General features: G+C 32.1%; 2 protein-coding genes across 2 annotated transcripts in view; one reads left to right on the top strand and one right to left on the bottom strand.

The window, feature by feature from the left end:
- FCA (flowering time control protein FCA) overlaps positions 1-6,975 on the top strand; it is an 11,063-nt gene extending 4,088 nt beyond the window's left edge. Inside the window, exons 6-19 of the mRNA XM_068607446.1 lie at positions 261-328; positions 526-592; positions 879-958; positions 1,039-1,103; positions 1,710-1,766; positions 1,871-2,033; positions 4,430-4,507; positions 4,601-5,140; positions 5,505-5,708; positions 5,793-5,990; positions 6,067-6,105; positions 6,255-6,320; positions 6,393-6,438; positions 6,610-6,975. Coding sequence (XP_068463547.1) covers positions 261-328; positions 526-592; positions 879-958; positions 1,039-1,103; positions 1,710-1,766; positions 1,871-2,033; positions 4,430-4,507; positions 4,601-5,140; positions 5,505-5,708; positions 5,793-5,990; positions 6,067-6,105; positions 6,255-6,320; positions 6,393-6,438; positions 6,610-6,617 — 1,679 coding nt within the window. The 3' untranslated portion in view covers positions 6,618-6,975. The remainder of the gene's footprint in view (positions 1-260; positions 329-525; positions 593-878; positions 959-1,038; positions 1,104-1,709; positions 1,767-1,870; positions 2,034-4,429; positions 4,508-4,600; positions 5,141-5,504; positions 5,709-5,792; positions 5,991-6,066; positions 6,106-6,254; positions 6,321-6,392; positions 6,439-6,609) is intronic.
- A 36,211-nt stretch (positions 6,976-43,186) lies between these two features.
- Positions 43,187-45,404, bottom strand: LOC137807029 (uncharacterized). Its single transcript, XM_068607445.1, has 3 exons — positions 44,737-45,404; positions 44,217-44,360; positions 43,187-44,027 (listed from the first exon to the last, which is right to left on the bottom strand). The coding sequence occupies exons 1-3, from the start codon at positions 45,279-45,281 to the stop codon at positions 43,520-43,522; spliced, it is 1,197 nt and encodes a 398-aa protein (XP_068463546.1). The 5' UTR covers positions 45,282-45,404; the 3' UTR covers positions 43,187-43,519.
- Between the last annotated feature and the right edge of the window lie 26,685 nt (positions 45,405-72,089).

Raw genomic sequence — 72,089 nt, 5'->3', positions numbered from 1 at the left:
AGGGACATAATACTTGTCCCTTTTATTAATTTTATTCATATGCACAAGACATCCTGTGTATTATTCCACATTTTGTTTCCCCAAAATACATTTATAACTGCTAATTAGTTGATAAAGTAAAAAAAACTAGCAATATTTGTTCTAGGGGAAGAATTTATGCATGGATGTGTTTTTGTGTCTCTGACTGCATCATTGTTATTAGTCATCTAATAATAATGTACTGACTGTTTCATGGTCATGCCACTTAATTTATATGATAGGTGCAGTTGAGTACAAGTTATTTGTGGGCTCTCTGAACAAACAGGCTCCCGTAAAGGAAGTTGAGGAAGTATGTTTCTTGCTGTAATCAAACTTTACGTTATAGGCTGTTATACTGTTTTAAATGAACATTTTTGTGTGTTGTATTTCAAAAGGGTAACTTTGGCATGATGGAATTTATCTGTGCTTAATAATTGCTATTATTATTATCCGTGGTTAATATTTAACATGAAACTAATTCATGATGCCTACTTTCTCTTGCATCAGATTTTCTCAAAATATGGCAGAGTTGAAGATGTTTATCTTATGCGTGATGAGAAGAAACAAAGTCGTGGTATGTTTCCTACCTACATGACTATGTGATATTAGCCGGAAACCAGCTAGGGGATGGGTGTGGATCCATAGGGGCAAGGGGTTTGTTTCTGTGCTTCTCAGTTTCATAATTCTTCTTAAGGGAGTTATGAATTGGTTGGAACAATGAGTAGTTTTTACTGTTCCCATCTATCTCTGAAAGCATTTTATTTTATTTTTCTGGGACTACTTTTTGTGTCTCTGTATGTTTGTGTTTGATTTTTGATGCAATACTGAACAGATAATATTTTCCCTTATTTTGGTTGAAGGATGTGGTTTTGTCAAATACTCACACAGAGATATGGCTCTGGCAGCTATTAATGCACTTGATGGTGTCTACACAATGAGAGTATGGAAAAAAATATTTTTCTCATTTCAATAGTTCTTCTTATGAATGCATTATGGTTAATCTTGTATTTTTCTGCATAGGGTTGTGAGCAACCACTAATTGTCCGGTTTGCTGATCCTAAAAGGCCTCGCCAAGGAGATTCCAGGTCTGTCCTTGCTATTTTGATAATCCTTGAGCATAAAAGTCCATTCCAAGGCTAATTATAATTAATTAAACCAAGCATTGAACCATGGACTTTTTAAATTTGACCAAGATTTTGACCTGTGCTATGTGATGTGAATATGAAATAAAGCCTAGGCCAGAAGTATTCTTTTTAGTTAACAATTTCAATTTGAACGCTCTGGTATGTTTGCTTTCCGCAGTCTGGTTAGCTCACATTTTAAGGAGGCCCTGTTCAAACGGAATAGGTCTCAAACAAGGCTGGTTTGTTGTATAAGTTGACAAAAGGGATTTTTCCTTGTTCCTTGTGTCTTGCACACCTAGAAGTTCATTCTTCCTTGGCACTTATTTACTTTTTGTCACTCAGGGTGTTGGGAAGGAATTTTTCTTTGATTTTGTGTTTGAGTTATATAAGGAGCTTAGACCTAATAATATTCTTGACACATGTGCATAGAATATGAATCAGCTGCTGTTTATTGGCAGAACATATAAGTTTGTTCTGACTTTGTGGCTTTTAGATTTTCTATGATTCAAATGCATAGTATGCACATATGAACATGAGATTTTTAAAATTGTGCTTGGCTTGCTTCAGGGGTCAGGCCTTTGGAGGCCCAGGATTTGGTCCTAGATTTGATGCACCAGGCTCAAGGTATTCTCCCACCTTTACTCTTTCCTTTTACCTCTTGCTTCCTCTATTGAATTCTTGTCAGTTAAGACTTGTTACAATGATTTCTTCTGTAATTCCTTCTGCAGACTTCCATCCAATATTACTGATCCTATGGGTGATCGAATGCCTCCCCCTAATGCTTGGCGACCAATGCATCCGCCAAATATGGGGCCATCCACTAATGCTGCTCTTCATGGCATGGGGCCACCAATGCTTCCAAGATCTGGTGAAATGGTGCCTACAAATGCAGTAAGTACAATTTTTTGGTCACCCTAAATGTCCAATGCAAAAGGCCTCCACATTTTCTTTTTTGAGATTTTCTTCTAAGTTCTTATTGTTGTTTTAGTTTTTCATGTTCTGTGGATGGTATGTGTTCTTGCTACTAAACTGTTAGCTCTTTGCAACCTACTGTGTTTGGACATGTAGATCTGGGACTTAGTTATTTATTATTGTCAACTAATGTGAATAAGGATAAAACTAAATGTTTGACTTTTATGTGACCGCATATATATATATATATATATATATATATATAATGACATTCAAATACATTTATGGTTGACTTCCGCAAAACTCCACTATCTCAAGAATGAAACTGCAGTTTCACTACCTTAAGTAATTGAATTAACTTAGTAAAGAGGGAGAGCCTTGAAACAATAGTAAGGTGCCGGCTGGTTCCAATCTTGAAAGATACCTATCCCTTTGATAATCCCCACATGTCAAACTTCTGAGTTTGTGTAAAATCTGTGGAGCTTGAATATACTTGACTCGATATATGCATATCATAATACTCTTGAAACAACAATAGTTCTAGATTTGAACTTCATAATGAAGCAAAGTAGCAGGCTACAATAATAAAGTGCGATAGTACTTGTAGCAAATAAGATCAAGCAACTTAAGTGATCAGATCATATATAATTTCTTAAAACCGTAAGTTACTAAGGTGAAAACATTTCGTTAGATGATTAGACAACCATGCAAAACACTGTCTTTAAATCATTTGAGCCTGTTAAAACAGTTTTTAAGTCATTTGAACCTGTTAAAACACTGTCATTATGGTGTCAAAATTTACATTTTATTTGAAACTAATTCACTTATTGACTCTAGAGTTTACACCAGTTTACTTGAGTGTCAGGAAAAGAATTTGGTAGCAATTTTTATCTTGTTTTGTCTACCAAGTATCATAAAATTATTAAGAGTCTAAAGTTAATTTAAGAGTATGACAATCATGTGCCCTAGTCATAGTCAATAGCATACGATTGCAATGCCACTGCGGGGTAGCAGAGTGGAGGAGGCCCATACCACTCCTAGGGCACTTGTTGCAGAGCACCTGGCCACTTGGCTAACAAACCACCATTAATGGTGTAAAACGCAGAAAAACAAGGAGTTTTGCTTGCTTTGCCACTGATGCTCCAGGGCCTTGTTAGACTGCAACCTGTTGCCAGACAAAACTCTGCGACTTTGTTCTTGCTATATTCCCGGATGAGTCTCTGCATCCTGTCCTGTCCTGTCCTGTCCTTCCACCTCCCACCCTTTCATGTGCGTGGTGTTCCATATGGGTGGCCCTAGCTTGCAGATGATAGGTTGGGTCTTAGGGTCTTTTTCTGTTTTAATTTATTGTGATTCAAATTGGGCCTATTTTTTTTTTCCTTGTAGAATATAACATTTTTTACAAGTAAACATAGCATGTGATTTATCATGTAATATAACTAAATAAATAATAATGATAATAATAATAATAATAAATATAAGTATTATTAAACAAAATCATATATTGTTAAGTAATACTACAAACTGTATAATAAATATGTAAAAATGTAAAAATATTTTTAATTAAATTATCAATAGTAGTTAGTATCTTTCGATTCACGATACGTATTGTACGAAACGATATGGTTTCACCCTCCCACGATACAAATCGTTTGAAGAATCTTTTTTGTCCTTGAATCTTAGCTGTATCGTGCGATTCGCACGAAGAATTGCAAAACGACACGATTCCGTATTGTGTGAATCAGTGTGGATTTTAAAAAATGAGTAAATAAAAAAAGATAGATAGAATTTGTTTAGTAACATGTATGCACCACATTATTTTTTTAGAGGTTGTTTTGGTGAAATTTTGTGGTATATATATGTATATACACACACACACACTCATATATAATTTTTTGTATCTTGCATGTATACATATCTTATATATTTAAGTATATATTAAATTTTTTAATGTTTATGAATCTTACGATTCACGATACGAAACAATTTACGATTTATAATATCAGCTCTCCAATACACTACTTGTATCTCGTTTCTACTACCAATACAAGTACAACAAACAGAATAGTGGTCATCCCACTACCCTTATCCTGCTATAGTATTCTTTTGTATGACTGCTTTTTGCTATTTACTACTAAATAGGAAATAGCCCCTGCTAAAGAGGGGGTGAAACCAACATCATTTAGTGGGACTGATTGTATTTCATCTAACCGTTGGGTGTTGTAAAGAGTGTGTTGCTAGAATTTTTCCTATAATATATTTAACTTTGGTGTTTCTCCTTTATTTTTATTTATTTATTTTTCTAGTACCTGTATGTTGCTCTTCACAACATTCACAGCATCTGTTGCTTATATACCTAACCTTAACAAATATAGGGTGGTCCTATGACTGGCTTTGGAGGCCCCATGGATGGTCGTTTTCAAGTTCAGTCTATGCCATCAATGTCACAACAGGTATATTTGTGTATTAAGATTGAGATAATTAATAATTATGTTTTAGTTCCTTTTTGGCATCTTGAAACATTAGTAATTTTGTTTTGCTTTCAGAATTTCAATCAGCCTATGCCACAAATTCCACCACTCAATCAACAAATATCACCCTTACAGAAGAATATCCAATCATCCCAGGAACTGCCACCATCCAATCAGTTGTACCCTCAAGCACCAGTTCCCTACCCACAAGCATCTCTTAGACAGCATGGCCAGCCACTTCTTCCTCCTTCTGCTGGCCCTCTTCAATCTCAGCAGATACATGGAGTAAGTGGACAGTTTCCAACTTCTCAACCGCAAACTCAACAGAGTGCTTTGTCTGCTGCATTTCCTCAGACTCCTCTTGATGCCAGCATGCATTCTAATACTGCATTAGCTACAAATCAACAGCAAGTTCCTCCCTCCATGACACAGCAGCCTCTTCAGCAATCCCCTTCTCCGTTAGCTCAGATGTTATCGCAACAAACACAGACTTTGCAAGCAAGCTTTCATTCATCTCAGCAGGCCTTCTCCCAGCTTCAACAACAATTACAGATGATGCAGCCTTCTAGTCAAGCATTAACATTGCAGCAAAATGCAGAAGCTACTAAAAAGCAGGTATTTTTGGTTAAAGTCTATGCTTCAAAGAAGTTTTTAATTTGAATTCTATTAGATGTTTCACATTATGCCTAGTACCGGGTTTCATTGATTGATCTATATTGTTGCTTTGATCAGACTGATGTATGAAGTTTGGTTCTAAATAGCTGTACTGAAAGTTTTATTGATATTTGCATTTTTTTCACCTATAGTATTCCTTAAATTGATTTGATTAATTTTTTGGTGTCAAACCGGACTGGTTGTAGATATAAAATATTTTTTTTTTTTGTGTTGTCATGATGCTAGGATTTATCATTATTTTTCTAGTGTGTTAGAGGAGGCTGTCACAGTAATACGATTATGTGCCAATTTTGTATTGATGTAGTCTCAATGGGCTGGGACTGTGGCACAAACAGTGGCCAGCACTCATGCAACTGCCCCTGCTGCAGACGCCCCTTCATCCAAACTTGCTACTTCAGCCTTACAAGCAATAAACCATAACTCGGCTCATGCCAAATGTAATTGGACAGAACATATATCTCCTGAGGGCTTCAAGTACTACTATAATAGCGTTACTGGTGAAAGTCGGGTAGGAATTTATTTTTGAGTTGCCATTATATTAGTTACTATACTTAATTATAGCTGTGGAACTGACCTTTACTGGGAACTACAGTGGGAGAAACCTGAGGAGTTGACGTTATATGAACAGCAACAGCAAAGGGTATCTGTTCAGCAGCCTCAAACCCAGTCACAGCCTTCAGTGCTACCTGCCCAGCAAATTCCCCAATTCCAACAGGTTCAGCCTCAAAGTCATCTCCAAGGTCAAGTTCTTCACCAGCAACAAGTGCAACAGCCTCCCTTGTCCTCTTCAGTAAGCATCTCTGACATTAACATACATTGAAAGGTGATTTTGTGTTACTGACTCCTTTTGCCATATTCTATTCTAGTTCCAGGCATATGGCGTTACAGGCCCTCAAAATGTTCAGGTAACACTGTTTTTGTTAAAATTTTGTTTAATGACAATAAAAGCTTTGAATGATGTGCCTCTTCGTCTATACTTGTAGCCCGCTCATTATATTATTGTTCAAGTGTCTCATTTTTGCTGTGTATGATTGAAAATTGTTTGGCTTTTCAGGAAGTTGGTTATAAACAGTTGCAGCCAACTGTTATTTCAGCTGGTGATCCAGGACGTTACTCACAGGTATATTATAGGTTTCACTTAACATAGTTTTCATCTTATGCACTGTAATCATAATTCCTGATTCCATTTCAGGGTGTTCATTCTACACACGAATTGATGTGGAAAAATAAGCCTTCAGGTACATGAAAAACAATGCATATGGACAATAATTTGCTTTTTTTGAATTTAGATACTGTTACATTTTGTAGTTACTGTAATATGAATTGCATTTGCTGTGAATGTTGAAGACATAGATTGTTAGTATTTTTATAATAATTTCAATTTATATGGTATGCTTTTTCACCTCCAGGAGTTTGAAGTTTGATGGGTTGAGCTTGAGGCGGCATATTTAAGATGTTGCAGTTTTTAAAACGGCTATGGAACAGAATGTGTTATCTAATCTTAAAGGCAGGGGGCCACCGCCTTCATTTTGATCCCATATGTGACATGTAACAATTTATTTTGGCACCTCAGTGTGAGGTTTCACTATCACTTACTCGCGATGTGGGATTCTAAATACATGACAGGGAAATGCCCTATCCTCATCTTCCTGTACCATAATATTTGCTAAAATATAGATTTTAACTCCCAACCATTATTTTTTAGAGAGAAATCTTACAATGATGCTTCCAGTGTTAGTTTCCTAATAAAATCATTAGAAGCTTCTTGGAAAAAAGCATTGTTATTTCTGCTCTTTAGTTTTCTTTACAATGCCACTGGAGCTTCAGTCTGGATACAAACGATATTAGTGCAAATACATCATGAGAATGATAAGGTTGTATAAATTTCAAATATTTTTGGTTATATCTTTCTGTTCAACCCGGGAAATGATACAATACATATTTTGGCTTATTTAAAAAAAATCATCACAAACATATGCATAGTAAATTCAAACATAAATAACAATTAATTGAATAACATTATTCCTTTAATACAATAAATAGTCAAGATAAAATCCCGAATGACAAGAAATCAAAATATATAAAATTCATCAATTAAAATCCCGAATGACAAGAAAAAGGAAATAAAATATATAAAATCACAATTTAACACATGAAATCAAATTGCAAAAATAAATGTTTGAAAGTATTCACAACGTGTTCAATAGCAATTAAAATGAAACATGCACAATTTATCACAAAAGCCGAGCAAAATATTGTCACTCCCTTTTACCTCGCAGTAATGATGATGCTATGACAAAGATATATATGTTGTTCCTTCACGATTTTCCTCTAGCCCTCTGTTTACTATTCCAGCGAAATGGTTTTTAAGGAAACAAAAAGATATTTGGCGATGAAAGAGTAGGTTTTAAGAAAATTATACCTAATAACTAGTAGTTTTTATTATTTATTTTATTTTAGAATGAAAGAGTTTTCTAACATCCAAGATCCGAGACCCATAGACTTTGAAAAGAGAACATTGGAAAATTGAATATACTCACAAAAGAGTGAAAAAAGAACAAAGTTCTTATGTATTCGTCAAATAAAAAACCTCTGATGTTACGAGAAATACTTTGTATTCAATGTTATTTTTCATATACAACTTATAGTTTTTGAAAGTCATGGATGATTTAATAACAAAGAATAATTGAATGTGTTAGTTTTAAATTGTAGAACTCTTCATGGTTAGATGTATGTCACGTTGAGTGAATAACTATAAACTTAAGTGTTATATTTTACTTTTTATTTCATTTACACTTCCTATTTGTTATCTTTTGTATACAAGACACAAATCTTTTGTTTAAAAAAAAAAATCCTCTTTGAAAAATCTTTATTTCATCTTTTTACATCCATTTAAGAAACCCATTAAGTATTATTGGACTCTCCTCTTATATATATTTTTTTTTAAATGTGAAAGTTATCTAAAAAAATGTTCCAAGTTCTATACATACTATTCAATCCCCTTTCTTAGTGCATATTCTTTGCATTTAAGAAGCAATATGGAAATAAAAAAGGTATCTTTAGGGTTAGAAGAAGGTGTTGGTAGTTGTAGTACTACTACATATACCTAAGCTTAGAGTACTCGTCTTTTATTATTGTTTTATAAACAAAAAAGTATAATATAAAGAAAGGTATAAGGGGTATCCACCAAAATACAAGAAAATGAAAATACCAAACAAAGATACAACAAGTTTAAGTACACCACCGTCTAACCGTAGTTTTCTTCTTTTAACCACTTTTATTATCCTTACACAATATTGTGAAAAGTGTTATGTAGGACTTTGTTACAATGTTTTTTTTATAGTGTGTGTTTATTTTTGGGGATGATGGAAGTTGAGGGTGAAAATGAATGAGTGTCACCCTTATTTGCTTTTATGAGAGGGGAAGGTTGAGGGTGAGAGTGAATGGAAAGTTTAGGATATTTTGGATCCTCTCATAATTGAAGAGAAAGGAGGGTGGAATGAGATGAAAAGATCATGGTACCCTTACTTTCTCATACAATAATATTAATAATGAAAATTATTATTAATAATAATTATATATATATATATATAATAACATAACATAATTTAAATAACCATAAATAATATTAAAATTATTTAAATAAATTAACTTAAGCAACAAAATTAATTTAAATTAATAAAATGAAAAATAATAAAATAATATTTACATTTAAAATTATATTTAATTATTTCTTTGAATTTTACATTTTTTTATTTATAAATGAAGCTTTAAATTATTTTAATTAACTAAAATATGCACAAAATTAATAATTATTTATTCTTTTTTATATATAAGGATAAATTTGTAATATTACAATTTACACTATTCAAAATAATTTAAAATACTCTTATAACCATCATATCACTCATGTATCTCAATAAACTTTCTTTACACATCTACTTTAAGATATCCTAATCCAAACATACTCACTTTTTTCACACTTTCTTCTCACACTCTCATTCTCACTCTCCCACACTTTACATTAATAAAGTCAAGTCAATATAACATAAGAGAGTTCACATAAAAAATAGGAGATATGTCATATTTTTCTCTTCCAACTAGAAAAATAGTCAAAGATGATTCTCCTAGAATTAAAATTTGAGTTCAAGAGAGGATGATGAATTGATGTTTGAAAGAATTTTGAAAAGTGAATGCAATATTTTCTTTTAATAAAGATAACTTTCATGAAAAACCAAATTTAAGTTTAAAATAATGTTTTTTAACCTCCCATGAGCAAACAATAATTTAAGTCCAAATTTAATAGACAAGATTAAGGAAAAAAAAAACATGAACTATATAACGGTTCACTTCATAATAGAACTACATCTAGTTTTTTAACCACTTTGATTAAACTAATTCATTATACTTTTAAGTTTTGTATGAACCCTTTAAGAAAACGAGAAAAAAAAAACACAAAAACACTTAGGTCTTAAATCCTATATCTTACACCCAATTGTGAAATCCTATCACAACAAACACTTTGACCACGCTAGTAAAAAATAAGCACATCTAAAAACTTGGAAAAGGGAATGCAAGATGAGAAAAAAGATACAAAACTAATCTCTAAATCACTTAATAAATAATCTTAAAATAATTAATTTTATAGAATAACTTAATGAAATGTTTCTCTCAATTATATAGTTTTTTCTCTTGAGTTAAAATGATTCTCTGTTTTTTTTTTCAAATTCAACCATTTGAAGATAAGTTGAGTTAGTTTTTTTTATTTATTTATTTATTTTATTTTATTTATAAAACTGATAGATAATCTATTAAAACAAATTCTGAAACAAAATGAGCAATTTTAATAGATTAATTTGTGTTTTTAATCTATTAATCTAAGAATAAATTTCATATTTAAAAGGTTTAAGTGAATTTATTGATTAAAATATAATTTTAATATATTAAAATATTATTCCTTACAAACCCAACAACTCGAAGACCATTTTAAAAAATTAAAATTATTTTTATTCCAATAAAACAACACTATCTATTTCAAATTTGATAAAAACTTAAAAATGAATTCTCAAACATAATTTATTCAAGACGAAAGATAAAGAGATCACATACAACCTATTAACCACAAAAATTACAATTTAAAACCCAATATCAAACACACAAATAGGATCATCATTATCATCCATAATCTTACACATATGAGTCAATAGCACAAATATTCAAGCTTTAAATTTTTGTATTAAGAAATTATTGTTAATGAGTATAATATTTCAGTTCCTTAAAGTTCCTTCTTGTTAGAATCCTATCCAATATTAATCTATAAACAAAAGCTACAACCTCCATTATATCTCCCAACTTCTTCAACATTTCAGCCTTTGGAGTAATGAATTTGAATATATAGTCCAATTATTTTATTTTAAACTATCCATGTCGTTTTTGTGTAAGAGTAATTTTAGATCACCAAACGTTATATCTAAAACTTTCCTTCTTCTTCTTTAAAAAAAAATAAAAAAATAAAAAAATAAAAAATAAAAAATAAAATATATATATATATATATATATATATATATATATATATATATATATATATATATGATTCAAAGACTTTTCATCTAACAAAAACAATCAAACGAGTGTGATTCAAGAACGTAGTCAATTTTTTTTATAACATTACAAGGTGCATTCAAGAAGCTAACCAAAGGTGTGTAAGAATGTGTGCATGTAACCTAGTTGGCCAAAAATTACACCGATGCATTTAGTTAGGGGTTGCAACTTCTTTTCGTACATGTAATGTAATTATGAGGTAATGAATGAACTATTAGGAATTACTTAATGTTACGACACTTAACCACTTTATTCAAGTCTTTAAGATCATAGAAAAATTTTGAACAAAAGATTTTTGCACGTCTTAAGTGTTTATGCACTTTTGGAAACAATTCAAATTTGATTGAAATATATAATCAGAATAGATAACCGAATAGAATCGAAGATATTAATTTAAACTTAGCAATTCAAAAAGCTTATGAATCAGTAACCTTTTATTAACATTTATTTTCAAACGTTGAAGTATATTAATGATTGATTAATATAGAATCACGAATAACTTCCCTTTCGAAAGTCTCTGTAAATTATTAAGATTTCAAAAAACTTCCATCTTTGTATAAATTTTAAACGTTGAAGCATATCTATGTTTTAAGTGAGATATATTTCACTAACTACAAAATTAAGATAAATAAGATATTAAGCTTCGAAAGCCTCATTCAATTGGCACGTTGAAAGAAAACTTTAATTCAAATGCATTAATATTAAAATGAGTTTTGAAATCATTCAAGGACCATAAGAAATAATTTAAGAACACAAAGATTGAGTTTAAAGTATTCTTGATGTGTTAGACTATCTATGGTAAAAACAAAGATTAGATTGTCTAACGTGTAAGTGAAGACTAGATTGTCTAACACGTTTTGTTCTTTGTGATCGTCTATCAAGTTGCACTTCAATGAGACTGTCTACCAAGTCTGACATAAATAGACTGTCTAACACGTTTAACACATTGAGACTATTTAATTGAAGACTCTTTTAAAGTGTATCGAGTCAGAAGTAATAATTTGTCCCTAAGGACGGATATTGAACCCACAAATAGTTATTTAAAATCCTAACAATAGCATTCACTAAGTATAAGATTATGTACAATAATTTGATTCGAAAGATATTGACATACGTTTGCATGAAAATTAAATAAAAGCAAAGTAAATGATTTGGATGATTCAATTGGAAAAATTGGGAATGAGGTTAATCCTTCTTACTCGTCTATAGTTTCAATGAACAAAAACATATAACATTCCATATTCATTGACATTGATGCACATATAAAAATTAGTCATATTGATTCCCCACCTACAAAATTATTAAGAGAGTCTACGACATATTGATTTCTCTTATATTTATAAAAATTCCTTATCATTATGAACAAATGTTATAAAATAATTAACATTTCAAATCTATTTATAGTATTCAAATATGTTAATCATTATCATTTAGGTCAAATACTCATAAGTACTTTTCAGTTAAATCTAACGATCAAAATCATGAATAGTTTCAAGTTTTGAGAATAAAATGATAATACCAATCATCAATCAAGAAATGAATATTATAAATAAATATAATAACTATTTGAACAAATTACTCTCAATCCCAAAAGAAAAATTTAGCCACTCATATTTGCAATTACAAGCATGGAAAGCAAGAAAAAAAGATTTAAGGTGTTTTTCTTTGAAGGCTGTCTCCTCCAGGATTTTCTATCTCTCCATGTCCTCCCAATGATATCTAGGGTTATGCCTCACACCTTCTATTTAATCTAATTAAGCTTGGGCTAAGTGACATCTCGATGTTACTTACTTAATTAAGTAAGTTTTACGAGAAAAAACCCAACTTCACTAGAGTGAACTTGCTTAAGCGAGTTTCTCTTGAGTGATCTTGCTTGGGAGTTTGAGTGAGATTCCACTACTCTAACTTTGTCTTTTCATCTTGTCTTTCACTTGTCCATTCTCCTTTAGCCCTTTTATCTCTATTTTCCCCTAGATTCCTGAAATTAACACAAATTTGGGAATAAATTGTTCATATTCATCTTATAATCCAAAAATATGTAAAAAGGTTCAAATTCCTAATTAGAGGTTGATTTATAATTATTTTATCAATTAAAGTCAATAAGTGCCTATCTTTTTGTATGAATATTACTGAATTATGACACTTATCATTAACACATTTTGCACAATGAGACCGTCTAATAGGTTAATCAATGTGAGACCATCTAGCATGTTAAAAAATATAGACTTTGTCTTAACTCTTTGAACAAGCAAACTGTCTAACGAGTTTAACTCTGTAGCTAGTATGGTATTGTAGGATCGTTTAACAAATTTACTCTTATAAATAGATAGTCTAATGTGTTTATTTTAAATTATGCACATGAAGTAGATTTGTTCTAAAATTTATTACACCTTATAATGTTTGTTATCAACAAAATATTTATAGACGTTCTTATCCTCATGATGTTAGAATTAGTGGCCTAAACAAAAGAAGGGGTGAATTGATTTCACAAGATTTTCTCAAAGTTCGGAAGTAGAGTGAAAAGTTCTGAAAAAATCAACCCATTGTTTTTCTGTTCAACTGGATAAAAGTTCAATTTTAATGTTCTTTACAGAAATTCAACCAATTGTTTTCTCGAAACAACAGGTTGTTTATACCAACAGAGAAAAAACAATGGTTAAAATAGTGTCAAAGAGAAGGGATAGAGAGATTCACACAAAGAGGTTTATATTGGTTAACTCTTAACCAAAAGTTGTTAGAATATATGGCCTTAAACAAGAGGGGGGTGAATTGTTTATGAAAGATTTTTACAAACTTTGAAGGTATAATGAAGTTCAATACAGAATCACATGTATAGGAATCCAGAAAGCAATCAATCAAAAACTGTTTAAGTTGATTATCAGAAAATCAACCGGTTGTTTTTGCAATTCAACCAGTTGTTTATATCAGCAGAGTTAAAAACAACTTAAATACAGAATTTAAATGAGTTCAGGGTAAGAGAAAAACACACAAGCAATTTATACTGGTTCACTCTTATCCCAATAGCTACATCCAGTCCCCCAAAACCACTGGGTATCTACTATGTAATCAAAATCCATATTACAAACTGATGACTTTTTACGGCAAGTGCACCGCTTTGTCAGAAGTAATAATTGTCCCTAAGGACGGATATCGATCCCACAAGGAACAGTGAATTATCAAGTACAATAATCGCTAAATATAGAACAAAACAATTAAAAGTGTATTGAAAGTGGTTGTGTTGGCAATGATCAATAAGAAAACATACAAAGAATTAGTTGTTTCAATTGGAAAAATAAGGATTAGTTTCATCTCTCTCACTCTCAAGTATTTTGATTAGCATGTCAATATTAAGTTCTTTGATTGAAATTGATGCCCGTATAAAAATCATTTATATCGATTCCTCGCATATAAAATCCTTAAGAATGTCCCCTAACTATCGATCCCTCGCATAATTATAAGAACAACTTAGAACGAAGCTCAGACGTTTAATAGCAATTAACATTTCAAGTCTATTCCTAGCACTCAAATATGTTAAGTATTGTTGTTTAGGTCCGAACCCTAAAAATACCTCCCGGTCAGATTTAAGATTCTCAATTTGTCACGGAAAATTAAAAGTAAAATAACAATACCAATAATCAATCAAGAACTGAATATTAATATATAAAATATCACCTCAATACATAAGAGTTTGAGCAGATTACTCCCAATCCCAAAGGGTAGAATTAGCCACGCATACTTCTATCACCTTCCATTCTCCCAATTGGGTTACAATTCACTCTATGGTGTTTTCCTCTCAATCTGGCACCCTAAGGTTGAGCCTCTAGCCCTCTATTTATCCTAGTTTTCTAGGGTTAGGTTGTTTATTGTGTCGCGCTAATGGGCTAAATGATAAAACATAAAAAAGGCCCAATCTTCCTTTGCATCTTTTTCCATTCTGGGACCTTCTATCTTTATCTTTTTAGCTCAAATCATTCATCTTTAATCCAAATCTCCAATCTTCCTTAGAAATCTGCAATTAACACCAAATTTGGGAATAAAATACTCTTATTCAAATAAAGATCATAAAAAATGTAAAAAGGTATAAATTCATAAATTAGGGATTATTTTATATGTAAATTAGCAATAAATCCTCATAAGTGCCTATATTTTAATATGAAATATTACTGAAATTAGACACTTATCACAAACACACCACCAAAGAAGTGACCTTGAACACCTCAAGTCACACACTTCCTTTGGCACACAAACACCACAGAAATCTGAACACCCTCTGATTCTACACTTACATACTAGTATTTAGAAATACAAGAGATACAGAAAAGATTACACCTAATGAAGATCAAATCAAAAGATTACAACAATCCTATTCCACTTTTTTTAGAAAATCCAAAAGCTTGAATGCAAATCTTGAAAACTCAAATCTGTTTTCACACCTTCACAAATGTCTTAAACCTGTTATCAATCTTTAAGAGGGTATAACAACCTTTTTAAATACTCCAAAAGTTTGTTAAAACATTTAAAGCAGGAGCCTATTCAATTAGAAAACATTTAAAGCTGATTTGCAAACTTAACAAAAATTCTGTTATGAATTTTCAATAAACAATCGGTTGAATTCTCGAAACAACCGATTGAATTCCAAAGTCAACCAAGTCAAACAGCTTTAAACCCTTTTCAAAAACCTCTAAGTGTCAAACAACCGATTGAAACGATAAAACAACTGGTTGTTTTTCCATTTCTTTATAAAACAATCTTTTTCAAAAAGGTTTTGATTCCAAACTATTTTAGATTCAAACAAAGAGTTGATTGCACATTAATCTACCCAGATCCCATCCACACAAGCAAAAACTCTAGCCTTCCATCAAACACTATGGATTTGGAGACATCAAAGCTTCAAGATCATCCTTGATCAACAATCTCCCCCTATTTGATGAAGACAAATCCCTTGTTGCTTGTGTTGATCTGTTTGAATCCGAACCAGCACCTGCCAAACAAAAACTTTGCAAACACAGAGCATATATAACAACAGGTTATCAAGGCACACAAACCAGTTTTCTGCTTTACCAAATGAGCAGAAAAACCAGCCAAAAATAGTGCCAAATTAATGAGTGTAGCAGTAGGCAACAATAAAATTTTCCAATTTTAAATCAGAGTTTTGTATACACAACACAGAAACCAACACCTTCTCCCCCTATTTTTCTTCACAGAGAATGAAGAAATGGATAAAAACAGAAATAAGAAAGAAATTGTCCAGAAATTAAAGCAAGATAAACATAAACAACAACTAAACTTGGCTTCAATCTTCATTTCCATATTGCAGCTCAACTAGTTGGTTTTGAACAACTTCAAACTGTTCATCCAGGTTCTGGAAACGTGTATCCATGCTCTGGAGTTTGTCACCAAAGTTCTGAAAATTTATAGCACAAAATTCATGAAGATTTCTTTGATTCTCAGCAAAGTTGTCCATCTTATTTACCATAAACCTCTCAAAAGGAAACATTGAGAGAATCCTATCTTCTTGATTTCCAGTACTTGTTCCAGCACCTATATCAGCAGCAACATGTTCTTCTTGAGCATCAAATCCAGCACCTTCAGCAGCATCAAGTTCTTCCTCTTCTTGTCCAGCTTTTACACCACTTGAGGAACCACCTTGATCACCATCTTTGCTCACCCATTTTCCACCAATCTTGGTGAAACCCATCTTACTAAGTGAACCATTGTTCACTTTAAGTGACGATTTCACAACTTCGATTTGTTTTTCCTCAAGATCCACTTCAAAATAATTCAAGAATTTAGAAATCAATACAACATATGGATAATGATACTCACTTAACCTCATTGATTTCTGCATGTGTTCCTTGATGATGTGGATCCAATTGATCTTAACCTTGTTCATTCATAATGCAATACATGTAGACAAGATCCTCCTCAGTAAGCACATAATGATTGCTCCCCCTAGGTTTGAGCATCCATGTCACAATTAAGGAAATTAGCCTTTCATTCAGTTTTAGACCTCATACTGAAAAAATTCTCACTTTTGCTTGAGAATTTTTCAAGCAATTCTTGTAAAACTGAATTTTGTTAAATTCCTCCACCACACCAATGTTCCCTTTGTTGATTCGCAACCCTGAATACTTTAATCCAGTGATGGCAGTCCATACTTCATGTGTAATCTCCATATCAACCCCTTTTACATGATAAACAAAGTTATTTCCAACAAATTGAAGGTTGGTATAGAATACCCTTATAAGATCTGGATATATGTTCCCTGACATCTCCAAGAACCTCTTTAGCATCTGTTCCTTGAGAAGACTTCTCAGCTCAGCCAGCTTCTGCTCCTTTAACCAGTCGAAAGAGATGAGCTTTGGGTTGTTTATTGTCTTCCTACTTGTTTCATGAAGATATTTCTCAATCTTTTCATCTTCACTCGAGAACCATGCCTCAATGCGTCATCCCCTTCTCAAAACTGTTATCAATCTTTAAGAGGGTATAACAACCTTTTTAAATACTCCAAAAGTTTGTTAAAATATTTAAAGCAGGAGTCTATTCAGTTAGAAAACATTTAAAGCTGATTTGCAAACTTAACAAAAATTCTGTTATGGATTTTCAACAAACAATCGGTTGAATTCTCGAAACAACCGAATGAATTGCAAAGTCAACCAAGTCAAATAGCTTCAAACCCTTTTCAAAAACTTCTAAGTGTCAAACAACCGATTGAAACGATAAAACAACTAGTTGTTTTCCACTTCTTTATAAAACAATCTTTTTCAAAATGGTTTTGATTCCAAATTGTTTTAGATTCAAACAAAGAGTGGATTACACATTAATCACCCAGATGCCACCCACACAAGCAACAACTCCAGCCTTCCATCAAACACTATGGATTTGGAGACATCAAAGCTTCAAAATCATCCTTGATCAATAAAAGCTACATCTAGTCCTCGGCTAACCACTGAGCATTCACTATGTAATCAAACATAGATTACAAAACACACTCCAAGAGTGATAATATTGAACCCCTCAAGAACACACACCACTCCTTGGCAGCACTACAGTTTTTAGAAACACTTTTCTGAAACTGCCTTACACCAAATACACAAAATTACAATGTTCAAAGTGAAAAAAATAGAATACACCTAGACTATACAAAGTAGAAGAACATAAGTGTACAAAGACCCAATCCTATTCCACACAAGTGATGATCCAAAGCTTTTGAACTTTTTGAAAAATGTTTTTAATAACCTTTCTTTCTTAGGTTCTTGAACAGATAATCAAACAACCTTTATATAGACTTAAGCAAGTGGTTAAAACTGTTAGATCATAAATTAAAAGTAGTTGGAATAATTTAAAAATAGTTTCAAACTCTTAACAAAATTTTGTTATAAAACATCAAATTGTTTTCCAAAACAACAAATTGAAATAAATTTTCTGTTAAGGATTTCATAAAAATAACCAATTGTTTTATCGATATAACCGGTTGTTTTAGTTTGACAACAAAGACAAAACAAAACAAAACAAAGCTTTTCCAAATCCTTTTGAAAACCACTAAGTGTCAAACAACCAATTGTTTCAACAATTCAACAACTTGAAAAACAACCTTTGAGTAGTAGTTTTTTCAACTGGTTGATTAGAAAAACAACTGACTAAAATTTCTCAGCTTTTAAGGAAACATTTATTTCAAAAGAGATGAAGAGTTAAGCGAGCTTTGATCAATACTAGGTGTGAATTGAAAAGTAAAAAACTACTAGATAACACACACATAACAACAGGGTCTTTAAGCTTTCCACACAGATTTGGAGGCACGAAGACAAATTCCTGGTTTGTTTATGTTGTAGTTTTTGAAGTTGAAAGGTCTAGCAAAACAGAATTGTATACCATACAAAACAAGTATAGCAACATGATAGAACAATTTTATCAAGCACACTCAAAACCAATTTTTTCATAACCAGTAAGCAAAAACACCAGTGTAACAGCAACAAAAAAACCGAAGTATGGGCAACAAAATCAGAGTGTGGCAGTGCAACAGATTATCCAGAATTAAAAACACAACTGTGTAGCAAAATTACAACCAAATGAAACCACTAATTTCTCTCCCTATTTGTCTTCACAAATAGACAAAGTGAATGCATATATCAAGAAAGATTTTGAGAGTTAAGAGATAAAACCTTTCACAAGGGAGTGGTTTGGTGAAGATATCCGCTAGTTGCTTTTCAGTTTCAATAAACTGGATTTCACAATCACCATTGCTCACATGATCCCTTATAAAGTGGTGGTGAATCTCAATGTGTTTTGTCCTTGAATGTTGAATCTGATTTTTAGTGAGGTTGATGTTGAACAAGATGCTTTGATGTCTCCAAATCCAAAAGGAAAGCTTGAAGACCTTGCTGCTGGGTGTGTGTGTGTGTTGTCTAGTTGTTTGAAAATTGTTAATTCACTCCTTAAGTTGATCTAAGTTCATTTGAATCTTTAACCTTTTAAAAAAGATGTGTTTTCTAAAAAGTTGTCAAAATTTCAACAGGTTGCTTTACCTTAGCAGTTTTTGAAAAACTTGGTTGACTTTGTTGTCAAACCAAAACAATCGATTGTTTCGACAAAACAACCGATTGTTTTCCTGAAAACCTTAACAAAATTCTGTTAAGCGGTTTTAATATGTTTTAAATGATCCTAACTAACTTGGCTCCTTTATTAAATGCTTTTGACCACTTGGTGGGTCTATATAAAGGTGGTTTTACGCTCCCAATCTTGGAGTAACAGAAAGAGTTTTTCCAAGATTTGAAAGAGCTTTGGATCATTCTTAAGTGTGTGGAATAGGATTGGGTTGTAATTCTGAACTTTAAGCTTTGGAATACCCAGGTGTATTCTATTCCCTTCTTCCTTGATTACTGTATTTTTTTAGTTGTGTTGCCAAGGAGTGTTGTGTGTTCTTGAGGTGTTCAAGATCAACATTCTTGGTGTGGTTTGCCAAAGGTAGTGTGTTTCTTGAGGGGTTCAAGGTCACTACTTTGGTGTGTGATGTGTGTAATCTGGTTTTGATTGCATAGTGGATTACCTAATGGTTTCTGGGGACTGGATGTAGCTCTTGGTGTAAGAGTGAACCAGTATAAATTTATTTGTATGATTCTCTCTTTCCTTGATCTCTCTTATATCTATTTTAAGTTGTTTTTATTAACTGTGGATAAAAACAACCGATTGTTTTGACAAAACAACTGATTGTTTTTCTGATATCATCTTAAAACAGTTTTGGGTATTTGTTTCCTTAATTCTTTTCTCTGTAATTCAGCATTGATTTTCATTATACCTTCAAAGTTTGCGAAAATCCCTCTTAAACAATTCACCCCCCTCTCGTTTAAGGCCATATATTCTAACAATTGGTATCAAGAGCTAAGTTCTTGAAAGTTATTCAAGTTTTCGATCCTAAATCTTTTTTTTATGGCTGAAAAACTACCTTTTGGGGTGGGTGCCTGAATTAACAGGCCACCTCTGTTTTGTGGACTGAATTATCAATTATGGAAGGTTATAATGAAATTCTTTGTTGAATCTATAGATAGAAAAATCTGGAATGTTATTACAAATAGCTATCTCATGCCTATATCTGAAAATGTTTCTTCTGAAAGAGAACATCTTGATTGTGTAGCTATGAACATCATTGTATCTGCACTTGATTCTAATGAATTGCTCAAGGTTTCAGAATGTAATTCTTCCAAAGAAATGTGGAATACCCTTGAAGAGTATCACAAGAATCCAAGGAGTGCCTTGATGGATAAAGAAGAATCTTTTGTTGAATCTTTCTCTTCAGAATCCAGAAAAGAGGTTTGTCTTATGACAAAAGAAGAATTTGGATCAATTCAAGCTGTTGGGAACAAAAACTGTCAATACTCAAGTGATGAGAGTGAAGAGGAAACATTTAGGTTGCTATTTAAGAAATTCAGCAAGTCCCTAAAGAAGAGAAACAACAAAAGTGACTCATTCAACATGTATGATAACAAGAAACCTACTGAATTTAACACTAATAAAATACATGCTTTGGATGTGGTGAACAAGGTCATATTAAAACTGAATGTTCCAACAAAAAGAGGAAAAACTTCAAGAAGCATGAGAAGAAAGGAAAATCAAGAAGAGCTTATAATGATGACTCATCAAGCTCCTCTTCAAGTGATGAAGAAGAAGCAAATTTATGTCAAATGACAAGACAAGAAAGTGACACAAGTAGTGTAAGTTCAAGCTCTTCCATTAATGTTGAAAATTATAGCAAACTTCTTGAGGCCTTCAATGAGACTCGTGAAGAAGCTAATAGGTTGTCCCTTTTGAACAATTGGTTGAAATGTTTAAACAACTGGTTGGAAAATCGAGTCAAGACTTTGGAAGAAGAGTTGAACCATTCAAAAACAGATTTTGAAAGTTTGGAAATGATTTACAAAAACTCTTCTTGCAAGTGTGATTTTAGCTTTTGTGAAAATTTTGAATCTCTTCAAAAGAAGGTTCACTATCTTTTAAAAACCATGGACAAGTTTTCCAAAGGCCAATCCAATCTTGAAACTGTTATTGGTTCTCAAAAATGTGTTTTTGGCAAGGCTGGGTTGGGGTTTAATCCAAACAGCAATAACAAATCTGTTTCAAAACCCTTTTCAAGTTTCTCTGAAAAACAACCTGTTGTTTTATCGAAACAACCAGTTGAAATTTGTCATTACTGCATGAAAAGGGGCCACACTATTAGATTCTGCAGAGTAAGAAGGTTTTCTGTTCCTAAAGGTATTTTGAAATGGGTTCCTAAGGTTTCTAAGGTTCCTAAGGTTCCTACTAACATCATTTGACCCAAATTCATAAGGGGGACAAAATCTTGCTTCTTAATCCTCTCTTGTAGGTATCCTTGGCCGCTAAGAATCACCTTTGGGCTTGAAGAAGGACTGTCAAAGGGAAAAGTGACAAGAATAAAGTCAATCTTTGTACCTACACTTTCAATTGTATATGTCTTGCAAGGTTCTTTGAAAGTCAAGAGACATCTTGGCACATGCATAGTGGGTGCTTAAAAGAGAAACTTCAAGAATAAAGAGAGTATGTGTGTTTTCATTTCTCAATTTATGTAAGTGTGTCTTGTGACCATATGAACATCTCAAAGTCTTCTTTTTGAGTGAATCTATTGGGGTTCTCTGTGCAAAGGTATGAACAAATTGCATACTGCATTTTCATCAATTTAAAAGGTAATTTTTGGTTATGAAAAATGTTCTTTTTGCTGTAACAGTAAAACAACCGATTGTTTTTCCTCTGCACCTCTGTATAATGCTGTCAAGTTTGCTTATGCATGATTAAACCTATTTCTATTTTTCAAATCTTTCTTTTGGAGAAATATACATTGAATGTGCCTTAGAATTTGATAATAAAAGATTATATCCACTTGTTTTCTTGAAAGATCTATATCATTTTCTATTCTTGAAATGTCAACATTCTGATTTCTGCTTTGTACAACCCTTCTCATTTTCTATTTGTGAGAGCAAATAGGGGGAGCTGTTTATGCTTGATTTGGTTGTATAAGATAGCTTTAAAACTGTTGCATTATGTTTTTTCTTCTCTGCACTTGAAAGCACTTGATTACTTCAATTTTTATGGTTTTTTTCTGCTAATGTTGTATATGCAGAAAACTGGTTTGTGTGTGTCTTGTTATCTTGCTGCTATACTTGCCTTGTATATGCATCAACTATGTGTTACAGGACCTTTCAAGTACAGGTGCTATGATGAAGAATGATCAAAGTAATGCTTATGGTTCAAGAGCATATACACCTTACTCATATTCTTGACAAGTCAAAATTCATGACCTATGTAAACAAACTTCAAGAATAAAAAGTCTAATCTGGTGTTGTTGATGGCTTATAACTGTGGAGGAGTCTGTCCATGTGGTGTTTGATGAAATCATTCATAGTGATCAAAGTTCTACAAAGGTTTATGCATAAGAAGATGAACAGAACATCACCTTGGAGAAGCTGGAATCCTGTCCAGAAAAACAACCGATTGATTATGCGAAACAACCGGTTGAAATTCTGCAACAGGAAGAGTTGCCAAAGGAATGGAGAATTCCAAGGGATCTTTTAGTGGAGAACATCATTGGATGCAAATGGGTTTTCAGATACAAGCTGGATGAATATGGAGTAATTACAAGGAACAAGGCAAAGCTTGTGGCTAAAGGTTATAATCAAGAAGAAGGCATAGATTATGGTGAAACCTTTGCTCCAGTTGCAAGATTAGAGGTTGTAAGGTTGCTGCTGGCCTATGGTTGTATAAGATAGCTTTAAAACGGTTGCATTATGTTGTTGCTTCTCTGCACTTGAAAGGACTTGATTACTTCAATTTTTCTGGTTTTTCTGCTAATGTTGTATATGCAGAAAATTGGTTTGTGTGTGTCTTTTTATCTTGCTGCTATACTTGCCTTGTATATGCATCAACTCTGTGTTACAGGACCTTTCAAGTATAGGTGCTATGATGAAGAATGATCAAAGTAATGCTTATGGTTCAAGAGCATATACACCTTACTCATATTCTTGACAAGTCAAAATTCATGACCTATGTAAACAAACTTCAAGAATAAATAGTCTAATCTGGTGTTGTTGATGGCTTATAACTGTGGAGGAGTCTGTCCATGTGGTGTTTGATGAAATCATTCATAGTGATCAAAGTTCTACAAAGGTTTATGCTTAAGAAGATGAACAGAACATCACCTTGGAGAAGCTGGAATCTTGTCCAGAAAAACAACCGATTGATTATGCGAAACAACCGGTTGAAATTCTGCAACAGGAAGAGTTGCCAAAGGAATGGAGAATTCCAAGGGATCTTTTAGTGGAGAACATCATTGGATGCAAATGGGTTTTCAGATACAAGCTGGATGAATATGGAGTAATTACAAGGAACAAGGCAAGGCTTGTGGCTAAAGGTTATAATCAAGAAGAAGGCATAGATTATGGTGAAACCTTTGCTCCAGTTGCAAGATTAGAGGTTGCAAGGTTTCTGCTGGCCTATGCTTGTTTGAGTGGATTCAAATTGTTTCAAATGGATGATAAGAGTGCTTTCCTCAATGGAATCATCAATGAGGAAGTCTATGTTGAACAACCACCGGGCTTTGAAGATCATCAACATCCTAACCATGTATACAAGCTGAAAAAGGCCTTGTATGGGCTTAAGCAAGCTCCAAGGCAGTGTGGTATGAAAGGCTTAGTAACTTGTATATGTTCATCCTTTGTAAAGTTAGTTGTATATGTTCATCCTATGTTTTTGGCTTCATAAGACCAAATGAGATTCTAAACATGCTTGAGGTAGTGCAAAGGTATGAATGTATTTCATTATGCATTTCCCATCACTTTGAAAGATGATTTGCTTTGAAAAATAACATTTTCTTGCTGTCTCAGAAAAAACAACCGATTGTTTCAAAGAAACAACCGATTGTTTTACCTCTGGCACATTTGAATAAAGCTGTTATGATTTCTTATGCATGATTACAACTGTTTATTTTATTTCATAACCCATTATGAGTCAAATATGCATTCTTTGTGCCTCTGAATTAGATCATAAAGAGATATATTCTTTGTCATCCTTGAAATTCAAAGCTTTTTATGAATGGCAACCACATTGGTGTTCATGAGGTTGATGAATATTTGTGAATGTATCTTTGCAACGTCTGTAAGATTTGCTCTTAACAGAAGAAAGAATATTTCTACCAAATCCACCTCTTGAGCAATCATTTAACCAACTTGAATTGTTGGATGAAGAAAAGATAGGGAGAGAAACTGTGGTCTCCTTGCTGAAATTTCTGGGGTCTATGGTACTTTGATTCTGCTGCTGTCATAGCTCTGATACACCATAGATTTTGCTGCAATTCTGATATGGTATCAAAGATTTGTTGCTTCAATGGTGCTACTACAACACACAGGTTTTTTGGTTTATCATGTTGCTGCTATATGCTGGAAATTCTGTTGTTTGTATCCCTTCTTCCATTCTATTTGAGAAGACAAATAGGGGGAGAATGGTGTGATTTTATGTGTTGTAGTGCTGCTGCTACACTATGGTGTTATCTGGTTTTATCATGGTTTAAATTCTGTTGTTGCCATGCTCTTATTCACCATAGTTCTGTTGCACACAAGTCTCATTTTGGCACTGGTTTTTATAATTATTTGACTAGTTTTTCTGCTTAAAGGCTTATGCAGAAAACTGGTTTTGTGTGCCTTGGTATCCTGCTGGTATACTTGCTTTGTATATGCACAAATTCTGTTTTGCAGGACCTTTCAAGTTCAAAAACAACAACACAAAAAAACCAGGGATTTGTCTTCATCAAATAGGGGGAGATTGTTGAACAAGATGCTTTGATGTCTCCAAATCTAAAAGGAAAGCTTGAAGACCTTGTTGCTGGGTGTGTGTGTGTTGTCTAGTTGTTTGAAACTTGTTAATTCACTCCTTAAGTTGATCCAAGTTCATTTGAATCTTTAACCTTTTAAAAAAGATGTGTTTTCTAAAAAGCTGTCAAAAATAACAGGTGGTTTTACGCTCCTAATCTTGGAGTAATAGAAAGAGTTTATCAAAACAGTTTTTCCAAGATTTGAAAGAGCTTTGGATCATTCTTAAGTGTGTGGAATAGGATTGGGTTGTAATTCTGAACTTTAAGCTTTGTAATACCCAGGTGTATTCTATTCCCTTCTTCCTTGATTACTGTATTTTTGTAGTTGTGTTGCCAATGAGTGTTGTGTGTTCTTGAGGTGTTCAAGATCAACATTCTTGGTGTGGTTTGCCAAAGGTAGTGTGTTTCTTGAGGGGTTCAAGGTCACTACTTTGGTGTGTGATGTGTGTAATCTGGTTTTGATTGCATAGTGGATTACCTAGTGGTTTATGGGGACTGGATGTAGCTCTTGGTGTAAGAGTGAACCAGTATAAATTTGTTTGTGTGATTCTCTCTTTCCCCGATCTCTCTTATATATGTTTTAAGTTGTTTTTATTAACTGCTGATAAAAACAACCAATTGTTTCGACAAAACAACCGATTGTTTTTCTGATATCATCTTAAAACAATTTTGGGTATTTGTTTCCTTGATTCTTTTCTCTGTAATTCAACATTGATTTTCATTATACCTTCAAAGTTTGCGAAAATCCCTCTTAAACAATTCACCCCCCTCTCGTTTAAGGCCATATATTCTAACAGTTGATTGCACTTGTGTTACCACAAAGCAAATGCACATTGTTTAGCTTCAAACCAAAGTCTTCTAGCTGCTATTTGATCCATAGAATTTGTCCACAACAACTGCCAACAACTATGTATTCAACTTTTGTAGTGCTAACAACATCAACTCAAATATATTTTAGTAATGAAGACTCACTCAAAATGATTCTAGCAAGTTCCTCCAGAGACCTGTTCTTCTTTTTCACAACCCCATTTTGTTGGGGAGTTCTAGGAGTAGAGAAATTATGGAAAATACCCAATTTTTTACAAAAGCAACTGAATTTTTCATTTTGAAATTTTCCCTCATGATAATTGCGTATGGCACAAATTTTACTGCAACACATATGTTGTAATCTCTTGGAAATCTTTTTAAAGGAAGAAAATGCACCACTCTTGGATTCCAAAAATAATGTCCATGTGAACCTAGAGAAATCATCAACTATTACAAGAGCATACTACTTTCCTCCAAGACTCATGGTTCTTGAAAGACCAAACAGATCCATGTGCAGCAGTTCAAAGAGTTTGGAAGTTGAAACTATATTTTTTAGTTTAAAAGAGTTTTTAATTTGCTTCCCTTTTTTACATGTTTCACATATGTGGTCTTTCTCAAACTTGAGTTTGGGTAAACCAATCACTAGATCTTTTGAAATAAACTTATTTAGACGATGCATGTGGATGTGTGTTATCCTCCTATGTCATAACTATGATTCCTCATGTTTGGTTATTAGGCAACCAATAGATACAAAATTTGAAATGCCAAGAAAATAGACATTGATGATCCTTTTGTCAATCAACAAGTGATTTGGGCAAGCTTATCTCACAAGTGTTAGGCTTGAAGGTTATTTGATAACCTTTGTCCCACAATTGGCTTATGCTGAGGAGGTTATGCTTTAGGCCTTCTACAAATAGCACATCATTGATCAAGAAGGTATTCTTGTCTCCAATGGTTCCTCTTCCAAGAATTTTCCCTTTGTTGTTTCCATATGTCACATGATCTTCTTTGCTTAAAGAGTTTATTGAAAAACTTGTTTTTATCCCCTGTTATGTGCTTAGAACAACCGTTGTCCAAGTACCATAGATGCTTATTGGCTGTCAAAGAACCCTGCAAGAAACAAGATCAAGGAGCAAGATTTGGTCCCCTTATAAATTTGGGTCCATAGGCATTAACTGCGACATTTGGAACCTTAGAAATTTTAGGAACCCATTTCAAAAGACCTTTAGGAATAGAAAACCTCCTAACTCTGCAGAATTTAACAGTGTGACCCTTTTTCATGTAGTAAAAGCACATTTTAACCGGTTGTTGCGACAAAACAACAGGTTGTTTTTCAAAGAAACTTGAGAAAGGTTTTGAAAAAGGTTTGTTCTTGCTGTTTGGATTAAATCCCAATCCAGCCTTGCCAAAAACACACTTTTGAGAAACAAGAATAGTTTCAAGATTGGATTGGCCTTTGGAAAACTTGTCCACAGTTTTTAAAAGATAGTGAACCTTCTTTTGAAGGGAATCACAATTTTCACAAAAGCTTGAGTCAACACACTTACAAGAAGAGTTTTGGTAAATCATTTCTAGGTTTTCAAAATCAGTTTTTGAATTGCTTAACTCTTCTTCTAAGGTCTTGATTCTATTTTCCAACCAGTTTTTTAACCCTTTCAATCAGTTATTCAATAGGGCCAGCCTGTTAGCTTCTTCATGAGTTTCTTTGAAGGCATCAAGAAGTTGACTATAGTTTTCAAAATTCACAGAAGTGTTAGAACTTACACTGTTGGTTTCTAAGTCTTCTTTTTCCATTAAACACATATTGGATTCTTCATCTTCCTTTGATGATGAACTTGAGGATGAGTCATCATTGTCTTGTCAAGCTATGTAGGCTCTTCTTGCTTTGCCTTTCTTTTCAAACTTTTTGTTTGCTCTTTTCTCTTTGCTATCATTGTTGGGACATTTAGCCTTGATGTGTCCCTGTTTACCACATCCAAAACAAGTATAGTTTGTAGAATTAAATTCATTAACTTTCTTGCTATTATACCTGTTTGATGGCTGATTCTTGTCCCGACTGTTATTCTCCAAGAACTTGCCAAATTTCCTCGTGAGCAAGTTGAGAGTCTCACTATCACTGCACTCACTTGAGTCTTGATTGTTGAACAATGTGCTTTGATGTCTCCAAAGCCTAGAGGAATGCTTGAAGACCTTGCTACTGGTTGTGTGTGTATTTAGTAGTCTTTGAATTGTTAATTCACTCTTTAAGATGATCCAAGGTTGATTGAATCTTAATCTTTTTTAAAAGATGAGTTTTCTAAAGAGTGTGAAATTTTAACCTGTTGAAATGTCGATTCAACCTATTGTTTGACACTTAGTGGCTTTTAAAATGAGTTAGAAAAGCTTGGTTTTGTTTTGACTTTGCTGCCAAACTGATTCAACTGGTTGTTTCAAGAAATCAATTTATTGTTTTTTCTAAAAAACTTAACATAATTATGTTGAGTAGTTCCAATCTGTTTCAAATGATTCCAACAGCTTTTGGTTTTTGATTTAACTTCTTTGACCATTTGATTGGAGTATAAAAAAGTTGTTTTACGCTTGTATGCATTAACTAAGAAAGAAAGTTTAATCAAAAACCATTTTCAAGATTTCAAAGAGCTTTTGGATCATCTCAAGTGTCGAATAGGATTGGGTCTTGTAATTCTGAACTTTAATCTATGATTTACCAAGGTGGATTTTATTCTCTTCTTCCCTGAACATTGTATTTTTGTGTGTTTTGGTGTGGTGCAGTTTCAGAAGGTGTTTATGGAAACTGTGTGGTTTGTCAAAAGTGGTGTGTTCTTGAGGGGTTCAAGATCATCACTTTTGGTGTGTGGTTTCTAATCTAGGTTTGATTACATAGTGAATTCTCAGTGGTTAGCTGAGGACTACATGTAACTCTTGGTTAAGAGCGAACCAGTTTAAACATCTTGTGTGAATTTTTCTATCCCTACACTCATTAAACTGTTTTATCTTTGGTTTCCAAATCTGATGGTATAAACAACCAGTTGTTTTGTGAAAACAACAGGTTGATTTTTTGGAATCAAGTTTAAAAATAGTTTTCTTTTTGGCTAAACAGATTTTCCATTGATTAACTCTTCATAGCTTTTCACTCAACCTTCAATACTTGCGAAAATCTTTCAAAAACAATTCACCCCCTCTTGGTTAAGGTCTCTAATTCTAACATTGATCACCCTTTTGACCAGTAGCTTTTAAAGCAATACTCTTCACATGCTTTCTTCATTTTCTTGGTCATTAAGCCGGTTCATCTCAAGCTCATGCATGCTCTCTTAGCTTTCCAAACAAGAAGATAGTGGTCAATGTAGTCAAATCCTTGGATTCTGAAATAACAGTGACCTTTGGTTGCCAAGATCTATCCAAGCATTTGAGAATCTTGATGTTTAACTCCTCCCTTTCAAAGATTTTGCCAAGGCTAATGAGGTGATTTTCTATGTGAGTAAATCTCTTATGCACATCCGAGATGGTTTCCCCTTTTAGCATCCTAAACATTTCATACTCTTGGATCAATGCATACTTCCTTGCCCTTTTCACACCTGTTGTGCCTTCATGGGTTACTTCAAGGATGTCCCACATCTCCTTTGCAGATTCACATTGAGAGACTCTGAAAAATTCATCTGAATTCAAAGCATAAGTTATAATGTTCTTGGCAATGCAATCATATTGAGCCTTTTTATTTTAAATCTCAGTCCATTGGGACCAATGTTTTCAATAAAAACATCATCTTTTTCAAGCTTAGGTACAAAAGGGTCATTTGTGATATCACCTTAGATTCCTCTATCAATTGATTCAACAAAAAAATTTATTCTTACTTTCCAAAATTGATAGTTCAGTCCACAAAACAAATGTGGCCTGTTTATAGAAGCACCCTCCCCAAATGGTAGTTTTTCAGCCATTTTCAAAAAGCTTTTAGGATCGAAACTTGAGTAACTTTCAAGAACTCAACTTCTGATGCCAATTGTTAGAATTAGTGGCCTAAATTAAAGGGGTGAATTGTTTTCACAAGATTTTCTCAAAGTTTGGAAGTAGAGTGAAAAGTTCTGAAAAAATCAACCAATTGTTTTCTCGCAACAATATGTTTTTTTTTTTTTTTGATCAGCAATGAATAAATAAAATTAAAGGGGATACTTCAGGGGTATCCCAACCCATATACAGTAACCAAAAGTGGACTTCCTATATCCACAAGCGAAACTCACCTTTATGTTGGAGCAGAACAACCTTAAAGTGAGAAAACCCTACCAAAAAATAACCAACATCGGCGACCACCAATTTCACATATAGTGGACGTCGTTTCATCGATCGGCGATCATGTTGACCTAAGGAGATCACCGCTTCATCAGTCGGCGATCATGTTGATCTTTGCATACCTACGGCGACCACCGACTACGCACATGAAGATCGCCGGTTAATCGACCGGCGATCATGTTGTCCTTGTAAAACTTCAGCACCCTCCGACTAGGCGTTCATGTTGATCTTTGCATACCTACGGCGACCACCGACTACGCACCTGGAGATCGCCCGTTGATCGACCGGCGATCATGTTGTCCTTGTAGAACTTCATCACCCTCCGACTAGGCGATCATGAGCGACCACCGACTATGCTTGCATGGAGATCGCTGCTTCATCGACCGACGATCATGTTGACCTTTGCATAACTTCGACGACCACCGACTACACACGCAAGGAGAACGCCGCTTCCTCGACCGGCGATCATGTTGGCATTTGCATAATTTCGGCGACCATCGACTACTCACGCATGGAGATCGCCGTTTCATCGACCAACGATCAAGTTGACCTTTGTATAACTTCGGCGACCACCGATTACACACATATGGATAACGCCGCTTCATTGACCGGCGATCATGTTGACCTTTGTATAACTTCGACGACCACCCCCTACGCTCACATAGGGATCACCACTTCAACGATCGGCGATCATGTTGACCTTTGCATATCTTCGGCTACCACTGACTACACACATAGGGAGATCACCGCTTCATCGACGGCGATGATGTTGACATTTGCATGTCTTCGGCGACCACCGACTACGCACGCATGGAGATTGCCTCTTCATCGACCGGCGATCATGTTGACCTTCCAACCCAAATTTGAACATCCAATCTTCACATTTAGGCACCTGCATAATCTTAGCCCCTGCGCCACGTTTGTCATAAGCCTAAACATTGCAGTAATTGCTGCCACTACTGACTAGCCACACTTCAGCATTTACCAGCAAAAGCACCTGTCAGCGCCACACAAAGGAATTCTCCACCTATCCCTCTGCCCTGCTTTGCCAGTCTTATTACTGCACCTCAGAATTTCCTCTGTCATTCGTTCCAGCTTATTACAACCTCTCAATACAGATGCCTGGGTTCAAAGTCCAATCTACAAAAGAGTAATTAAAAGATTTAGTCCTATGTTTAAGCCAAGACCACGATTTAAGTTGAGTCATCTGCAGTATCTCTTCTACATCCACAACTCCCTGTTTGAACAGAATTGTGTTCCTTTGGTCCCATATACACCTCACAACAGCTGCCCAAATACCTTTCCAAACTTGATTCTGCTTAACACTTGCCTGACTACATTGAAAACTTTCAAAATGGTTCTTGATCTCATTATGTTGCACTAACGTAATTCCCAACCACCTTAGGCATATAGACCATACACGTTGTGCATATACGCATTCTATGAATAAATGCTTAGAAGATTCCTCCTTACTCCGACACAGTCCGCATTCAGTAGAATTGACCTGCACTCCTCTTCTATATAGGCCTTCCCTTGTTGGAATTCTATCCAGCAGAGCTCTCCAAGCTGTTGTCAACACGCTTGGAAAAGCAGAAGCTTTCCAAAGAATATCAAAGACCTTCTACTGTGTCCCATTCGCTTTCCTTGCTAGACATTTGTAGGCTGAGTTTACTGAATATTTCTCTAGTTCCTCCTCCCCCCACAGTCGGACGTCAGATATGTATCTCTTCACAGATGCCCTTGTAATACATTGGTGGAGACTTATCACCAATTCTGATTCCCACTCAAATCTATTCCTCCGCCACTGTAACCTCCACTGCCACTTGGAACCCTCCCACCCACCAACTTCTTCCACCTTTTGCTCCTGGTTAGCCGATAGAGAAAACAACCTCTGGAAGGATGTTTTTAGACTTGTATTACCAACCCACACATCCTCCCAGAATCTCACCTTGTCTCCTCTCCCTAGTTTCCACCGTAACTCTTTTTAGAACCACCCTTCTCCTTCCCCTTCTTTACAGACCTTTCCTATGTCCCTCCACCACCATGACTGGTACTTCACAGGAATACTTGTATAACTTGAACCCTCTTGCTGGAGACCATATTTTGACAGAAGCACCTCCTTCCACTTCCCCTTCTCTTGCGAGATAATTCTCCATCTCCATTTCGCTAACATGGCACAGTTTAGTTTTCTGATGTCTTTGATTCCTAGTCCTCCCTCTTCTTTTGTTTTGCATACGTCTTCCCAGCTTACCCATGAGATCGGTTTATTCTCCTTACCCCACCCCCATAGGAATCTTCTTTGGATGTTGATAATGGTTTTGTAAACCGATTCCGGGGCTTTGAAAACAGATAGGTAGAAGAGGGGTACTGCTGTGAGCACAGATTTAATTACACAACTCCTACCTGCCAAAGAAAGAAACCTCCCCTTCCATGCACTCAGTCTTGCTTTCAGTTTGGTCAGAACAGGTTCCCAAAATGTTTTTTTCCTTGGGTTCCCTCCTACTTCTAGTCCCAAGTATTTAAACGGAAATCTCTGCAGGCCACAGTTTAAAATCTTCGAGTAGCAACTGGGAGAAGTATTCTCAATATTTATACCAACTAGACTTGACTTGTGGAAGTTGATTTTTAACCCGGATGCTATCTCAAAGCCCCTTAGAATAGCCTTTATACTCACCACATTATTCCAAGACTCCTCACAGAAGAAAAGCGTGTCATCTGCATATTGTAAGAACCTCACATCTACCTTCTTACTTCCAATTTTCAAACCCGACAAAATGTTAATTTTTGACGCCTGCCTGACTAGTCCAGCAAGGCCTTCTGCCACCACTGTAAAAAGAAACGGTGCAAGGGGATCACCCTGTCTCAACCCTCTTGTCGGTCTGAATTCTTCTGTTGGGCTCCCATTCACTAGCACTGATAATGTGGCTGACTCCATACATCCTCTAATCCAATTGATCCATGTGCAGTGAAAACCCATCCTACCAAGCATATCATACATGTACTCCCACCTAACTGAATCGTAGGCTTTTTCAAAATCTACCTTAAGGCATAAGCCACTTTTTCCCTTCCTCCTAAGATCCTCAATTACCTCATTTGCCAGCAGAACACTATCTATGAGTCCCCTATCCTTTATAAATGTTGATTGGCTCTCATCTATAATTGACGGTAGCACTTTCTTTAACCTTCCTGCTAGCACTTTAGCAATGACTTTGTATAAAGCACCCACTAAAGAGATGGGTCTGAATTGATCAAGCTTACTCGGATCCTTTACTTTGGGCACAAGTGCAATGAAGGAGGCATTGCACCCCTTGGGAATGTGGCCTGTTTTATGAAAGGCTTTTATAGCTGCTATAAAGTCTACCTTAAGGTGTTTCCAGTTCTTTTTAATAAAATTGAAGTTAAATCCATCTGGGCCTGGACTTTTTGAGCCTTCACACTGCCATACTGCCTCCTTGACTTCTTCCTCAGAAAAAGCCTCTATCATACGAAGACTTTCTTCCGTGGTTAGGGTTTTAAATTCCACCCCATCAAGTCTAACCCCAAAGTCCTTTGTAGCTTTGAACCTGGTTTCAAACAAAATCTTCGCTTCCCTCCTTACTGTACTAGGCTCCTCACACCATAGACCCCCAACCTCAACCCCTTTCACTTCATTCCTTAGCCTTCTCCACCTTAGAGATGAATGGAAAAACCTTGAGCATGAGTCGCCATGTTTGAACCAATTGGTTCTAGCCTTTTGACGGGTGAGTGATTCTATCTTTCTATCAGTCTCCCAAAGTCTCCTAGCTAGATCGGTTCTGGCCTGCCTCTCACTTTCATCAACATGACCTCTATTATCCTGGCAATCGTAGCTCTCAATTTCCTGCAGAATAGAACTCTTGATAGAGTTTAAATTCCCAAAAACCTCCTTATTCCAAACTTTTAGATCTGCCTTTAAAAGTTTAAGCTTTTCTTTGAGCCTTGTTATCACATCTCCTTGGACCTCATATGATTTCCACCTTTCATCCACCATCCCAACAAAGTCTTTTTCTGAGAGCCAGACATCAATAGACCTAAAAGGTTTTGGACCCCAATCCTTATCCAGGCTCTTAATCATTAAAGCACAATGATCCGAGACTTCCCTCCGTTGAACATACTGCTTGCACATAGGCCAACAGTGCAGCCATCCTTCTGTTACAAGTGCTCTGTCAATCCTGCTCTTTGCCATTCCGTTTGACTTAAACCATGTAAATTTTTTCCCGACAATGGGAAGTTCCAGTAACATGTTTGAGTCAATAAACTCATTAAACCCCACTATCTCACTTGTAAAGTCTCCCCTATCTGCCCCTTGTCTTTCAGCTCGTCTTCTTATAGCATTAAAGTCCCCGCAAAAACACCACGCCTCAATCTGTAAATCTTCTTTACATTTGGACAATTCCTCCCATAAAAGTTTCTTATCTTTTAGTGTACAGGCCGCATACACATTGACCACACAACATCTTTGGGCAGATTTCCCATGTTGTCCCATTATTGCTATATAGCCTTTCCCCACTAAGTGGCCCTCATACTTGAAAGCTGCTTTGTTCCACATAGAAAGAAGACCTCCAGCTCCATTTTCATTTTCCCCTCCATTATGCACCCAACCAATATTGTTATCCCCCCATATAGAAAAGCACCTAGCATCTGTTACTTCTACTAACTTTGTTTCCTGTAAACACATAAATTCCACTCCCTCTGCCGATATACACCTCCTCAAATACCTTGCTTTTGTTCCTCCCCCTAGACCTCTAATGTTCAGATTAAAGATCAACATAAAAATCTGTTGGGTTATCCACCTCTGTAATCTTCCTAACCTCCAGATCTCTATCTTCCATCGAGTTGTATTCTTGAACCACCTCATCTTCTACCCCACGACATGCAAGCCCAATACGTTCTCCTATGCTCCATAGGTTTTCTGGCTCCTCCCTAATGATATTGTTGCATTCTCGGGCCTTCCTTTGATTTGTGTCACCGTCAGAATCAGATGTTGCGAACATACCTTCTCTATTTTCTATGTCCCTCTTCGAGTTAGGTGTTCTCTCACTCAACCTAACAGATCGCCTAGTATGGGTTTTTTGGTTTCCCAACTCATTTGACGCTTTCATCTTACCCCTCCTTGATAGATTTTTGCTTGAACTACCCACTTCTGCTTCTACTTCTTTAGGCATTTCATGTGGCGTCGATCCAGATCTTCTTCCTTTCTCCATGGGCAGCCGTACCTCTTGAATAAGGTCTTGCCACTTACTTGCTTTACTTTCTTTTTCCACCTCAGATTGTGAATCTAAGGCTCCCAGATGGCTATCTCTAGCTTCTTCCTCGACTTCGTTCACCCTTTCCACAGGGTGTTCAGCATAGTTGCGTGAATGAGACTGCCCAGTGGCTCCCCCCTTGCAAAGATGGGCCTCTTTTTCCTGTTGTTGGCCCAGAGGCAAAGTGGGCTGACTCTGCAAATCCCTACACTCCAAATCCACCACTAACCTAGCCAACTCAGCATGCCCATTTAGGTAATTTCGTGCAGCAGCACATAGGTGCTCAGACTGATAGCATAAAGCTGCCACCTCTACCTCCTCATTACCCTTGACTTCCTCTTTGGTGATTAACATAGAATCTTTATTCTGCATCCTAATTCCTCTCATAGCAGTTACCTTAGATAGAGGAACTTTTGTCCTATTCCCACTCCAATCTTCTCCGTCCGCCAACTCCTCCTCCGATTGCCGGACCTCCCCTGCATGCACGTCCTCCCCCACACCAATGAACCCCGAAACATCAGATTCCTCCACATAAGTCTCTGAAGATGAGATGCTCTCTGAAGAATCACAGTAGTTCCGATGACACAAACATTGTCCTACTAGTCTTGTGGGTTGTTCTTCTTCAAGTAATATGTCCATCACTTGTCCATTAATCTTCATGCTCTTGGCCATTCTAGCACTGCTATTTCTAAGCACCCGAACTTGAAGCCTTGCGAACTCCAAGTTTTCCCACATGACCGTGGACTCATCAATGGATATAAGGGACCCTACCTCTTCGACTACTTTCGTGAAACATTCTTTATTCCACAGCGTTAAGGGTATCCCATAGCATCGCACCCACACTACTCTGTAGTTCACAGCGTACTCCTCCGACCAAGGCTCTATTTTTTGGAAGACACTTTTGAACCAAGCCTTGTTAAGATCTATTAACTCCTCCAAATTTGATCCTTCTCGCAAAGTAAGAAGTGCAACGTTGTTCCCCATATATCTCACTCTGACCATGCTCATACCTCCTTTGACAAACTCTTCACCAAGTTCTTCAAAGTTTAACTCTTCCCTGAAATGCCCTACCAAGCTGTTTTTCATCCACGATAGCACTTGTTTTTTTGGAAAAGATAGCTGGCCCTTTCCACCTCCTTTGTGGGTTATCCTTAACTGCATCTGCATAGGACTTATTCTATGTCTTCACCTTCCATACCTCCTTAGTTCTCTTTTGTTCGCGAGCCATCACTGTCCCCTCTTGCGGTTTCCTGGAGTTTCCTCCCTGATATACTCTGTTTACACTCCCCAGCCCTCTGTTTTCACTCACCAGCCCTTTGGCTTCCAGCTCACTCCTCCTGTACTTCGGAATGTTTACGTGCAGCTTCTTGTTACCTATGTAAATCTGGTCAAGGTCCTTCTCCAACCTCCCTACATTCCTTACTTCAAAAAATCTAACGAACCCAAACCTCCTCCCCCATTTATTCACTCTCCTTGAAATAAATACCTCTTTAACCGTAGCCCATCTTTTAAAGATTCTGACCATATCCAGCTCCCCATATCCATTCGGAAAATTTGCAAAGAAGAAAGTCGTGAAGTCGTTTGAGCTATTTTGTTTATTTCGATTAGAATCAGCGCCTCCCTGTCCTCTCATTTCTTAATCTCTCTTTTTCTCTCTTTCTCTAATCTTGTATTAGTTCCCAAAGGACAAGGATAACATATCACTATGTTGTTCAACTATTGTGTTCCACAAAAAGCATATTGACTGTGAATGGAAATTTTCCAGGACCAACTATCAGAGTCCACGAGGGAAGAGGCGATGGTTAAAATAGTGTCAAAGAGAGATTCACACAAAGAGGTTTATACTGGTTAACTCTTAACCAAAAGCTACATCCAGCCCTCGGCTAACCACTGAGAATTCATTATGTATCAAACCTAGATTACAAAACACACACCAAGAGTGATGATCTTGAACCCCTCAAGAACACACACCACCCTTGACAACATATTTTTCAGAAACACTTTTATGAAACTTCCTTCCACCAAATACACAGAATTACAGTGTTCAAAGTGAAAGAAATAGAATACACCTGGGCTATACAAAGTAGAAGAACAGAAGTGTACAAAGACTCAGTCCTATTCCACACACAAGTGATGATCCAAAACTCTTGAACTCTTGAAAAATGTTTTTGATAATCTCTATTTCTTAGGTTCTTGAAAAGATCATCAAACAACCTTTATATAGACTTAAGCAATGGTTAAAACTATTAGATCATAAATCAAAAGCAGTTGGAATCATTTAAAAACAAATTCAAACTCTTAACAAAATTTTGTTATAAAAACAACAAATTGAAATAAATCTTTTGTTAAGGATTTCATAAAAACAACCAGTTGTTTTATCGAAATAACTGGTTGTTTCAGTTTGACAACAAAGACAAAACAAAGCAAAGATTCAACAGGTTGAAAAACTTGCCTTAGCCTCAATACCTTTGAGAAGCAATTTTTTCAACTGGTTGATTAGAAAAACAACTAACTAAAATTTCTCAACTTTTAAGAAAACATTTCTTTCAAAGGAGATGAAGAGTTAAGTGAGCTTGAATCAATATAAGGTGTGAATTAACAAGTTAAAAACTACTAGACAACACACACAGACACATAACAACAGGGTCTTCAAGCTTTTCACATAAATTTGGAGAGATCAAAGCATCTTGTTCAACACATGAAATCGTCTAATGGAGTGTTAGACATCTAACAATGATTAGACTATCTAATCGAGGTGTGAGACATGATGACAACTGTTAGATTGAGTTTGAAGATCAATACCAAGATTGATATATATATATATATATATATAATATTTGTGTGTGTACGGAGAGAGACATCTATAAAGTGAGATCAAGATCAAAGACTGAAATTCACTTAGGAAATGTAAACAAAAAAGAAAAAAATATAGATGGTGACAATGGACAAATGTGTGACACTAATGACATAAAGTAATGAAAGTAAAAGATTTTCTAATAATTATATTAGTTAATATTGTAAGTGATGCCATATGTGTGTATAACATCCATTATAATATAAGTTATCTCATATGTACAAATCAATTATTGTAAACAAATTTTGTAATTGACATTAATTATAAAATTATCACTATTTATTTCAACAATATTTCTTCCTAAATTGACCAAATATACATGTTATAAACACATTTTTAAATTAATGATTTTAAAAATATGCTTTTAAAATATTATAGAAAATTACAAAAAAAAATTAATTCCAACATATTTTAAAACAAAAGTCTTCATTTTCATAAAAGAAATTTTCTATCCCAGGCTCTCCAAGCTCGTTTTTTAACTTCTTTATTTTTACTATCACCACTCTGCATGAATTTTCATACTGTTTTTTTTTATCAACAATGAATAAATTAAATTAAAGAGATACTTCAGGGGTATCCCAACCCGTATACAACAAAGACAGAGAATTCAACCTTAATGTGGATTAACCTACATAACCACACCCAAAAGCTCATAACTACACCAGTACTTTGGCAGCACCTATTCCCAAAAGCAAAATACACTATTGTTATTTTGTTTTCAAATTCTTATTATTTTATATATTTTATATAAAGGCCTTCATCATCAAGTTTGCATATTGAGCTAGAAAAACTTACATTAGATCATTGGTGAGAAAACAAAAGTCTCACTTATCATTTAGTCACCCATTACAAACACATCTAAAATACATATGAATTTATTATAACTGCCCAACTATATAGGCAAAATTATTAAGCAATCCATTATACAAGCACAAACCAAAAGAGTTCCTCAATTTCTCAATTGTGCAGTTCTTAATGAAGAGTTTGATTAATTGATACTTGAATGTATACATTACTTGAAATTATGGTGAATGCTTTTACAATGTATAAAAACAGTGTCAGTAAAGAATAATAACCCATAGCTCATAGTTTCTGCACAAAAAAGTACTATAAACATAATTTTGAACCCCTTTTTCCTTCCTCTTTCCTAAAACATGTGCAATATTGAATAATGATACACAAATCATTCTTAATATGCTTAATACAATTTATGATTTATAACCAACTTTTTCCCTAGCAGACTAATATATAATTCGAACTACCAATGGGAGATTGGCACGAAAATATTCTAATGATTCAGAATCATCTACCTTTTTGTCTAATCTCTTTCTCGGAACTGATGGTTATCCATCCTCCCTTGTTTGGGGAACTTTTTTTCTCTCTTTCTTTCGGAATCATAAGCAGATAAAGTGACAATGAGGCTTCAAAAGTATAAGAGTTTTCCATTAAGAAGTTAACTCCTTGGTTGCCACATTTTTAACACACACTTCTTTTATCCGACATATTCCTAAACTTGCAAAACAAGAAAGGAATAAAGAAATTGTTAAGGGATGAATAAATCACCCAAGTTTTCCACCAATTTTTGAAACTTATCTTAATGGGTGTTTCATGGAAGATAAGCTAACCAAATATACACGTCAATTTAATTAAAATATAAAGTAAAAAAACTTTGTTTAGTTCCGTTGTCTGAAAAAAATAATATGTGTATTTTTTTGCTAGTATATATATAGTGTGATGTAACTATCCCATATGGTTTTCTCCCTTCTAGTTACATATAATTGTTCATTAGGATTTGCTGGTGATTTCATTATTATGTCTCATTACTTTGTTTCTCCAATTTCTAAAAAATGGTTGAAATTATTCCTCTAAGAGCTCAAATCATAATGACTTGAGTCAAACCTTAAACTTTAGCTATAATTAGGAGATCGGATTCTTGTTTGATTTTTTATGAAAATATAAATCTTGAGTCTTTAATAAAAAAAGCATTTTGAAGTTATAAAGTAGATGGGAATTTTTTGGACTTCTACTATGTATCTTGTTTATTGGATGTTTTGAAATTATATGTTGGAGAATATTTTTTTGAACTACTTCGCGTAATCTTTTATATAAAAGTTGGAGTATGCCTTATATATATTAATTTTTTGTCGTTGATAAAGAAAATATATGGGAATTCAATTTGAAGAAGGTATGTTGAAATGCAGAGGCACTATATAATTAAGGATTTGGAATGCCATGAAGATGATGAGAATAGAGTTTTGATGGAAAATGCAGGTGTTGATTGTATAGTGTTATATACTGAATGAGTTATTCTGATTACTGGAGTTTGGATTCAATTGAGATGCCTCGAACGAATCATATGGGTTGGATGCAAATGACTACACCTCTTTTCATTCATTCATTGATTCGATTTCCATAAAGCATCAAATTAATTGCCACTGCAACAGTTGGATTACAACAAGATACGACTTTTCTGTTGCCTTTTGCAATTCCATAACACAAAGTTTGATGGCTGGAAAGTTGGGTAATACCAAAAGAAACTCACCCTTTAAATGGACCTTAATTTTATATCACAAAATATTTTTCTTCATTGCTTCAATCAGAGAATATTCATTCACCAACGACATGGTGGAAAAATGGGTAAAGCTTCATCACATGGAATTTCTGTATACATTTTTTAAAGTGCTTTCTTTTTATCTCTTCTTCTTCCTTATCTGCTTCTCTCCATACTACCACTTGCATGCCAATTACAAAATAATGCTTTTAAATTGCAACCATGTTACAATCAAACATAATTGCAACCATGGTTTTAACCTCGAATAGAACAAAAGAAATTGTAGTTTCAGCTGTAATTTAAAACCTTAATTTCTTTTTCAGCTGACACTATATATATATATATGTCATGTTTTAACTAAGGTATTTCTACCTCTTAAATTTTTAGTATGAATTAAAGGAAAAGAGTGAGGGAATCCTTTACTTCCCAAATTTAAAATCAGTACTCTATTAAATTCTCTTTAAACCTCTCGAAAATAAGAAAGAAAGAGTGCCATAAATTAACCCCTTAATTTTAGGTATGATCAAGAATTGAAGATTGAAAAACCTAAAGCAGCCAATACAATGGTAGGGGAAAGATCAAAACTTTCTAAACTTTAACAAACTAAACTAACATGCATGAACTTGACTCAATCATGGCTTCTTTCCAGATCCATCCAATCAATGGGTATGAAAATATTTAGATGAAAATGAAGGAAGTGGTGATTTTACAAATTAGATTCTTGTGTGTTTTTAATAAAATCTTGATACACCAGTTCATGCAGTGTTTGTAAAGAATCTCGATGTATGATTTATCTTTTTCCTTCATCATATTCCTGGACGGTTACAAACAATTAGCACATTGCTATCCCCAGCCTCCACACAAATATTCCTGTCTTCCTTTCTTTTTGGGAAAGAATTTCGATCAGTTCTATATATATTTTTTCAAACATTGAATATCATTGGAATTTAACTCTCCATAAATCTCTTAACGAATTGGAATTTGAAACAGCAGAGAGAATTAGATAAGCCAGCATAAATTGATTACACTACATTTCACAAAGAAGATAATTAATTATATGTTGATTCCAATAAAATAAAAGCTATGACAGATATCAGAACCACATATGTAATAAACTAAATTCTACAACAATTATATAAATTTTTGGTAATCTAAAATAGGAGAAACTCTTCAAACTAATTTTTACATCAATGGTTGAACTTCAAATAATTAATTAATCTAATCACATCGCCCTTAATGAGAAAGTGATAGAAAGTAATTAAACTAACGGTTGAATTCATCTAATTCGAGGTGGATGATTCATGGGAATGAGCAATAGTCGTAGTTTCTGGCAATAACTAAGTGATTATGAATATTGAGGGGGCATTTCATGTGCACTGAAAATTTTCCAAGCAGGGATAGGGTTAGAGGCTTGGCCAATGGCTTCTTCTACTGCTACAAAACTTGTAACTATATAGAGCATGAGAACCATATATATATATATATATATATATATATATATATATATATATATATATATATATATAAAATGCTTTTCTCCACACCAATATCTCACATCATCCATCTTTTGCTACCAACAAGAAACAATCCATGCTCTTGCTATTTCCCTCCCAGGAAACACACATCATCATTGAATGGCTGAAGCCCATCTTTGTATATAGCTTATAGGGGAAGATGATGAGAAAAGGCATCATACACAAAAAGCTAAAGGGTACTACTCCAGTAATAATGTTGCAACTTTTTCCATACCTCATCTCATGCATTGTGTCAAGTCATAGGGCCATCATAACACTCTCTGATACATAGTTTTCATCTTTCTTTCTTAAATTTCCCTCATCATAGGTACACTTCCCTGCTCCATTGCTTATTAACTTACATTCTTGGCTTTCCCTTTCCCACATAAAGTCTCTGCCATAAGTATCTGAGTGGGAAAAGATGCAGCTTGCTAAAGCATTTCACCACATGCGTCTAATTCAACAAAATTATGGAAAAACCCTAACCCTAAAAACCTTAGCTTTTCCACCGTCAAAAATCACTTCGCACCAAAGGATAATATTAATCACTGGGAGGAACTAAAGAAGCTAACAATACGGATGGCATCAGAAACAAGGTGAACAAAAAATAGAATAAAATAAATAAAAAAATGGATGGCAATTAAAATAGCTCATAATCGAATATCTAGTTACAAAGAATAAGCCATATGCATATATATATACACACACACACAATATAATATAAAGAAGGAAAGAAGAAGAAGTTGAATAGCAAAATGAGAATATATATCTAAAGCCTCTCTCTCTATATATATATGTCTAACCACAAAAAGTGAGAACCTCCAAAATGTTCCATATATATGAGCAGAAGCTAGTTGAAGTGAGGTTTCTCTATGTTAACCTCTTGAACACAACACCCGAAGAGGTCCATAGAGGTTTTCACTTTTCATCATATGTTCAGTTACATGCAAAATACACCATAGTCGGAAGATATTAATATAATTAATATACAAGCAAATAATTAAAATTAAAATGAACTAATTAATGTCAAAAGTTCTATGATGAAATAGGACTATATCTGTGACCATGATCATCACCTACACACGATCTCCCCTCTCTTCACTCATCATCTGCGTTGGCACAATGTCCTGAAGAAGCCCATTGAACAAACCCTGATGAGGACCTCTCATACTTGATGGCGCAAAACCTCGCTCATTCTCTTGGCACTGAAAGAACCCACTCAACGACGACGCATTGGCATAGTTGTTTACACAGGTAGCTGAGTTAACAACATTCAAATGTGATGATGGAGATGAGGTGGTGGTGGAGTTGTATAACATTGCTACTTGAGCTTGAGCTTGTGCCTGTGCTTGTGCTTGGTCATGACGAAACTGTTGGTGTTGTTGGGGCAGCATAAAGAGTCCACTGGTGGGTCCGAGCACACTTGGTTCGGAGTGCAAGAACCCGAGGCTAGCCCGTGACGTGGCAGGACAAGGGTGCGTGTGTTGCCCCTCGTAGGTTGTCACCACCACCGAAGGGTCCTCCGAGGAACGCTCCACGCGCTTCTTCACGCCGCATGCCGCGGTGGTGCAACGATAGTAGCTCCTGTTGTTAATTTTGCGTGCACCGCAAGAAATATTTTAATTATAAAGTCCCAACCCAAAGCACCACATATATAATAAATGAGAGAACAAATAATTGTAGAGGAGAAGAACAAATCAATGTTACTTAAATCAAGATTTGATAAATGAAAGCTACATGTATAATATTAATTAATTAATTATATTGGTGTACCTGGGATGAGGGCTGTTTTTGACGGCTTTCTGACCGTACTTGCGCCACCTATAGCCATCGTCGAGGTGATCCACTTCACTCTTTGTCATGAACGCAAATCTTGGTTCCCTTGGCTTCTTTTGGTGCTTCTTTTTTGGCTTCAGCCTAAGCATGGAAATTCAACAAAACAAAATAGTCAACATCTTTCTTTTCTCGCCTTTATTTTTATATCATACAAACAAACACAACAAATCAAAAGCAGAAGAAGATGAGATCGATAAGAAATGACAGTATAACCAAAACCCATTTTCAGTTCAATGAACACACACACAAAAACTCCGTCAATTCTCACCACTCAGCACCCCTGTCTGTCTTTCCAACTGTAACCAACTTTATCCTCGTTTTATTATTTCACACAAGCACATTCAATGACATAGAGAATTAATTCCGTTATGTTTTTATGAAGACAAAGTAAAATTAAGAAATTCATTCATTCATCATTATTATTATTATTATTGTTTTCATCACCATCATTACTCACTGATTCTTAGACTTGTCTTGATCTTGGTCTTCTCCTTTGCCTGCTGCATCTGTTGTCGTTTCATCCTCCTCAGCTTCATCTTCATTTCCAGTTGCTTTGTTGGCGGCGGCCGCGGCGGCCTCATTCGAGGAGGAGGAAATCGAGGAGTAGTTTGGAGACGGCGGAGTGTTGAGGACCTCGGAGCCTCCGTCGGGGACATTGGAGCTGGCAGGCGAGGGAAGTGGGTGGGTGATTTGAGTGGGGGGTGGTGGCGGTGGGGGTGAGGTGAGGGCGGTGTTTTGGGGCCAGTCGAATAAGGAAGGGGTATAATCAGGGACAGCGAGCAAGTCGAGGAAGGCAAAGTTTGGAGCTTTTGGATCGTGGGAGAAAGATGAAGATGGTGGTGGTGGAAGAGGTGGCATGATGTCAAAGATGGTGGAGAAAGCAGGGGAGAAAGGGAAGGACATGGTCATGGTCATGTTGGGAATCTCGTCGGAAAATGCCACAGAATTTGCCATGGTGGATGATGACTTTGAGTTCGCTTCTTTCTCTCTCTTCTCCTCCATTGCTTTTAATCTATTGTAGGTGCTATATATCAACAAAAACCTTTGCACATATTCCTCATTTCCCCCTCTTTCTCTCTCTTTTTCTTAAAACTATTTCTCAAAAACCCCAAAACTATGTTCCACATTTATTATTTTTTGCTTTTTTAGCCTTATTATATATTAAAACTCTCCACTGCTCTCTAACGTTTTAGTCAATCTTTTTTACCACAATTAATACAACTTCTTTAGTTAATTCACCTAAAATTAATACTTACAGATCATGTTTGTAAGCTTTTTGACCAGGAGTGAATGTATAGAGAGAGGTTAAGAGAGTGAAACTTTTGAATAAATACAAGTATCATAAAAGAAATAATCTCCAATTTTCAATTATGAGATATATCCAATTTTACAATAAAGATTAATGAATTAATAGGGGTTTTGTTTAAATAAAAAAAATGAAAAAAAATTGAGTGTGTGAATGGAGTTTTGATTTGGTTGGGTTGGGATGGGGGTAGGGAATTTGGAGAACAGGTTGGCTGGGGGAGGTTTCCCACCTGGGGAGTCACCGACACGTGGCGGTTTTGGTCCTCACGGTGGATTGCGATAGCATTTACTGCGGAAGAGGACCAGCGGTGGGTCCCAGTTAACGCGTGTATTTGACTGGCAACCGGTATTAGTGTGAACGGGGGAGTGTACACGTGGGGTGCAAGTAAAAAGAGTTTAGGGTCTGATGGATAGCATGTGATGGTCCTGTCCTCTTTCATTTCCTTTTCTCATTTTCCTTTTAACATCTCATCAAATAATTCAATTCACATTAAATGTATTTTTCGCTAATAAATTATTTTTTTTTAATCTAAATTTTAAATTTTCAAAATATTTACAATGAATGTTTATTAATATTTTTTATTTAATAAATGAATTTAAAACATGAACTGTATTACTATATTATAATATTCATAATAACAATAAGTTAACTTAAAGTATTTTAATTTATATTAAAAATTAATTTATAATATAAAAAAATTGACTCATTTCAATAATTTCTAATAATTTCTTTACTTCATACACGTATTAAAAAAAGTCTACAATTTGAACTAGAAATAATATTAATTTCGCAGAAAAATATAAAAATACAAAAAAACATATTTATAATATTCATTTAAAATGTTGCTTTGTGTCTGAATGTGTGACAGATAATTCTTATGTCTTCATAGACCACCGCTTCCAAATTTCAATTAAATGGCTTAAATGAATTAATTTTAATATTAAACCAATTTTTAAAAGAATAGTTAAAGAAAATTTATTGTTATGTAACATATGAGTATAATGTTCTATTCCAATTCTGTCAAAAATTCAAAAGCCACAGTCACATTATGATTAGTCTTGGTTTAATGGCTTTAAATTAAAGAAAGCTGTGTTGGGGAAAAAAAATTAATATATTTTTGAAAACTTTCTCAATATTGTATTGATAGCTCTCCTTAACTATTTTTCTCACACCATGAATTGTGCAAAGAATAGTTATAGTTAGATAATCATTTAATGAAAGCTATCTCTAATTTGACAGAAATAAATTTAAGTGTGCATATTTATTAGGGTGACAAACTGATTGATATTTTTTTATATATATTTTATAATGAATCAGATAAAAAATTATTAATAGATTTTGACTTATTGAAAGTTTCATTCTTTAATCGTCTATTGATAAATATTCAATTCACCCGTTAAATTTTTCTTCATTAATGGATATTTAATTCATCTATGAAATAATTTATTTTAGAAGTTAAATATATTTTTAAAACAATTTTAAAAGAATAAGTTTTGTAAAAAAAATTAAAATATATTTTTGAAAACTTTCTAATTTTTTAATAAAGACGTTATCATGAAACAAAATGTTGAATTCATTTTGATTTGTTAACTATTAATGTGATTATAAGTTGAATTTTGAAAAATAATGGATGAATCACTAGCCATCAATAAAATTAACTGGATAAATTTTATCTAATTCTATTCATTTTTTTTCTTATTTCGTAAATATGAATTTACTTATGAATATAGATTGGGTAGATGAAGTGCTTTCTAGTTTTAATATTTGCTAATATAAGTATTGGTGGTTAATACACCTAAAAGGCTTTTGAAAAATTACTTTTATTACAAGTTTTGGATTATAATTAATTCAATTATATATTACCTTCTTTGTCTACAAACATAAGATGTTAGATCCTCCAAAAAAGGCTCATTTTATGAACACATTTCATTTATTTGCACTGTGTTTAATTTTGTGGTGAGAAAATGGTATGGGAAATCTTGAAGGAATAAAATGCTGCTTTAAATGTGAGAATGTAAAGAGAATTGTGGGGCCATTATTGAGGACTTGAATAGAAAAAAGGTTAAAGTTAAAATAAAAGAAATGTTTATTGAAGAAAAAGAAATCTTATTACTCTAAAAAAAATTATTTATTCTATGGATTCAGCTAACTAAAGTTTTTAAGAGACTAATTAAGATTTAACGGAAAATGAACTTTCTATTCAATAAATTGAAAATTACGAGAGTATGCACTCAAAAAATGGTTATTTTTCTTAACTAATATCTTAAAAATATTAATTATTCCTTTGTTCATCTATATATTTTTTAAGATTATTTTGTAAAAAAATGTAGAATATTTTTATTTTAATAAAATAGTTATATAGTTTCTTATTTATCCATTTTTCTTTTCATTTAAGACAATAAATATATGAAAAAAATATTTAAAAAAGCTCTCTGATATTATTTGTATTCATAGTTACGACAATCAACATACATATAAGGTTTTTTATAATACATCATTTCAGTGATCTTGAATTGTTAACATCTTAGTAGGAAAATGATGTAATTAGTAAATTTGGTTAACCATAAGCACTGTAATTATAGGTTCTAATTGTAAGATTATATAATAAGTTAAGCGGTAATCGACTGTATATTTTTTAATAATTATTAAAATAAATAATTTTCAAATTTTACTTTTTATACAGATTAAAACATCTCTTAAATACTTCATTTTATTCTTTCTAAAAAAAACAGTTACAAACTATCAATCCAATATATTTAGAAAAAATAGTTACAATTAATTAATCATTTAAAAAATACAGGTGTACATACATATTCGTGTCACAGCTGCTAATTACACACACAAAATATTTAACGAATTTCAGAATCAAAATAAGTAATTAATGAAAATGGCATCGAAAAATCTATGGCGTTTACATCACTGCGATCGCATCTAGATATTTGTGCGATGTGGCAAAAATAAGTAATTTAGGATGATCTAAGATTGTATAAATTTAATGAACTATAAATTATTATTATTATTAAGGATTATTTTTATGTCGGTTGAAGAAATTTAAAAGAAAAGTTATCTGAATATATTATTTTAGTTTAAAGACATGTTTTATAATTTAACTGTTATTATTTTCGAAATTATATAGTTTTACCTTTTTTTCAATTCATACATTTTATACATTTGTTAAGTGATTGACAGAATGATATTGATATTGTAATAACTGCTCAATTATCGGTACTAAAATAAAATAATTTCTAGATATATAAATATTTAATAACTATTATTTACTACAACTCAATTACTTACTATAAATGACTTTTACATAATTGAATGCGAATAATTTCTAGATACCTTCATTTATACTACTAGTGTTATAAGTATAATTTAAATATGTTTCACAAAATCTTTCAATTTAATACTTATATTTACATCATGAACTCGATTATATCTAGTAGGTAATTACTAACTTTTCGTATCACATCATAAACAAATTATTTTAATCAATAACTCTACCGTATCCTCTTATAGAAGATAATATTTATAAGCATATTCATATAAAATAATTTAAAACATATCACAACACAACTCCTTAATAGAACTAAACCATTAAATCAAGTATTTTTTTAAAGGAAGTCCTCTAAGTATTTCTTAGAGCAAGTATTCTATCTAAATTTCCTAGACAACAAAAATTACGCTGAGGGAAATTTAGGATATTTTGCATTTTTTATTTATTTTGCCAGGTGAAATTAGCGTTGTTGAGTGAAATTTATATTGAATTTTCGTATTCATCACTCTAATCCTATTGCAAAAATTTCAATTCAAGAGGATTATGAAGAAAATAATATTAAAATAACAATAATTCATCCCATAAAATAAATCATAAGATTTTCAATTTTAAATGAAAGTTAAAACATCTATATTTCAATAACAAATATATTCAACAACAATCATAACTCAAACATCAATTCCAACTTTTGTCTGAATTGAAATTTAAAATTGAACGTGGATGCATATTTTTCATGAATTTGGTGAAGGCTGGAACATGTGGTCATAACCGATTAAGAACACTTGTTTAATTGATTACATTTGAGTTCATAATCAATTACTCCCTTTACTCTAATCAATTATGCATATCCTTGTAATCGGTTAGGCAATTTCCTTAATAAAATAAACTTGTACACTTAACCAATTAACATGTAGGTCTTAATCGATTATGTATTCAAGAATAATCGATTATATGGTATTGTTTGTATTAAATAAGCTTGCAAACTACGTTAATATGAATATTTATTTTTATTTTAATTGAAATTCTTTCCAATTTCATGATAGGAGTATTTCCGTCAATTAATAAATAACACAATTAATTATTCTTTTACATTTTAGTCAAATCAATCATATCATCTACAATCTTTCTACTCAAATGTACTCACTTTTCATACATTCAAACAACCTAACTTTCCTTTCTCTTTCTATACATTCAAACAACCTATTTTTCCACTCTCTTTCACATCTTTTCCTTCTCTTTCCCCTCACACCGTCATCCAAACAAAGCCTTAATCATCAACTCACAATTTCACACACAAGACAAATTTTCATCTAAATATAGAATCAGATATTCTCCACAACATAAAATTATTATAATTCTAATTTAATTTACAATTATTTTTTCTACTATTTATTCTCTATTTTCATAATTTAATTTAAATAAATGTTAGTTTTCTTTATCTAATAATGCCTTACTCTTCAAAAAAATCTAATTTCAAATAGGAGAATGAACTAAAATCTTTTTATACATTATTGTGTTCTTAATTCAGAAACTTATAATAAAGCGATATAGTTTTTTTTAAGTAAGATTTTCTCGTCCAAAAGTAATATATTACATTGGTTGGTCCATCCAACCAGTGTAATATAATATGCTTAGTGTAAAAAAAAAGCATGACATATTACAACAGTTGGATGGACCAACCGATGTAATATTTCATTTATGAGAAACAAAAGTTTTAAAAAAATTTAAAAGTTGGAACATGACATATTACACCGGTTGGTCCATCCAACCGATGTAATTTTAGAGTTAAAAAAATTATAAAAAAAATATAGTTATATTACACCAGTTATTACTCATAACCGTTGTAATATATTTATTTACCCTATTTTCTTGTGTCGCGCTCTCACTGCTCATTTCGCTCTTAAACTAAATTTTCGTGCCTTTGAGTTGCTCTCTGCCTCATGTTGTCTCCATCATTGTTGCCACTATTGCCTGCCCTGCTATTGTCGTCGCATTGCTTGTACTTCGCATTCATTGTCACAACATCAACACCGAAGGGGTCCTTTCGCTGCCACCATTGTCGTTGTTGTGTCGTTCGCTATTGTTGTCGCCATGTTGTTGTCATTGTCGTCATGTTGCCGTTGTTGATAAGTCTGTTCCCGCCAAGTCACTAAGCATACAAAGTCTTGAACAAATTTGTCAAGAATGGTCCAAATATTTTCTACATATTAGGAATCAAAACATGTCATGATTTGTAACTTTCTACATATATGTACACTTTCATTAGTTTTAATTATATTATTTTGATTAGTTTCAATAGCATGTTTTTATATTTATGAATATAGAAATTGATCTGGCTGCAATTGTTGTTTGTTTTAACAATTACAGGTTGGAAAAATCATATTTTAATATTTTTATAAAAAAATGTCACATATTATATCGGTTATGTGAATAACCTATGTAAAATGTAACATATTACACCGGTTGTGGGTCCTAACCGGTTTAATATATGCTCCAGAGTACATATTATATTGGTTAGGACCCATAACCGGTGTAATATGTTCTCCATAGTGATATGATTTCATTTGAACCTTTGATTATTTTGGGATGAGTTGACATTGGTTTCATAGTATTCAAGATACTTTCAAGAATAGGATCAAGTTCTAAAAGGCAATTGAAAGAGTTTCAAAAACAACAAAACAAAGGTTCATACTCAAAATGCAAGATTTATGACTTGTAGTGCAAGAAATGATTATAGAATGAATGGGTAACTCTAAAACAGCAAGTAAACCCCAAGAACTACTTAAGAACAGTTCAAGAACAAAAAATTAACGCAACATACAAAGGTTCTACCGATTGAAATGAGCTAAGCAACAAAACCCATGGAAAGGAATTTGAAAACAACAAGATTATCACATGTAATTGGATACCGAAAATGGACGAACCAAGAACAATAACAAAACAACCAAACTGCACTGATTAAAGGAGAAATAAAGTGCAGAAAATGAAAGGGAAAACCGCAAAGAACAGATTGCACCGAATGGAATAGGAAACACAAGCAAGAAACACAAAAATGGAAGAAACGGAAGATGGAAAGAGTGACTTATGTGGTTGTAGACCAAGGGAGGATCTTCACGCCACTTGGAGGGTGGTTTGCTCCAAGATGAGTGGTGGTGTCGCCACTTGAGAGTCCCAAGAGCTCACAAGATGAGACTAAAGAGAGAAGAAGAGTCAAGGCTCACAACTTTCTCTAAAATTCACTAGCATTTCATTACTTTCAATTTCAACTTTTTACAATGAGGCAAGGCTCTCCTTTTATAAGGTGAGAGATGACCGTCCCTCTAGGTAAGGAAGGAAGGAAAGACTCCTTCTAGTTCCTTCTATGAACAAAAGGGCACCTAACTAGGCCAAATGGTGACCTTTCTAGCTATTTCTAAGTAACTAGTGACTAAAAATGCCTTTACATGCATAGTTTCTTTTGTTTTCCTTTTTAGGCACTTTCCTAAGGCTATCCTATCCTATTTATAATTTAATACAAGAGATATTACAAAGACAGATTTCATTTGTCAATCTCTTCCCAATGATCTAGCCATGCTTCTAGTGATTCTTTGATTGGAGTGGCTTGGGCTTGGGCTTGGTCCTCTCTTTATTTTAATTCTTCTTTAATTTTTGAGAAGACTAGAAGTAAGAACTTTAAATGTTTGGGTGGATGGCCTCTTCCTCCATTAGTAAAATCCTCTCTTATTTTATCTCTATCACATAGTCACATATTTAGTGTACATATTACACCAGTAAGGACTTACAACCAATGTAATATGTCTCTTCTGAGAGCTATTTTTTTGAATTATTTTAGTCAAATTTTGGCTCTTTACATTGGTTGTTTTTACAATCGATGTAACATGTGATGAACATTTTACATCGATGAGATCTAGATCGGTGGCAGAACCGGTGTAATATGTCTCTTAGAACGAACCAATGCAATATGCGTTATTTGCACTAGTGAAATGTTGATAAAATAAAATGTGGTTAAAGAAAGAGTTGAAAATATTAATAGCAGGCTTATTGGTGTGTGTTAGAAAGAGAAAAAGATTACGGTTTCAACGTTATCAAATATGAACATTTATAAAAGATAAGGTAAACTTAATCAATTTAATTATGAACGAATGTTTTTCAACACTAATTCAATTAAAGTAAGCAATTGATCCAAAACACATAAGTAAAAAAAATCTAGTATTAAAAATATGAACAAATTAAAGTAATTTCCGAAATTATGAAACCGCTACTTGTTCAAATTTAACAAAAACCCTTAGATCCATGGAAAGATTATAAAAGATGAATAAGAATCGAAGAATTGAAGTTTTCTACATACTCTATTGTGGTCAGAAGAAAGACAAGTGTGACGGAGTAGGAGAAATTGAATTATTGCTCTCCAATTGAACCAGAGAAACTAGAGCTTCAATTGGAGTTAATCACAATAGTGTCAACAATACTTCTATTATCGAAAGTAATTAACATAAATTTTTTATAAATTTTTTTAGAATTAAATATATTTTTCGTTCCTGTATTATAACATAGAATTGATTTTTGTTTCCTGTCCAAAATTTAGACCATCCAGCACTGGTGCAGAAAAGGTGAAAAACGGTGATCATTTTAGCGCGTAATATATTCTCTTCAAGCAAAGAAGACGACTATTTAGCTGTCGTGTTACATTCAGTCTAAAACGGCGACTATGGTAAAAGTCTTCATTTTATACCCTCCGTAATCTCAGCACACATGGTGTCCTAAACTCAACAACGGTGGTGGTGAAGAGCACCAGCGGCGAACGATAGCGACGACGATGGCTAGCAGCGGCGAAGAACCAATGGAGACACAAAAAGCAACCAATGAAGACAGCGATGGTGGAAGATAATGAAATAGTAGGCAGTGAAAACCTTCACCAACAATGGAGGACAAAAACGAATAAGAGAAACAAATAAGTAATAACGAGTGAATGAAAGAAACTTACACAATGACAAAGAGTTCGAAGATGAAGAAGAAGCAGCGAGACAACGGAGCAAAGAAGGAAGACAAAGCACGAGAAGACAAATAAAATACGAAAGCGTAAGTCGCGCACTATGAATTAAGGTAATAAAATGAGTGTAAAACGGCGACTCTGAGGTAAATCCACCATTTTAGACCAAAACGTTTGGTAAAAAATGGTGGCTATGAGTCAAAGCGCAATTTTAGACCAAAGCGCTTACTCTAAAACGGCGACTACCACTCATAGCCGCCTTTGTAGACCAAACGCTTTGGTCTAAAACGACGCTTGAACTCATAGTCGTCGTTTTAAACTCGCTTTAATTTCGAAAATGTCACCGCATTTTTATGGACATCGTTTTGTAGTAAAAGCACTGTGAATCTATTATCGTAAATGGGTCTTTTTGCATTCATGCACGTGTTTGTAGTATGAAAATGATTCATTTTGTACATGAGGTTGATTTAGTTTGAAGTTCACTTAATCAACCCATTGAAAATAGATATAGTAGACATGGGTCTTCAATCAAAACAACAACAAATTTTGAATAAAAATACCAATTTTAAAAAAACTAACAATCATTTCACATAGAAAATGGTTAATTTCAATTATTTTCATACTTTAGATATCTGGATAATCTAAAGTTTGAACTGAAAACGAAAATCAATTTGATGTTATATTAAAGATAAAAAAATATATTTAATTTTTTTTATCGTAATTCATCTACCTAATATCCTTTACATCTTTTAATAAACAAAATATTTGTGAATAAAAAAGTATACGTATTTTATTTTATATAATATAGATATTTGTTCATATGAGAATTGGTGATTTACGTCACTTGAAACACGCGTATATGTGTTTTATGACAAAACAGAAATTAATGGAAGGTAGATAAGATTATTTAATTGTTTTAAATAATTTTCTAAAATTTATGATTTGTTCAAATTTTTGTAATTTCGTTTTTCTTATATTTATGATCAAAGGCTATTTATTTAGGTCGATGTAAAGTTAAATTTTTCTAAGTGGTTTTTAAAATGACTATTAAAATATTTAAGTTTTTTTTATATAAACTTAGATATGATATTATAGCTAAATTTAATTTGCAGTTCACTTTAGTCATCTATATCTGAATGGAGAAAAACCAACCACACTTGTAGTTTTGTATCTCATGGGAAAGAAAAAGAGATTTCATGCTTAATTATAATTTTTAACTTTATATTTTTTTAAATCTGCGGTTTTGATCTCTATATTCTTTTTGACATCATCTTAGTTCATTAATTTTTTATTATTCGTAATTTTAGTTATTAATATTTTCCACACAAATTTGATTCTTAGTTTTTAAAGATTAGTGACAGTTTTTCTTTTCAATTATCCGCAATTTTTTGTCATTTTGGATATTATATAGGGAAATTGAGAGAAATATAAAATTTTGTGACTTTCTTACATTATTGAAAAAATATAAATTACTTAAATTGTTACAAAATATAATTGGATAATGATCCAATATGCTTTTAAATTTAAAAATTTACAAATTATTAAAATTTAAGATCAAAATAACAATAAACTTCAGTAAAGATAACAACTAGTTAAAAAGTTAAAAAACTAAAATTAGAAACCACAATTGTAACTTTTACAAAAATATAGGGATTAAAGTTAATACAGTGATTAATATATTTTATGTGAATATAGAGTCATAAATTTTCTGGTGTTTGAAGGGAGGTTAAAAGTCAATAATGGGGAAAGATAGTAATCATCATTGATCACTCAAAATTCAAATCATAATCATGCTTTATATCATATATTACAAATCTCACTTTCTGTTTATTTATTTCTGTTGTGTTGTTTTAAAAATATCTTTTGTTTTCCGAATTCTGCTTAAATTTAAAAATGTGTATCCTCTTGAACATTTGAAAAAGGAGAAGAAAGAAGATGAAGAACACTCGTTTTTAAAATTCTTATTTTAAAATTAAATTTGAAGATATAATAATGTTTGAATAGTGAAAAAATATTTTGGGAAATAGATTTAAAAGTAAGAGCAAAGACCCTTTCTTAGTCAAACTTCATTCTATGAGATGAGATGGAAAGAAGCAGCAAGATCTATAGTGTCCTATAAATTAAATTAATTTTGAATCAAACGTTGGACTCAGTCAAAGAACGAATATTTTTAACTGTCAGAAAAAAATTATTAAATATAAAGGAATTCATGTGAGGAGTCTTCGTTCAGATGACGCTTACGTTAGAAGCTTAAATTCAGCAAGTAGTAAAAAAAAAAAGTCCAAAAAACAGTTACTTCAATTCCAAAGTACCAAGTAAAAAATGAAAAACACTTAGTTCGGATTATATGATTTACTAATACGTTTGGATCTTATTTGAGTAGAAATGGTGAGAAAAAAACACAACTACATTATGTTTGAATAATGTTTTTAGGTGGGTGTAGTAATATTGTTGCATATAAATATAATCAACTATAAAAAAATTGAGCAAATTGAGATCCTAACTGTTCACATCAAATCAAGACGTCAAATTAAAAAGTTTTCATCGGTGAGTTTAAGATTCAAATGTTTATCTATCTATATAACTAATGTAAATAATTTTGAAAGATATATAGGTATTAGTAATTTTACAAATTTTCTTTTAGTATTTATATTCATTAACAATCTGATAAAATTAATATATATCTAAATCTATAATTTTAGGTTTCATTATATTTTCAAATATTATTATTTTTTATATTATTAATAAAATTTTAATTATGTTTCCAACTTTTAGAAACACGGCAATATGAATATTTTTCATCCAAACTTGATTTAACTTTTTATTAAAGAGAAATAAAATTTAACAAAATAAATAAATAATAAAGTATAAATCTCTTTATTTCATATTAATTAATCATTATTCAAATACAATTTACATACATTACTAAAGAATAATCCAAAGACATTTTATTAATCTTTAATTTTTATAATATTTTCTCATCATATGAATCCAATCCATTTTAAATTCTCATATTATTTTCTACTCAAACCTATTGATTTTCTTTATATTCGAATAACATCACTTTTTTTAACCCTACTCTACACATAGCATAAAAGTTGTTATATAGGAAAAACACATTAACATGAAACGCGTACAACATCGTTATGAGTTGTGACTTGTTAAGACCGTCTTGGTCTCATAGAAGCTTCGTCACGTGCTTTCCATGACGTCATTTCCACATCACCCTTTCCTCATTAAAACTAGCTCCATTTATATAAGTACTCAAGTTTATGCCAAATTTGTGAACATGTGATTCAATGATTTTTAATTAAATATGTGTATATTTTTAATTAATAATAGTAAGATATATGAATATTAATATTAGTTTTTTACTTTTCCCTCTCCATTTTGATATGTTTTTCCTATAACAGAGGAGCAATGTTGGGAATCATAAATGCTCTTCAAAACTTTAATGGGCCTCTCAGTTAGGTGAATGATTATTATTTAATTTCATTATATTCAGTGTAAGAAATGATATCACCATATTTAATGATGTATAATAGAGTAAATAAATAGTTTCTTGCTGTTAAAATACTCATCATGTACTTATTTCAATTTGTAAAAACAAATAGTTTTTTTTATTTCTTTTGCAAGTCCTTTCTGAAAAGTACATTATTTTGATTTAAAAGGCATGAAAAGTAAATAAAAGATTTTGTTACAATATAAGTGTGGATCCGAGTGCAGTGGAAGTACACGTGGCAGCATGAGATTATATACGTGTTTGACGGACGGGTGAAATTGAGTGGAACAGATCGAAAGGAAATGCACTTTACTAGGTTTTGGTATATTCTATTATTGCTTCAAACACACTCTTCACAATCCATATGCTTTTTTTATGGTCTTTTTTTAATAGACAACTTATATTTACTATCAATTTAATTTTTACTTATTACAACTGTTAAAAATAAAATAGAAAACAAATTTTTATTAAATATGAACTTATATAGAAATATAGAGAAATTTTGAAAGGTTAAATTGATACTTTTAACTATGAAATTGTTAAAGTAATATTTTTCTTTTGAATTCTTTTACTTTTCAGTTTTTTAACCTTACCTGTTTGTATTTTTCTTCTTTTCCTCTTCTTTTTTTCCTAATTCTATATCTTTTCAATCTCTTTTATTTCCATTCCTTTTCTTTCTTTAAATTTTTTAATTCCATCTTCACAAAAGTAGTGTTGGAATTTGTTTTGTTGGGATAATATAAGATAAGAAAGCGTGTATTTATTATCCAACATTCTTTTATCTTCTCGCAAAATATACTAATTTATAAAATAATTTTATTTTTTAATTTAGTTTCTTAAAATACAATCTTGTTTACTTTTCCAATAAATTCTCATACACGACTTCATTTTAATTATACAACAAAAACCACGTCGACCATGATATACACATTTACTTAGTTGGCGTAGTGTTACATATTTCTAACAAATTTTTATGAAGACATGTTTAAAAGAGAACAGAGTGGTGGCTTGTTTATAGCTTTAAATTTCATTAATTTAACCTTAAAAACTAGAATGATATCAAGAGTTAATATAATAGTAAGTTATACAGAAACTAAAATAACAATTATCACATTTTAGGGATTTATTTCACATTTTCTAATTTTAGTGACTACAGTATCAATGTTTTGCAAACTCATGCACTAATTTATATGAAGTTAGTTAATATTTATCGTATTAAAATACAAAATTTATTTTCACATCTATTCTTTAAAATAAATATATAAGCATCTAATAATATATGAATGCTAATAAGAATATAAGACTTTTAGTTTGGTATTAAAAAATAAAAGCACATATATTAGTGTGGTCTTTAAATAATGAAGGATTAGGAATTAATGTTAACGGTATTTGTTTGAGATGTTGGTAGTTGGTAGTTGGTGGAGGCCGCGAAGGTAGCAACGCCGTGGATTTGGGCGGCGCGTGGTTTGTTGATTGTGTGTACATGTTTGTTTGTTGGATTATACATCATGTGAACAACCGACATAGGATTTAAAGTTCTGTTTGCGGTGCTTGACCGCGGTTTGTACGAGATACCGCCCAAAATGTCGCTATATAGGATAATCCCAAACAAAACATTATTTGAAATCGCTTGTATGTGCCTAATGCCAATCGTCAACCTTTTCAATGTTTTCTTCCCCTAAATACAAAAGAAAAGCAACACCTTTAATTATATTCACAATTTATTATTTTAATAATGTAACCAATTATGTTTAAGTTGTAACACTACAAAGTACAAAACTGCTGATAAATAAAAAAAAAAAATTAACAAAAGAGGTATTTAAAACAATTCATTCTATTTTATGTATCCCACTTCTCAGCTGGGAATTAAAAATGTATGAATTTCATAATCAACAAACAACACAGGTTTCATCGAAAATAAATTAAAAATCAACCGTGGAAGGCAAATGAACAACTAACAAATCACATAAATACAAAACTACTTGTTTTAGTTATTTATTTCAAAACATCCTAAAATAAATGAACATTCCAACAATAAATAGCATTCCATAAATGATTTATGAAATAAAATCTACATATAAATTTCCATAGACGAAAACAAACCTTTTTTTTTATATAAAGAGAAACTACACTTTACGAGAAAATCATGGCAACTCAATAAAAGTATCAGTTATTCAATAGAGAGCCACTTCAACTCATAATAGTCATAATAAGGGGAACTTCTTTGCATAGGTCATTTTATGTACTTAAATTTGTTTATGATGGATTTTTTTGAGAGAGATTATTTGAGAATATTTAACATCAAGGAAGTGTGAGCTAAATTCCCATACCAAATTAATATTATCTTTAACTCAAAATCCTAATACACCATTAATTCTGATATCAAAGAAAAATTCTTCGGAACAATTACACAATAATAAAAAAATAAATCAAAATCGCATAAAAATTTAATATCAATTTCAATCTAAAACTATAAAGCAGTAAATTTATGAATTTTCTTTCTTGAATGATACTCAACTTTTTAATTTTACTCCAGAGAAACAAATTCACATTTAGATTTCTAAAGAGTAATTAATTTTTATAACAAATATGTTTCTTTGATAGTAAGAGATAATTAAACAATATATATTTCTTTTGATAGAAAGTGTAAAACTGAATAAATATTTTAAATAAGATGTATGAGTATAATAATGATAAGTTTAACAGAGGAAATATAAATTAGTATGATGTGATGTAAGAGAAAACGTATTGTTTGGCTTATTAGATAGATGAAACTTTGGTACATGTAGCTGTAGTTCAATGATATATATGAATGGTAGCAATGTTTCTTTTAACCAGTGTTGACGACCAAATATAATTGTTGGTGTGTGAAACAAAAACTAATATCGATAAACCCTATTATACAAAACTTCATTCTCTCAATCTTAAAGCTTCCAACTGCCATCATTCTTATTCTATGACCGACCATTATATAATTTAACTGCATGCACAATTTATTAGTCTCACTTGTTTTTTTATAATAAAAAAAACATTGGAGAATATTTGATGATTTAGGTTGTGCGATTCCTCTACTGAGGTTCATGTAACTTGCCTAAAAGTTATTGATGAGAGTGCTATTTTAGAAACGGTTTATTCATTGAACAACATATTCTTAATTGAATATTAGGGGTGTAGCAAATGTGAAAGCAAACAGGTTAATTTTTTTTAATGCCTATGATTCGAATATATTTTATTTGTGAGAATCTTTTCAAAACATCTTAACCAAACCCATTTGTCATATAATAATATAAAGCTGTGTTCTAGATGGGTGTCACCATCCATGATTTCCAGAACGACTATATATTTCTCATTCCATCTTCTTTTCAAATACTTTCAGTAAAAATTAATTTGGTTCCTCAAATTAATCCTAAAACTTAGTTTAATAACTTTTTTAGATTACTTAACATGTTATCTCTCAATAAGGTTCATCTTGTCTTTGAATTTTGTCTTGCTTGTTTCATGGGTTGACCAACTGATGTGGAAGAAATGAAGTAGAAAACTAATTCATATAAAAGTATGGTTCTTTCATATAAAGAAAGGCAATCAGAGGTTAATTTTCGTCATATAACAGAGCATTTATCACCCCATATAGGTTTGTATAGTGTCGGCTTAAACTAAGTTGATCATAAAGTTTTGTAATACTAAAAATGACTAAATATAGTTTATGTATTTTCATGCGACATTAACTTTTTATCATGAGTATTTATAGTAAAAAATTATTAAAATAAATTTTTATTAATTTTTTTCATGATAAACAGATTTTTAATATGAATTTAAATACTAAGATATTTTATATTAATTTATTGCTAGATATTATTATAATATATTTCATATAAAAATTTATTTATTATGTAAAAAAATATAAAACACAGATAAAAACACATTTTAATAATTCTTTTATTATAAATATTTAATATTTTTTTATTATAAATATTAAAGAAGTATAAAGTTTAAACTAAGTAAAGAAACCAATTTCATAATAGAAATATTTTATTTGCTCATATCATTTAGCCAATGTTTGCTTTTGGGGATGCACTGTAAGCGACGGCGGATGTCCAGTGCTACCTCTGTTTGGTTCCATAGTTGCATGCGGGTGAGGGAGGAGATGGTGAGAAAGTAGAGGGGGTAGTGGTTCTTGTGAGGAATGAAGAGAAAGGAGAGAGGAGAGAAGGGAAAGCCACGTCACAGATGATCAGTTACCAATCTACCATTCGTTTTTTTCATTTCTTCTTCACGTGGGTGCCTTCATGCAATGAAAAAATTGCCACTGCCATGCACCTTTGCAGTGTTTACGCATGGCATGAGATTCCTGACTTTGATTCAGGAATCCTTTGACTAAACAGTGCATTTGAATAACATGAATGCAGCGGGTGAAGTAACTGGTTGCCTATTAATTGTTGTTTGAGTTGTATATAAAAACAGTGCTTTGAAACTTCATAATTCAGTGAAACAAACTCAAAGTAAAGTGGGCTTGGATAGGTTTCTGAGGCATCATAGTAGTAAGGGGTGACTTTCGCAGTGGTTGTTTGATTTGAGGTAAACATTGACTCGATTTTTATTTTCATATAATCGATTATGAGTGAAAAGTAGGGAGTGAATAATCGATTATGGTGTAAAATATAATGGATAATCGATTATTTTCGTTGCATAATCGATTATCTGGTCTTTGTTTTTGGAGCATAATCGATTATGCCATATGTGTAAAACATAGGGTAATCGATTATGTGTTATAATAGTCGATTATGTTGGTTTTTTAGGTGTATCAATAATTGATTATGTGTCTGAAATGCTTGGATAATTGATTATCATGTTTTTAAAACACATTGCTTAATCAATTATGTTAAGGATTTTTCAGAATTTTAAATTTTGTGTTGTTTAATTTTTTTTTTCAGGCACAACTTTGTAGTCTCTTCTTGTGCTGGTGTTCTTTATCCTACTTGAATTGATCTTCCTTTGCTGTGTTCAGTTTTTTTTTATTTGTATTATTTTTTTTGGTTTAAATGTGTGGTTCAGATTTATATTATTTTTTTATGATTATGGTTTTGTAATTAAATTTGTTTAGGGTTTATAGTAGTGATTTATGTTAATAAATTAGTAAATTAATTTTGCCTGTTAAGTTTTTTATGTCATTTATTATTGTATTTTGAAGATTTTAATTTTATGGAGAATTTTTTAATTTTAAATAATATGTGTAGATAGTAATTATTTTTATAAGATTTAATTGTTTAAAAGAAAAAATATTTATTTATTTAAAATGAATATTTTTACAGAATGGAAATAGAAATTTGTAATGTGTAGGGTTTTTATTTTTACATTTGACATAAATTATTAATCTTATAAATTACAAAATGAAAATAAATGTTTTAGTAACTAAAGAAAGCTTAGATAAGAAATTTCAATTTATAGTAATAAATGTAGATAGTTATTATCTTTTAAACATTTAATTGTTTATAAAAAATATATTTATTTATTTAAAATGAATATGTTTACAGAGTGGAAATAAAAAATTGTAATTTGTAGGGTTTTTTTATATATTTTACATAAATTGTTAATGTTATAATTAAAAACATTATAAAAAAAATGTTGTAGTAATTAAAAAAAGCAGTAAAAGTTTAGACAATTGCCAAAACAAGATGTTAAAGGTGGTCAACCTGAGCCGGCAATTCCCAATCAAACCGAATTGTAAACCCAAATTTTGTCCGGGATACAAAACATAAATACTCGCATTGACAGGATTGATCAAATGATGGATCGAAGTGAGGATACTCTGAATGTCATTCGACGTCATCAAGGTCATTGATTGTGTTATCATTATGTTATTGTCATTGTTATTTTTATTTCTAATTTTCAGGTTAAACATTAATGAATTGTTATTGTTATTTTTACGTTGAACATTGACAAATTGTTATTTAATATTAAGGTTTCATGCTACTTTTCATGCTACTTATTTACATAATCATATTGTTTTGAATGCAACTTTTTTAACATTTTATTTCTATTATGCATAAATCATATTTGGGTTCCATTACCTAATACAGAACTTCGACAACATTGGTTAAGTGGCCTTCAATGTCTGCGTAGTAGAACACATTGTCATCTAGTTCACTACAAGAAAATCATGAAATAGAAACCAATTTTTAGAGCCCAAAATAATTAATTGCAATAGTAACTAAATTAGAGACCATTTTAGAAACTAAAAAAAAATTGGTTTCTAAATTAATTTTTATTATCGTTAAATAGTTTCTAAATTGATATTTAATTAACCACCAAGGTTTTTGCTACCAAATTTAAAAACTAAATAATTAGTAATTTCTAAATATTCTTGCAACACTATACTTTATTATTAATTATGTCATGTCGTTTTTTTTTAATTAAGCCATTCAATTTGCATTGGCATAAATATAAATATATTTATCTAGGCTAAATTTTACTTTTCTTTCGCATAATTTTAGGAATTCACCGTTCTAATTATCAAATTATTAATATAGAATATTACATATTTACTGGTAATAATAATAAATTATTTATGAAAGATTAATAATAAGGGTTTAATAAATTTTAGGCATGTCATATATATATATATATATATATATATATATATATAAGTATACAGTTATAATTTTATTAGGACCACCAGAATTATATAATCACCAAATTATTATAGTAACCCAAATTAGATTAAAGTCATTTTTATTTATTTTGTGTATTATATTTTTAAAAAATATTTAAAAATTAATGTTGTGTGATTCTACAATCGAGACACGCTAGATGAAAATGTAAAACGGTGAATGACTAAAAATATAACAAGAAAAAGTGAATTAATTTAAAAATAACCTTTAGAGATTTTAAGAATATCTTCTTAGAATTGTTGTCGATGAAGGTATTTAAGTATAGTAATGAATGATTAACTAGAAAAAAAGAATTAAATATAATACGAGTAAGATAAAAAAGAAAGACATGTAACATTTTATACCGGTTGAATCTTATGATCTCTTGAATCTACATCCAATCAATCTATTCAACCTTAGTTGGATTTTCCACAAACAATCTTAAATTATTCAATTCCAATAACTTATATGTAATTAGAATAAGAAATATAAATCACTTTTTAAATTTGAAACATCATTTAAGAAGTCTTTAAATTTGAAACATCATTTAAGAAGTCTTACAAATGTAATGAAAACACTCAATTACTACAACACACATCAAATATTGATGTAAAATTATCAATACAAATTACAAAATAAAAGGAAAAATATTACCTAAATTATGACAGATCTACAATTAAAAAATCTAAAGCATGATCATCTTTTTCGATGAATATTGAACACTTCTTTTCCAAACAAGATGTAATGTCTAATAATATTAGAATATCTTCTTGAAAAATAACAAAACTCCCTAAATCCTTTTTAAAAGAATTTTATTCTTACTAACTTATACAATTAATTATAATTAAACATAATTGATTATTATATTCTTCATATAACTCAAAAAGTATTTTGAACCAAGATAATAAATTATTCACTATTTATAATTGATTATAAGTAAGAATAAGTATTTTAGATTTATCTAACATAATTGATTGTTCACTAATCATAATTGATTATTCATAGTTCATATTGCGATTATTTTATATTCCACTAACATAATTGATTATTTAGTGTTTATTGGTGAAATCCAATATTGGTCTATCTTGAGATAATCATTTATAAACTTAACATAATCGATTATTATGTTCATAGAAATAGAAAACCAATTTTAAATACAAAGATGTTGAAAATTGTGTTAGAAATTGATTCATTTGATATTTTATTCATGCTAAAATAATGAGCCATGGAGAAAGAAAACGTCAATAAAAGATATATACATCAAATTAGCATAATATGCTTGGTTTAGAATAAAAAGAAATTGAATGTAAAATCAAATTGTAAAAATTTACCATTGTGAAATAATATTCTTATAACATATCTTAATTTTTTTTTTTGTTACAACTTATTTATTTAAGATAAATATTTAAATAAATATACAAGTATATGAACATATATATATATATATATATATATTATCATTAAGAATAATTATACATTGAATGGTCTAGTTGTTCTCCAACTAGAATAAAACACACATTTAAAATGTTTAATATATATATATAAAATAAATAACTAGAATTTAAATATTTTATCATTATCAAAACTCTTTAAAAAAAGTCAACTAGGATTAACTAGTCTAATCGAGCTACATGTTAATTAAATGGTTTAGGATATCAACATTAACTTTTTACACGCTCTCCAATTGGTTGATTTTATTCATATTAAACCTTTTAAAGAAAAAACCAAATAAATCCTCCCAACATTATTTATCCAACTAGATTCATTCACTTCTTCACGTGTTGAAAATTCAGAATTTGAAAAATTAAATTCTTAATGGTAAATAGTACCGCGAGGTTCTCTTCCTCTCTTTCTTGGTTTTTTTTTTTTTTTTTTTTATCAAAATGGGGTTTGTTTAAAAAAATTACAAATTTAGGCAAGTCGTGCCCAATTAGGCACGACTTCTGCCATGTCATACTAAAGTCATGCTAACTTGGTACGACTTCTGCCCTGTCATACTGAAGTCGTGCCAACTTGACACGATTTCTGCCACGTCATAATTTTTAATTTTATTTTTAATTTTATTGTTTATATATTGGGTAGTAAGTTATGTAATGTTAAAAATTAATTTCTTCTCATCATTACGTGTTCTGTAAAATCATTACTTCTCAAGCAATTTATTTTGCAAATTCACAACAATAATTCTCTATTTATTTTCCAAATATAATAATTTTTCATTTATCTATTTATTTCCAAATTCAATAACAATTTTCTTCATTTTTTAATTAATCAAATAATCAAGTTATTGTATTACATTACCGTCAAACATGATCCATACACGATTATCCAATTTTTTGTTTCTTAAAACTAACACTCTTAGAAAATTATGTATCAAATTAATTTTTAACATTACATAACTTACTATCCAATATATAAACAATAAAATTAAAAAAAATATATGACGTGTATGACAAGGCAGAAGTCGTGCCAAGTTAGCACGACTTCAATATGACGGGGCAGAAGTCGTGTCAAGTTGGCACGACTTCAGTATGACATGACAGAAGTCGTGCCTAATTGGAACAATTTCTGCATATGAAGTCGTGCCAAATTGACACGACTTGCCTAAATTTGTAATTTTTTTTAAACATACCCCATTTTGATAAAAACCAAAAAAAATAACCCCATCATGATAAAAAAAAACCCTCTTTCTTACATATTTTAACCAAAAAAAAAAGAAAAAATGGTTAGAATTGAGCTTGTTGACTGAATATGGTCGGTTTCACAATCAAATTTAGTGAGGTTGGAAATTAAAGTGAGTATAGATTTATTTGCACAGTGATTTTAAAATGGATATTTATTTGCAAAAGAAAATTCAAAATTGGTGTTAAAGAAAAGAGAGAATGGTTGGGGAATTTCTAGAAATAAGAACACTTAAGCGATGATTGCGGCGCCTCTTGCAATGGAATATTTTGTATTCTATTTACCTCTTCTCCATATCTTTCTCTTTTCTCGTAACTAAAAAAATAATACTTTTTTTTTTTTTCATTTTCTAATACTGTTTTCTCACGCTCACAAAACACTATTATATTATTTTCATAATAATTTAATCTCTCTTTCAAACTTTCAAACCTTCAATTTCAGTTTCTATTAAAATACCGACAACCTGGTTTCCACCCTGCATGAGGAATGGGATGTTGGGAAGTCAAAGTCAACATAAATATGTTTTTATATTATTGTTGTTATTAAACTATTAATGTGTTTGTAATTTAGGAAATGGCACGTTAATTGAAGATGAAAGAGGGTAAAAAAAAATAAAGAAGAAGAACGCGTAGAGCAGAAAGAGACACAAGGGATCGAATTGCGTGCACGTCTCTGCAAATATTAGAGACTGCATCTTTGCTTTTCCTAGCCATGCCCATGCTGGAAACCACCCACCCATCAAATATCCTTATAATTTCCATTTTACATGGATTTTCATTTTTGTAAAAGTAAAACATAGGCTTAAATAAATTACTCCACTCTCACAAATATATATCAACATTTTTTAATATTTATTTCTATACCAACTATTTACTTAATTCATTAATTAATAAAAATAAAAGTGGTCTAAAAAAATGTATTAACATCTCACATAAACATCTACTATTTATTATTTATTAACGATCTAACGATAAATATATAATAAATCCAACAAACTTTCATTAATATAGATTTTAAATAAATATTGTACAATATTAAAAAGTAGACTTTAAACTTAACTTAATCTTATAAAATAGGTTTATTGAAGTTTGCATCCACTTATATACAGTAAAAATGTTTTTGTCTTTAATAGACGTGTGATGTCCAACATTTTTTTCAAACAAGCTATATGAAAAATGTAAATTTTTATAAGAATGCAATCAAATAATCCAAGTTTGGTTCATATTAAAAATAATTCAAAGATAAATGCAATGATGATTAATTTATTAGATATAAATTGAAATGAATTAATTAGTCAATCCAATTCAATAAACTTGATTTGTATCATTAGATTCTTGGAAACAACCTAATTCAATCTATAACTTAGCCCCTTCTACTTTCTATCCACATTGAAGTATGCATTCTTAAGGTATCATGAACTATTCACGTGATATAAATTAATCAAAATAAATACTTTGAAATTTATGTTTTTAGTTTTTCTAAAATAAAAAATGTGGTTTCAATTCTTTTGAAAGATTGTATTTTTAGAGAAAATTGGGATTTAGAATTGTTATTAAATTTTAGTTATATTCATTTTGAGAATAAAAATAAAACATCTATAAATTAAAGAGATAAAATGGAACAAAAATTTTGAAATTCAAAAACCAGATTGAAAAATATTTGGAGTACCCACCGTGGGAATAGAATAAAAGTAATACAGTTTATGGTATTTAAGAAAACTGAGCGAAAATATATAGATGTGGAAGAATCACAAAAACTGCTTTTTAAAATAAAAATCTAAATATGTGTGCAATAAAATTTCCTTTCCTATGTTTTCTATACAAATATTCAAGAATAGAAAATAGATCGTGATTAAATAGTAAAAGAAATGAAAAAACAGGAAATAAAAAGTAAAAGTAAAAACTTTTCTTAAATCTTTGCCAAATATAAACGATCATTGTTAAATAATTAATGGAGATATGTCGATATTAAAGTAGTTTAAACCATGCTAACTTTGGTTCTTATTCTAGTATAGGCCATACATTATACACTAATCCAGAGCACTTGAGAATTAATGTCTGACACTCCTTAATACATTTTTGCTGTAGTGGTGCCAATTTGTCCTCTTCTGTTTGGTTTATATCAGTCTTGTATTTAGTGTATCGAAAATAAATTCACCTAGGTTGATTTATATAAAAGTTGTGAAATGGATTGAATATATATATTTTTTTTAGATTAACACCTAGTTCAAATTTTAAATCTTTTATATATTTAAATTTTCTGTATATTTATAATAAAAAAATTATGAGAATATTTCTTAACAGTTTTTTTTAAAAAAATAATAAATAAATTTTCAATATAAATTTATATTATAATATTATAACATTCACGTCGATAATGAATTATCATGAAATAATTTAACATTTTAATTTTTGAATTCGTTTACTAAAAAAAATAAAGCTCATAAAGACTCACTCTAATAACTACTTAAGGTCTAAAATTTAACAAAAATCAATTTTGGTTAAAAATCTTGAGAGAAAAAACATATTTAATCCTAATTATTAACTTTCAAGTTAATTTACATATATGGAAAAGTTTAAAAAAAAACCCAAAATATCTTTATGTGAATAATTTGAAGAGATGGTGCAATCATATTTGATTTTTGAACTTTCTTTATTGTAACATGTCTGCACTATCAATTTTGAAACACTGCAGTAAAATGAATTCCTTAATTAGGAAACAATTGGTCAACAATAATAATTAGAAGTAGAAGAAAAGTAGTATGAATGTAAAGCATCATAAATTGTTCATTTACTAACCGTATCCAAAAAAAAATTCAGGGGCATAAATTATTAATGAATAAGAGGTTTATAGATTGTTGAGAACATTATAGGAATAAACAAATACTGGTATATGGAAGGTTACTTTATACTCCACTGTCGTTGCGTATGATGAGTTAATGTTCTGTGTGTTCTTTATCGGTATTTAAACAAGTTACGCCAAATAATATGATTGTTGATCACAACTTAAGAAAGATTCCAGTGTTTTCTTTTTACATTAAAAAAGCATATTGTGTCACTTCGTGTCTCAATTATTTTCAAGATATAGATGGGTGATTATTTATCTACACCCTAAATATGTGGGTGTTGTTAATTGCAAAGTTTGGATAAAATATAATTCTGAGTAATATCTTAACTTGGATATATGTGCACTAGCATACACCATTATTGGTACGTATGCCACTCTTTTCTTTTTATTTTTTTGTTTTCTTCTGTATGCATTTAATCTGAGCAGAGTAGTTAGTGTTTCAGAATAAGCCACGCTAATCAGATTGCCCTTTTCAACAATTTCCCGTAATAGTAATGAAAGTGACATGATTATGAAGCATATGCCCTTCAAAATCTCTTTTTAGATATGAATTTTTTTTGTTTATTGAGTAAGATACTCTGTTGCAGGATATATCAATAAAGAATATAGATTTGTACCAACAACTGCACAAATACAAACATGAACATCTAAAGCTTCAAATTTGAAAACTTGATCAACCTCTTTGTTTGATGACCCACTTGAAGAATGAGTGGTACTTGCCACCAAGATTTAACTAAACTGAGTTTGGGGTTTGTTTTGGATGAGATGAACAACTTTGTCATTAGAGGTTATTGTCCCAAACCTCAATCACATGAAAGGACTAATTCAAAGTGTTTTGATGGGCATAATGGGGTTGTTGTGGAGGGGCTACACTAACATTTATGAAGGCTTTGAAGGGTGGAATGAATCAGAAAAACTGCACTAAAAAATAAATAAAAAACGGTGGAAATTGATGATGAGAAGGGGAAGGTGGTGGGTGACTTTTTGTGAAGGATGTGTGCCAATGGAGTGAAGGATTGGAGCATCTCTAAATGGGCCAAGGTCCCGTCTAATAAGGTCAACCACACCTATGCCTTGCATGGTTCTTTGATAGAGATAGAATTGACCCTAACGATTATATATTTTTTAAGGTACAAGGGCCTCACCAACCAAAAGCTCTAGATAAGTTTTTGGTTCATAAGGTGTGACATATCATTGGTCCACGAAGCCCTTGTCAACTTTCTTACCCTATAAATAATATATATCTGACAAACTGTTGATGCAAGAGTTGGCTTGAAGCTATAAAAGCAAAGCAAATCACACCCACACAGAATCTAGGATAGACTTCACGGCTTAAATAATAGGTCACAAACTTGGACCGGCACTAACTTTTAAACAACCAATTTTCAACGTATCTAGTGTGCACACACCTCAAACTCTAAACACAATGCCTTCAACAAGGACCTCTTCAATAAACTTCTTTTATACCACCCAACTTGTATCATCAATTTCATCATGAAACAAGTTTGAGAATCGAGCTTAAAACCCTTGTAACAATAATGAAACAAGTTAAACTATCCTCTTGGCTTGAATTAAATGTTGAGGTTGATATGCACCTACATTATTTTCATATTTAGTACAGTATCAAATGTGTCATGAACCTCATGTTACGTAAATTTCAGTGACTCAGATCATGAATATGGACAAAGCATACTTTATAATGTGTTTAGGGTTATGTTAAGTCACGTCTTTCTCAACAATAATAATGATGATAGCAAGAGTAATAGCAATGAAAAGAAGCTGGGGCAATGCTGCAGATATTCAACGAAAAGTTTGTATCTGCCACTTGAAAAACAAAAAGAAAAGGAAGGGAGAAAAAGGAAGAAACGAAGACTGGTTCTAAAGGCTGATACAGCTTTTGACTTGTGAGAACACTCAGCGTTGTTTATGGGTCCCCATGTGAAGAGTCTATGCCCATAAAATTAATTTGCCTGCTATCCATATAATATTCAACCATGTGTCAAGCTAGAACCCAACAACGAATCCTGTTTAGGCACATGAATAACAGTGCCACTTTACCTAACTCAACCATTCATAACATAAGATCACTTAGACTAAGATCCTGGTTTAACCTCTTTCCTATGACGTCGTTGCTTTCCACAAATTGTATTATTAGACCACTTCTATAGTCTAAATCAGGTACCAAGGGATTTACTCATGACTTCTCCCTTCATTTCGCATCATCTCACTCACATATTTCGTTCAGCCTATGATTCTGTGGGACCTTTTTTACTACCCTGCTGGCCCAGATTTTTAATTCAAATAACAGTTTCTTCACACAATTAAGCTTTACACCGGTACTACAAATTAAACAAAAAATATGCCACTGAGCCTGCACATGATGTGTTTCCAAACGTTATAGATACCAGTAACATGTATACATAGGCCCCCAACTTTAGAAACACGTATGAAATTTGGTTTGCTAGTCTTGAACCCAAAGGCACCAGCTTGTTGAATTCTCTGTTGATGAATATCCCAATTATACACACGAGCAATTGTAATTTGATCAAATATAGGAGGGGG

Source organism: Phaseolus vulgaris, chromosome 3 (genome assembly GCF_051622355.1).
Source record: "Phaseolus vulgaris cultivar YP4 chromosome 3, ASM5162235v1, whole genome shotgun sequence".
NCBI classification, from domain to species: Eukaryota; Viridiplantae; Streptophyta; class Magnoliopsida; order Fabales; family Fabaceae; genus Phaseolus; species Phaseolus vulgaris.
The sequence above is the reverse complement of the archived record's forward strand: the minus strand, read 5'-3'. Positions and strand labels throughout refer to the sequence as shown.

What these genes read in the sequence shown, in the direction of transcription:
- LOC137807029 (XM_068607445.1), bottom strand. Translation starts at nt 45,281, where the DNA reads ATGGAGGAGAAGAGAGAGAAAGAAGCGAACTCAAAGTCATCATCCACC. An exon ending in CAAGACAAGTCTAAGAATCA is followed by an intron (nt 44,361 to 44,736) that starts GTGAGTAATGAT and finishes TTCCATGCTTAG; the next exon opens with GCTGAAGCCAAAAAAGAAGC. An exon ending in AAAAACAGCCCTCATCCCAG is followed by an intron (nt 44,028 to 44,216) that starts GTACACCAATAT and finishes AATTAACAACAG; the next exon opens with GAGCTACTATCGTTGCACCA.